Source organism: Ambystoma mexicanum, chromosome 1q (genome assembly GCF_040938575.1).
Source record: "Ambystoma mexicanum isolate Mex_15411 chromosome 1q, UKY_AmexF1_1, whole genome shotgun sequence".
Lineage (NCBI taxonomy): Eukaryota > Metazoa > Chordata > Amphibia > Caudata > Ambystomatidae > Ambystoma > Ambystoma mexicanum.
In genome coordinates, this window is record NC_090922.1 from 525,538,620 (window position 1) to 525,610,708 (window position 72,089).

Sequence of the window (72,089 nt, forward strand, 5' to 3'; positions counted from 1 at the left end):
ATCTGGGCACTTGTGGCGCAGAAAGTGAGCGCAGTCGGGAACACCCCATGCACCATAAAAGACTGCAGGAAGCATTGGGACGACTTGCGGATCCGAGTACGGAACATACTCTCTGCAAACAGGAGCCAGGCAATGGCAACAGGCGGAGGAGCCAGCTCCCCCATCAAGCTGTCCCGATCGGAGGACATCTGTGCCAGCCTGATTGGCATTGAGGGGATAGAAGGTGTTGGAAACATGGAGTGTGGCGCCACAACATCGGCGGATGGAGGTGAGTGTCCTAAGAAAACATTGTAATGCAGAGTCTGATGAAAGTCAACCAATATGTCTGTCCAAAGAGGCAGGCCATGGACCAACACACACACACACACTCCCAGCAAAGTTGTTGGATGCTTCACAGACACATGGAGATGCCTGCAGCAAGGTAATGGCGTACCTGACACATCCCACACAAAATGTAAATGCCATAAGTCACACTGCATGTAGGCCCCCACAAATATCCATGTCAGATGCCATAGGTCTTGCCCAACATGAGTGACCCTGACGTATGCCTGGATCACCCACCCATGTATCAAACAACGTAATCATCCAAACTCTAATGCCTATTACCCTCAATTGTGTGGATAATCAATTGTACAAATGTATGTATGATGCCTATCAAAACATCACTCATGCCATCCCTCTCTTCGACCCCCACAGGCTCAGACCTTGACAGCGATGCCCAGGACTCAACCCCACAGAAAACCACACCAGCGAAGAGGGCCCGGGATGAGGCCAAACAGCCTTCAACCTTAAAGGGCCAACCCAAGGCCCGCCGTGCACCACCAGTGAAAACACCTCATGTTGCCAGGGCACCAGTGCTGCCAAGGGCTGTTAAGGCAGAGGTGCCAACACCTGTTGTACAGCCACAGGAAACAGCTGAGGCTCCACACCCGTCAGAGTCCAGTCTGGCTGGGGAGGTGGCAGCCACAGCACCCCAGACTGAGGAGGAGGCACAGGAAGAGGTGTGGGTGCCCGTAGAGGACGATTCCTCAGAACTGCTCCGCACGCCCAGTCCACTGCCATCCCCCCAAATCACATCACTTGAGTCGGACCACGGCACCACCCCAGAGCAGTCTGCGGGGGAGTTAATTCAAGGGGCCATTAGTCCCATAGTGGAGAACAGTGAGACCGAGCATGACACCCATGCACTGTCCGCCTCCACAGGTGCACCCACAGGGCCGCAGCGTTCTGAGCAGCTGACTGCCCTTGTGCGGCAGTTCGTGGAGGACAACGCCCAGGCAAGGCAGGAGTGGCAGGAGAACATAGCCTCTCTAGGCAAGACAAAAACAGACAACACCGCCTGCATGGGGAAGATATTTGCAGAGAATACTAGCCGCCTTTGCGAGGAGGTATCTGCCCTGTGGCAGGTACTCAGCTGCATAGCTGATGCCATGGAGTCGGAACGTCCAGCAACCCAATTTGAGCAGGTGGCCACAGACCACGCCAGACATGCCGCCACACGGTCTAGGGAGTGCTTAAAAATAGTCTTCGGCAGCCTGATGAAGGCATTAAAGACTTGTTGGGACATGTGTGGGGGAGTTGTGGGGGGAGGTGGAGGGGGTGAGGGTGTGTGGGGGAGTTGTGGGGGGAGGGGGAGAAGGGGGAGGGTGGTGGAGGGTTGTTGCACTATCGTTATCATTGTTAATTTCAATACATCCGTTGTGTCAAAAGCAAGACCTGAGTGGTCATTCATCATTGAGCATGTGTCATTTATTCATATACAGTGCATAGTGTGCATGTACCCCCACACCCAGTGCCGTCTGTCAAAATATCATGTCAGCCTCTGCAGCCATGTGTGTCAGTAATATTGTGCAATCACTGACTGACCCACAGCACGTCCCTCCTTTACACCAGCACCGCAATGATGTGCAGCCACTTCTTCTTCATCCCCTTCATCATCACCAGGTGGTTGCAGTTCAGGGGGCAGGGGCACATTGCGTCGGATACACACGCCACCAGATTATCGTTGGCCACATGCACATGTCCCTTGATGTATGCACACTATTTTTATGCCCTCAATGTGTCCTGTGTCATGGAAGAATGGTGTGGGTTGCATCTTCAAGATGATACACGGTGTGCTCTGCCGTCTTGTTGCTCATGCATTTTGTACGCATACAGCTGTGTCCGTGTCCATTTAGTGATGTGTAGCGTTCTGTAGGATTTTCTGATGGGGAGCGTTGGCAGTAGGCTCTGCAATGTTAGGCAGTCTGCGCTGATGTTTCCCATTGTGACATGCAGCATTCCTGTGGTTGATCTGGGATATCGGCACAACAATGTGTGATGGTCTTGCTGACGTCGCCTACCATCTGTACCTTGTTGGAGTCGTATTGCTTGTGATTGCGGTAAACCACCTCCATGGCAAACCACCAACTCCACGTGGGTGCAGTCAAGGGCACCTATACAATTTGGCATGCCTGCCAGTGCATGGAGGCCACCTTTTGTTTCAAGAATCTCCTGGGGAGTCCGTGGTAGGGATATGTATTCCATTGTGTGCTTGAGGAGGGCATCCAGCACTTGCTTCAGGGTGCGAGTGAGTAAGGGTGGTGATATGCCATGCATGTGCCCCAATATGTGCTGGTAGGTGGCTGTGGAAAGGAAGTGGAGCACTGACACTACCTACAGGAGGGGGATGGTGGTGCGTATTTCAATGAGGCTGACAATTGTGTATCATGTCCACAATGGTGTTGATGGTGTCCCGGTCCAGACGGTACAGGGTGTGGTTCTGCTCCGGGGTAAGTAAGCTTCTGTGCTACAGTTACGTCGTGCTCGATGGATAAAAGGAGGCCCAGGTGCCTTATAAAATGTCATGTAAAATGCATTGTGTGTGAGTTTAAAAGCCATTGCTTGCAGAATTTTGCATGCAGCTGGTCATTTCTCCTAAAGATGAAAGATAACCTCCAAGACATTTCCTCTGCTGTCTTGGAGAGGGAGGTCTGGTTGTCAACCATCAATCATGGCCATTGCTTCAAAATATAGAAAAAAATACACTGCTTAGATTTAAACCACAGTGGAAACTAATAAGGCCATGCCTGTTCTTTCAGCATAAGTGTCCATTTGTTTTGCAGCCAGGGCCATTACAAAGACAAGAAAGGGAGGGGCGAACATAAATATGAGCCAACCTCTAGTTGATCAAATGCAACTCGAGAGAACAAAAGAAAAGGCTGTAGTTTAGTTAATAGGAACATACATATTATTGCATAAAAAGGGCAGCTTATATGCCACAACGGTCATTCTAGACTGTTATTAAAGGTGACAGTAAACCCTTTAAACCATGCCAAAACAATTTCGGTGTGATAAACATAACTAAAGCTATTAATTAACATTTTATTTGGGCCTTCCCTTGATTCCGAGAGATTTGAATGTTGGTTTGAGGTTGAAGGACAATGTTAACATGCAAACTATAAAGTGGCATATTTTTCACTGCTATGGCTCCTGAGTAAATGAAGAAGAAACATATCTCTGCATAGGAAGGGCATGCCGACTTTAGACTAGCATCATCTGGTTTGCCTTAAAATGTACTTCTTAAAAATATATTCATACATGTAAAGATTTGAAAAATTAGGGTACTTACCATGTTGATAGATTTTTAGAGTTGAATCAGGCTGAACCCACATGTCAGTTTGGGATGACAGCTTTCTCCTCCCAGAGCTTTCCCAACTCACATACCTCATCTCCTTGTCCTATTAGCACACAAGTGAGAGGTGAGTAGAAAAGAAACCAACCCACTCCTTTTGCGGTAATCATGAAACGTTAGAGATGTCATTTGCCCTATAAGTAGACCAGTTTGCATTGGAACTAGGCTTTTTCACTTATTCTGGGATGTAACCTGCTGATGAACTCTTGCGAGAAACACCCAAGCAGAAAGGCCCCAAATCTTGCATTGGAGACAGGAACCAGGATACATAGAAGCTGGGCGGAACCCTCTTGGAGGAGGCAGAGGGAACTATCCTTGACTGACATGCTTGATGTCCCAGAGGTGCCCTGCTGTTCCCTGATACTCATTACAAGGCCTTTCCCGTAAGTAAAACTATCCCCAAAGACATGGATTGTGACCATCTGACACATCTGTGGCTTCATTGTGCAGGAGGCCTGGGAGGGGATCGGTTTCCTCCTCAGTCTGGGAAGTTATCCCGGCTATAATGGGGTTTTAGCTGTTTGATGTGGAAGACATTGCACATCTGTTTTGGTACTTTCACATCAATGAGACAATTTACCTCACTGACGTTTTCAAGCTTACAGTAATGCCCAGTCCACTTGTCCCGAAAGGCACTGGGTTTGACAGGTTCCATAGTCTACACCCACTGACCCGGAGAAATAACTGCCACTGTGGCCTTCTGGTCGTGCCGGCCCTTCATCAGGTCCTGGCTGGCCTTGAGATTCTTTGTCAACTGTTCCATGTACTTTGTCATTCTAGACCGAAGGCCAAGTACATATTCCACCACAACTTGTGTGAGGGATGAGGGGTTGCCTTCTCATCCTTCTCTCACTAGACTGTGGGGATCTCTTACAGGGTGTCCAAAGAGAAGCTCAAAGGGTCTACACCCTACCCCGTTATGTGGCACCTCCCTGTAGGTGAAGAGAAAGCATGGCAGGAGAACATCCTATTTTCTCCTCAGGTGCTCTTCCTAGCCACGTATCATGCCTTTTAGGGTCTTGTTCAACCTCTCAACAAGCCTGTTGGTTTGTAGATGGAAGAATGTAGAGAACCGGTAGTTGACTACACACTCATTCCACATAGCCTTCAAATACACGAATGTGAAGTTTGTTCCCATGTCAGAGCCTTCACAACCACAGGGGGTTTGATGCTCTTCAGAGGGACATCCTCGAGGTACCTAGTAGCGTGGTCTTCCACCACAAAGATGTATCTATTCCCTAAGCTGGTTTAGCGATTTAAAGGACCCACAATGTCCATGCCTATTCTCTCAAAAGGCCACTCACCCATGGCTAGTGGAATTAAGGGGGCCTTTGTGGCACCGAATGACTTACCAGAAGCCTGACAAGTTGGGCAAGACCGGACAAATTCCTTGACTTTGATGCCGAACTGGGGCCAGTAAAAGTGCACAGAAAACCAGACTGATGTCGCAGTCACTCCCAAGTGACCTGCTAAAGGGATTTCATGATCAAAATCCAAAAGGAACTTTCTGTGGTATTGCGGAATTTGTAGGAGTCCATCCTCCCAGTACACTTTGAGCAGTCCAAGGTCCTCACCCTTAGTCTGCTACTGCAGGCCCGCCAGCGTGGGACACTCTCTCTGGGCTCTGAAGAAGTTAGTCTGACCTCGGCTCCCAGCTGATGCAAACTCATGCAGCTTGGGCAGGCCCTTCAGATCTGGACTCACCTGGTCCTCCACCTCAGGTTCCTGCGCTGCTCCAGGGAACTGTGAAGTCACTGAGTCCTCTGCTAGCAAAGTAGGCTCCTCAGTGGCTACTGGTCCCTCTGCCACAGGAGTAGGTGACTCAGCAGTTTGTAGAGCTGGACCCTAAGGTGCTAAGAGCCTTCAATCTGGCGGTCTCCTTGGCCCTCAATCTGGTTGCCGCAGTGACTGTCTCGGGGTCAGGAATATCATTACCCAACAGTCATAGGACAGAGTTTGAGCCTTTCACCGATACACAGCGCTGGGTCATTTCACCTCGCCAGCTGAACTTTACAATCACCAACGGGCACTTACTCTTTCCTTCTGACCCACTGATGCTACAATCAGGCCCATAAATATACTGGTGACAGCAGTGGTGATAGCCACGGTGTCTCTGACCGCAGGAGCTTTGTGTCCATTGATATACACATATTCTAAGAACAGTTCAGTATTATTGGGAAATGGGATCTCTTCTGGAGACCCCGTACCGTTCCCACTCAGTGTAACCAATCCACATTCAGCCACTCCTTGGCCTAGTGAGAAGTCCTCCTTTAGGAGGCCCCCACTAATGATGACTTCCTCCATGAGTTCAACATGCACTATGGCTTGCTTGGGTAAGCCCTTGCAAGCAGGATCCCCTTTCATATGGCATAGCTCCTTACAAACGAAACAACCTTTGGGTTGTGAGAACACAGGTGTCCCACTGTTAGGGGTGCCTGCGCTCTTCTTTTCTGTGTGTATGACTGAACTAAAGTTCTGGGATTTCCCTTCATTCCTTTGGAGACTTGACTTTGAAGAGGAGTGAGCTGGACCTTTGTCCTTCCCATCCTTGTTACTTTTCTTGTCTGAGGACTTCTCATCTGGTTTGGGTGTGCTCGCCTGAGCCTTTTTCTGGTTGAGTGATTACAAACCTGTTGGCAGCCTTTGCAAGCTCCCTAGTGTCTGTAATATTCCTGTCCACAAGATGCTGGTGCAGGTCAACCTCACAATTCTTCAATAGATGCTCACACGCAATAAATTATATCAACTTTGTTACTAGACACCCACCCGCTCAGATATTTAAATGACCAATGTGTGAACGCTTCAAATATTTGCCCACTTTTCTTACTGAGCTCTCTGAAGCTCTTGAGATACTGCTCATGGGTTTTACAGAACCTCCTGAGGAGGGCCGCCTTCATACTCTCATAAATGGGCCTTTCCTCAAGAGTTTTATTTATTGGACATTTATAAGGCGCTTATACAACAAGACAGAGTTTCAATGCGACAGTTAACTGAAAAATTGCATCAGTCCCTGGTATCGGTAAGGGACTCATCAGGGCTGCATCCCACAGTGCCTCGTCCACCTCCTGTAGCTGAAAAGCAAGCTCGAGTGCTTCAAACTAGTCAAAAATATCCTTCCCCACTTCATAAGCCAGCACTAATTCTTTGGAGATCTGGTGCCAGGGCTTACCCCGGGCAACCTGGTTTGAGCCAGTACTGCTGCTTTTGCTAGAGGTGAATCTGTTGGCCTCCTTCTTTTCGTGTGCCAGCTGGCACAGTTCTATGCTGACCTTGTCCTGCTGTTTCTGTTCCACCAGCACTAGTCTCTGCTTCTCCAAAAGGAGCTTTTTAGCTGCTACATTGCTAACAGCCAGAACAATTACTTGGGCACTTAGAGGCTGTGCCGAGGCCAAAGACCTGTGGGATGCCTTACTAGCCCCTGACCTCACTGACACTATGTAGTGCTGAGAAACCACACTTGCCCACCATGGATGGTTGGTGGGAAACACTGCTCATGCTGTCTTCCTCGTCATCTTCCCCCACCCCTTCTAGAAGGCCTTCTTTTTTCAGACAGGGCCTAGCCCGTCCCCTAGGGTCTCTTCCCCAGCCGCCCTCGCTTCTATCCAAGCTTGGAGGCTGGTCAGCACCTCAGGTTTATTAATCCTGGTGCTGTGGCGAGGTCCCCTCTCTTGTATTAGGGTGTGCAGGACATCCTTGCTCATGCCTTTCAAAGTCTCTATGTGAAGATCCATGATAATCAAACATTACCTTGCAGTGTTCTAAACATTGCCTACATCAGTAACCTTATCGTTGGGTGACTGAGATGTGCGCAAGGCTCCAACTAGCTCTGACCATCTGCCACCAATATGATGAATAAACTTCTGTGGCACCAGTGGTCCAGAGGTGAATATCCGTTTCTAAACCTTCAATCAGCACCACACCTCTAGTTCACCAGAAGGGATCCAATCAGATTGGAATAACAAGCACATTATAAACCTCCTTGTCTAATTTTGGTAACGTGGACGGAACCGCAGCCTTATCTCTGAAAGTTTGTGGATCGTTGGTTAGTTGCAACACAGCAAAAATACAATTAATGTCCAATAATAAAAGGGACTAAAGGAATGCAAAGGACAGACAGTTTCAAAGAAGGAACATTTATGCACTCTGGATACTTACAGGAGGGTAGTCGGTATGGTTAATAACCACAACAGTTTAAGGTTTTTTGGCTTCGGCACAAAGGGAGAAATGGGTCTTAATATGCACATAGGGGTCTTCTGGGAAGGACCAGGGGGACAGAACCACAATGTACCTTGTGCTTTAGGTGTTCTTGGTGATTTACAGAGCCGAGTCAGTTTCAGGGCACTTTGCAGGCTTCTGTGACAGAGTTTGGGACAGGAGTCAGCTGCGGGTATCATGCAGTAAGACGGTTCGGGCAAGAAAAGCTGACCAAATGGCTACAGGCTGGCCTACACCGCAACTCGGGGTCAGGAATCGTTGTCTCAGTGCTGATCAGTGATTCTGAAGCACTGGTCGAGAAATCTCGGATGTCTTTAAGTGACAGTGGCTTGACAACGGTCACCTTTGCCGTTGGTTGCGGATCAAGGAACTCGACTTGCTAGAAAATGTCCTTTAAGGCAGACATTGGTGGAGAATCATTGGGGCACTTCTCCCAGCTTTATCAATGGGCTTGTGTCGTCCTTTAAGGCATTCGGCCACAGCTGAGGAGTATGTTGCAGGAAGCTGACTTGTCCTTGGGTGTAGGTTCAGAGACCTTCTGGCACTTCCTATTCAGGAAGCTTGCTGAAGAGCCTAGCAGGGCATGTTGTGTGCTGGCTGGGTACGGGTTCCGAAGAAGGTGGAGCGTCCTCTGAGTTCTGTATCCCCTCTGTTCCCTGGGAGATGTCTAGGGGAGGGATCTTGCTTCCCTCTTTGGATATCCTGGACTTCCTTCACTGGCGGGTGATGTAAGCCAGACTGACTTCAGCCAGGGTCCAAGGTTGAGTTCTTCTTGCTGACTTCTTGGGAAATCTTCAAGTGATCTGCCAAAATAGGGGTTCAGCCCTCTTTTAAAGCCAAGGAGGCCACAGTGATTGATGTAGGATAAGCCTACCTTAATGAGCCAATCCCGGCGTCCCTACCAAAATCTCCTGTATGCACGAGGTCATAAACAGAGTGCTTTGCAAAAGGAAAGGTAAAGGGGTGAAAACGGGAACAAGGTCTGCCCCAGAACTAAAATGGCAGTATCCTTTTCTCAACAGAAGGTGCTATGGCCGCACTCCCTTGTAATACCAAGTCCAACCCATCTTCCTGTCTGTTGTTGATCAAAGCGTTTCTCTGGTTAATGTTCCTCTCTGCGGTTCCTGATTAAAATGGCAGGTCTCCCATGAAGCTGTGGCAAGACTCTACTCTCTGGCTTCTGCAACCCACATTCTCATACCTTATGAATGGGGTCCCCATAGCAGGGTGGCTTATTGTAAACAGCAGACAGGGACATGGTAGTTCACTACTCATTGATACTGAGAGTGTGAGCTGGCTTCAAGTTGACACAGTTGCATATGAAAGGTTCTTGGTTTTCCTGTCTCCTTTGTTATACTCTGAAGCCAGGCCCCCTGGTGGCCTGTTTGAAGTACCATCTGTTGGTATGTTAATCGTACCTCCAGCTCCAAGGCCTAACGAAAGAGCAGGGCCGTTCCATGGAGCATTTTTCAGTAAATCAGGCTGTCCATGACAGAGGCTAGATTGACCCTCCCCCTTTCTGGAGATGTCATTGTGTACTCCTGGCTGTCACATTTCAACTAAATATGACATTATGGATTTCTCCTGTAGGTTGTGTCCACGCCAGAGTACACAGATCTATGCTTTTGTATACATTTTCCTGAGGTCGGTCTACCATCATGCCATTTAATTAAATATTTCAAAAAGCCCCTGCGAGCAAACGCCAACCATGCAGATGGACTAATTTCTCACAGCCCTACACACCATCAATGTGAGGGAGGCAAGGGAGAGAGGTCTCACAGTCTCACACACACCATCAACGGGTCGGAGGCAAAGGAGAGGGGCCTCACACATGATCACTGGAAAAGAGGCAAAGGAGATGGGTCTCAGAGTTCCACACTCCATCAATGAGAGGGACGCATGGGAGAGGTGCCGCAGTCACCATCAATGAGACAGAGGTAGGGAAGGGGGGGTTGCACAGTCCCCAACACCATCAATGAAAGGGAGGCACAGGGGAGGGGTCTCACACACCATCGATGAGAATTAGGCAGGGGAGGGCGGGCTCACACACCACCTATGAGAGGGAGGCAGAGGAGAGGGGTCTCACACACATTCGATGAGAGGGAGGCAGCTGAGTGTTGCTTCACTCACCATCAATGAGAGAGAGGGGATGGGGAGAGGGGTCTCACAGTACCACACACCATTAATTAGAGGGAGGCAGGGAGAGGGGGACTCAAAGCCTTAATTATAATTGATGGAGGGAGGCAGAGGACATGGGGTTTCAAAGTCTCGCTTAGCATTGATGAGAGAGGGGTGTCACACACCATCAATGAGACAGAGGCAGGGGAGAGGGTGTCTCTAAACCTCACATACCATCTATGCGAGGAATGCACAGGCGAGGGGTCTCACGGCCTCACACACCATCATTGAGAAGGAAAAGAGAGGGATAGTGGGTCTAACAGACAAACAATGAGATAAGAGTAGAGGTGGGTGTCAGATCTTCACATCCCACCAATGAGAGGGAGGCAGAGGAGAGCGAGTCGAAACAGCCTCACAAACAAACAGCGTGAGGGAGGAGGGGGGGGGGCTCTCAACCTGACCACCTTCATTGAGAGGGAGGGAGCAGTGGTCTCACAGCCTCTTCACAAAATAACGTGCCTTTTCATGGACAGCGTTCTCTGTGAGACAAACCAAAGGTCCCAGGCGATATCCCCTGTCCTCACTTTGATAATGTGGCTCAAAGTCAAGGTATACTCATAAAAGACACGAGAGCTTCAACCAGTTCACACGCTCAAAAGGAAAACACAACAAAAGATGCTGCGGTTTTACAAATGGCCAATTTTATTATCTGACGACTATCAAGAGAGCAGAGATAACGTGCAGCAAAAAGGGGACCCGTGTAAAAATGTCCCCACGGTCCCAGTGAAGTAAATGGCATTAGAGTGAACATACGCTTCTAGAGGGAGGTAATGATAATCACAAAATGAGGGAGAACGAACCACGCCCCAGGGGGGCAGCAGGGATCTCGCTAGAAGGACGAGCCCACTGACCGGGTTCACTCAGGGCAGCCCCTTCCTCAATGAAACAAAAAACTGTGGGGAGTAACAAGTTGGGGTGTGCCTAGCCTTCGTAAATAAATCAATGGTCAACCGCAGCAGAAGCAACACACGAAGTTCCCCTAGGCCTCCTAATAAGAATATCATCAGATAGAAAAGTGTATGTTGCAAAACAGCGCAGGAGACTCCTGGGTCAGGTATTCAATGTTATAAAAAATAGTCCAGATTCCTGAATTATTTAAGAGTCCAATGGTCATCCAAATAAGTGATTAGTATTTTATTTCTATTACATCCGACACGTGTTTCGACCATTCGGTCGTCCTCAAGGATGTAGTGATCATGACATTAACATTATTGAAAATAAAACATTGATTCCATATATTGGTTGACATACATGATGAACAAAATCATATACTGAAAAGCCTGATTGAAAAAGAAAAAGAAAACAAAATATATGTAAAATGACAAATTGTGTAGCAGGTACATAGATAAAAGGAGCACATATCCAAAATCGAATCAAAAACAGGCAGGGTGGGCAGAAGCAGAGGGATGAGATCAAAGAGTTGTTATGTTCAGGACATTGTCAAATACAAGATCCCAATATTTCATCACCATGAGCCAATCCCGGCGTCCCTACCAAAATCTCCTGTATGCACGAGGTCATAAACAGAGTGCTTTGCAAAAGGAAAGGTAAAGGGGTGAAAACGGGAACAAGGTCTGCCCCAGAACTAAAATGGCAGTATCCTTTTCTCAACAGAAGGTGCTATGGCCGCACTCCCTTGTAATACCAAGTCCAACCCATCTTCCTGTCTGTTGTTGATCAAAGCGTTTCTCTGGTTAATGTTCCTCTCTGCGGTTCCTGATTAAAATGGCAGGTCTCCCATGAAGCTGTGGCAAGACTCTACTCTCTGGCTTCTGCAACCCACATTCTCATACCTTATGAATGGGGTCCCCATAGCAGGGTGGCTTATTGTAAACAGCAGACAGGGACATGGTAGTTCACTACTCATTGATACTGAGAGTGTGAGCTGGCTTCAAGTTGACACAGTTGCATATGAAAGGTTCTTGGTTTTCCTGTCTCCTTTGTTATACTCTGAAGCCAGGCCCCCTGGTGGCCTGTTTGAAGTACCATCTGTTGGTATGTTAATCGTACCTCCAGCTCCAAGGCCTAACGAAAGAGCAGGGCCGTTCCATGGAGCATTTTTCAGTAAATCAGGCTGTCCATGACAGAGGCTAGTTTGACCCTCCCCCTTTCTGGAGATGTCATTGTGTACTCCTGGCTGTCACATTTCAACTAAATATGACATTATGGATTTCTCCTGTAGGTTGTGTCCACGCCAGAGTACACAGATCTATGCTTTTGTATACATTTTCCTGAGGTCGGTCTACCATCATGCCATTTAATTAAATATTTCAAAAAGCCCCTGCGAGCAAACGCCAACCATGCAGATGGACTAATTTCTCACAGCCCTACACACCATCAATGTGAGGGAGGCAAGGGAGAGAGGTCTCACAGTCTCACACACACCATCAACGGGTCGGAGGCAAAGGAGAGGGGCCTCACACATGATCACTGGAAAAGAGGCAAAGGAGATGGGTCTCAGAGTTCCACACTCCATCAATGAGAGGGACGCATGGGAGAGGTGCCGCAGTCACCATCAATGAGACAGAGGTAGGGAAGGGGGGGTTGCACAGTCCCCAACACCATCAATGAAAGGGAGGCACAGGGGAGGGGTCTCACACACCATCGATGAGAATTAGGCAGGGGAGGGCGGGCTCACACACCACCTATGAGAGGGAGGCAGAGGAGAGGGGTCTCACACACATTCGATGAGAGGGAGGCAGCTGAGTGTTGCTTCACTCACCATCAATGAGAGAGAGGGGATGGGGAGAGGGGTCTCACAGTACCACACACCATTAATTAGAGGGAGGCAGGGAGAGGGGGACTCAAAGCCTTAATTATAATTGATGGGAGGGAGGCACTGGGGAGGGGACTTGAACACTATCAATGAGAAGAAGGCAAGGGTAAGGGGTCCCATACATCATCAGTGAGAAGAAGGCAGGGGAGAGGGGTCCCATACACCATCAGTGAGAAGAAGGCAGGGGAGAGGGGTCCCATACACCATCAGTGAGAGGGAGGCAGGGAAGAGGGGTCCCATACACCATCAATGAGAGGGAGGCAGGGGAGAGGGGTCTCACACGCCATCAATGTGAGGGAGGAAGGGTGAGGGCTCTCGCAATCACACACACCGTAAATTGGAGGGAGGCAGGGAAGAGAGGTCACACACACGATCAATGGAAGAGAGGCATAGGGGAGAGGTGTCACAGTCAAACATGTCAGTGGGAGGGAACCAGGGGAGAGGTGCCTCACGGCACCACACATCATCAGTGGCAGGGAGGCAGGGGAGAGGGGTCTAACAGCTCCTCAACCATTAGTGAGAGTGGGGCCGAGGACAGTGGTCTCACAGCCTCACACACCATTGATGAGAGGGCTACAGGGGAGAGGGGTCTCACAGCCCCATGCACCATCAATGAGAGAGAGGCAGGGGAGGAGGGTCTCACACACCATTAATGAGAGTTAGGCAGGTAGAAGGCATCTCAAAGCATCATCGATGAGAGGGAGGCACCGAGGGGTCTCGCACTCCATCAATGAGAAGAAGGCAGAGGAGAGGTGCCTCACTCACTCATCAATGAGACGGCAGCAGGAGAGAGGGGTCTCACAGCCCCCACACCACAAATGAGAGGGAGGCACAGGGGAGGGGTCTCACACACCATCAATGAAAGAGAGGCAGGGGAGAACGTGTCTCACAGCCCCACACACCATTAATGAGAGGGAGGCGGGAGAAGGGGACTCGTAGCCTTAAGTATTGTTGATGAGAGGGAGCCAGGGGAGGGGGTTCTCACACACCAACAGTGAGAGGGAGGCAGGGAAGAGGGGTCTCACACACCATCAGTGAGAGGGAGGCAGAGGAGAGGGCTCTCACAGCCCGACACACCATCAATGGGAGACAAAAGAGAAGAGGCGTCTCACACAGCATCAATGTGAGGGGGCCAGAGGAGTATGGCTCACAGCGTACCACACCATTGATGAGAAGAAGGCAGGAGGGAGGGCTCTCACACATCATCAATTGGAGGGAGGCAGAGGACATGGGGTTTCAAAGTCTCGCTTAGCATTGATGAGAGAGGGGTGTCACACACCATCAATGAGACAGAGGCAGGGGAGAGGGTGTCTCTAAACCTCACATACCATCTATGCGAGGAATGCACAGGCGAGGGGTCTCACGGCCTCACACACCATCATTGAGAAGGAAAAGAGAGGGATAGTGGGTCTAACAGACAAACAATGAGATAAGAGCAGAGGTGGGTGTCAGATCTTCACATCCCACCAATGAGAGGGAGGCAGAGGAGAGCGAGTCGAAACAGCCTCACAAACAAACAGCGTGAGGGAGGAGGGGGGGGGGCTCTCAACCTGACCACCTTCATTGAGAGGGAGGGAGCAGTGGTCTCACAGCCTCTTCACAAAATAACGTGCCTTTTCATGGACAGCGTTCTCTGTGAGACAAACCAAAGGTCCCAGGCGATATCCCCTGTCCTCACTTTGATAATGTGGCTCAAAGTCAAGGTATACTCATAAAAGACACGAGAGCTTCAACCAGTTCACACGCTCAAAAGGAAAACACAACAAAAGATGCTGCGGTTTTACAAATGGCCAATTTTATTATCTGACGACTATCAAGAGAGCAGAGATAACGTGCAGCAAAAAGGGGACCCGTGTAAAAATGTCCCCACGGTCCCAGTGAAGTAAATGGCATTAGAGTGAACATACGCTTCTAGAGGGAGGTAATGATAATCACAAAATGAGGGAGAACGAACCACGCCCCAGGGGGGCAGCAGGGATCTCGCTAGAAGGACGAGCCCACTGACCGGGTTCACTCAGGGCAGCCCCTTCCTCAATGAAACAAAAAACTGTGGGGAGTAACAAGTTGGGGTGTGCCTAGCCTTCGTAAATAAATCAATGGTCAACCGCAGCAGAAGCAACACACGAAGTTCCCCTAGGCCTCCTAATAAGAATATCATCAGATAGAAAAGTGTATGTTGCAAAACAGCGCAGGAGACTCCTGGGTCAGGTATTCAATGTTATAAAAAATAGTCCAGATTCCTGAATTATTTAAGAGTCCAATGGTCATCCAAATAAGTGATTAGTATTTTATTTCTATTACATCCGACACGTGTTTCGACCATTCGGTCGTCCTCAAGGATGTAGTGATCATGAAATTAACATTATTGAAAATAAAACATTGATTCCATATATTGGTTGACATACATGATGAACAAAATCATATACTGAAAAGCCTGATTGAAAAAGAAAAAGAAAACAAAATATATGTAAAATGACAAATTGTGTAGCAGGTACATAGATAAAAGGAGCACATATCCAAAATCGAATCAAAAACAGGCAGGGTGGGCAGAAGCAGAGGGATGAGATCAAAGAGTTGTTATGTTCAGGACATTGTCAAATACAAGATCCCAATATTTCATCACCATGTGTGTTAATGTAACATCTGGGGCGGTTATTAATCACCCAACATAGATCCATGCTGATTGTCAAAATGTGAATGAAATAGTGTCAGTCCACATGGGTAAGCAAGTCCCCTATCGAGGGTTACAAATATCATGAAAGCGATGCCAGTTTCGATCCCAACAGATCTTATGAGTCCTTAAAATTGACCAAACCGTGTGACCTAGAATAATTACAGGAGTGAGTCCCTAGCCAAATTACGGAAGTGGTGTCAGGAGGTGGAGTCATGTGGTGAATAATAACCAAAATGCCAGGGTGATATTGGTCATGCACGTGACCCAATGGTAATTACAAGTATTAAATAGATTGGGGAACTCACCGAATTGGTCAGCAGAAATGTTCTTATAGATTCAAAAGGGAGAAACAGAAAAAGAAGAATAGTAGAGAACCATATGGTTAATTAACAAAGAAGATCCTTGGACGTATAGTGGTTGTAGAATATAAGATGAGAAAGACCCTGAAGGGAACATCTCCTTAGCCTAGCGTTGCAAGTTTGCAACCCATTAGCTAATGGCACTGCGAATAAACCTCATTGCGTGGGGGTCCATTCTCAAAGTGGTAACGTAGGTTGATAATCAGTGAATCATCCCAAAAAATCAGATACCATTGTACTGTATGAGTAGGACCCGGTGATATGGATACAAAATATGAAATATGACTGGTGTGAAGAAAAGCATTCTACATTGGAGGCAGAATGAAGTCTTACCTTGGAAGTTAAGACTTAGTGCTAAATATTTTCAGTAAGAGTCTTGGCTGATGGAGGTTAGAGTGCTTGAGTGTTAAAGTTCCTGATAGCTAAGGCAAAGATAAATATAAGTGTCACCTACGAGAATTGGTCTGGATAATGAGTTGATTAAATAAAGAAGATGTGCACAGGGCTGCTTACCTACAAAAGGACTATAGGAGGGCTTAATCCCGCGTTCCTGATTGCCGGTATTGTGTCTCAGCACCATTTTGGAACCTATTAAATGAGGTAAACAAAGCTTGCGATGTCATACATGGCATATGATGTCACGCACTTGCGCAATAGTTGAGATTGGGTTCTATATTAAAAGAAAAGAAGCGTGGGACTTGAAGTCCGATGTCACGATTTCATGATGGCCCCATTGGCAGAGGGATATTCATGTATTAGGAGAAATGTAGAAAAAAGAGGGGCTGAGGCGTGCACTCTAGTTCCCAGCTTTGTATACCTGGTGCAGTTCAGTTGCTCTTCTCGTCCAAGCGCTTCCATGTCTCTAACAATCTTCAGGGAGGCAGTCTTTTTAGGTGTTACTGATTAGTCTCAATTTTGGTCTCAGGGAATTGTTGATAGCTGTAATCAATTCTAGTAACCAGGAACCAACTCCCCTCCAATAGCACACATTTTTTTTCCATGGTGGGGGGAGGGGGCAAAACCATCAATGTGGCTCTCCTAGGTAGGGCATGGGGACCCCGGTGCTGCTGCCTCTGGAGCCTCGTCTTTTTTCTAAATATTGATTCGGGAGTCCCGGGCTCCAGAGACGCAGCACCAGTGTGACCCATGCACCACTTAGGAGAGCCATAATGCTGGTTTTTCCCCACCCCCCACCGTGGGACTTACACTGTGCAATTGGAGGGGAGTTGGTTCCTGGCTACCAGCATTGACTACAGCTACCAGAATTCCCTGGGGCAAAATTGGCACTAATCAGCAACACCTGAACGGACTGCCTCCCTGAAGATTGCGAGAGGCATGAAAGCGCTTGGAGGAGAAGAGCAACTGAACTGCTGAAAGTACACAAAGCTGGGAACTAGAGTGCGCGCCTCACCCCGTCTTTTTTCTAAATATTGATTTGGGAGTCCCAGTCTCCAGAGGCACAGCACCAGGGTGACCCATCCCCCACTTAGGATAGCCATAATGCTGGTTTTCCCTCCTCCCCCCACCGTGGGACTTATACTGTGCAATTGGAGGGGAGTTGGATCCTGGCTACCAGCATTGACTACAGCTACCAGAATTCCCTGAGGCCAAAATTGGCACTAATCAGCAACACCTGAACGGACTGCCTCCCTGAAGAATGCAAGAGGCATGAAAGTGCTTGGAGAAGAGCAACTGAACTGCAGAAGGTAGACAAAGCTGGGAACTAGAGAACACACCTCACCCCCTCTTTTTTAGGAGAAATGTATGTTGAAGATTGGTCAACAGGAATTGCTGCTCAGTATAATCTGTAGAAGCTGACTTGAGCTATAAAAGTCTGGCTTTCCCAATAATATTAGCGGAAATTGCCTCGGCGAATCATAATAATAGTGCGTGTTATGGTGATGTGAAGGCCAACATCACACAGCTGCATTGGCCCCAATGGCGTATTATTTGATCGATGAAATATAGATGGTTGCCGAGTAATGGCAAGACAGAGTGAGACTTTGGACTTCCCAAAGTCTATAGCAATGAATGTGCAACACATGCAATAACAAGTTGATATGTACTAAAAGCAATTGGCAAACTCAAAAAGTCAGTAAGTATGACGCTAAATGACCCTTGCGGGGACACGCATGTGTTGTGCATCAATAGTCTTAGAAAAGGTAGGAACTCCTTCCGTATATCAGAAAGAGAAGATTAATACGCTGAATAGTGTGCAGCAAAAAGATTGATTCAAAATCAAAGAACAATGGCTAACATGTTGGTTGAAAATAATCTCAATCCACACTAAAAGCCTAATCTAATTAAGAACTTGGATTGGGATTTGTGAGGAAGCTGGCATTCCTTTCATGTGTCACATCAAATAAAGCATTGTACAAGTTCAAAATGGTCAAAAAGTAATGTACCATAATCTATAAGAAGACATTCATCTTGTGTTCAGAATTAAGTCCATGCTGGACACACTGTAAACTACATATGTATTTGGCCTCTATTTGTCTGAGCTTGAGTTGCAGATCACCTCCTCTCTTATCTAAATGAGCCTTTGCAGGCCAATGAATGTGATATCATTAACATTATCCATCTGATGGCATTCCTGCCAATGGAGGGCCAGTGGCAATTTATGGTTCTGATTCTTGAGGCTTGAAATGTTTTCTCTGATTCTAATACGAAGCTGCCTGATGGGACTTCCTACATATACCTTCTGGCAGACGCACACAATAGCATAGAGAACAAATGAAGTCCAACAATTAATGAAATCGTTGATCATGGTTCTGATGCCCAGTTGGTTAGTGAATTTTCGACAATCTGAATGCGCGAACCTACACATAGTACAGGTTCTGCATTTGAAAAATCCTTTAGCTGGTTGCAACCAATCTGTCCCTCTGGGCTTGGAATCTGTAACAAATGAAGGACACAGTTTGTTTTTGAGAGTTGGTGCTCTTGTGAAAACAAATGAAGGTTTTTCATTGAGAAAGGGCATAATGTCCCTATTAAGTCTCAATATTTTGCAATGTTTATGTATAATTTTGTATAGTACATGCGTATCAGTGGAATATTGTGAGATGATGTCCACATATTTTCTAGATGGTTTTGCTGGCATATCCATGTCTTTAAGTTTAAGCATATCTAGTCTAGATTTATTTTCTATTTTAGTACAGGCCTTGGAAATGGTATTTTCTTGCTAACCCCTTTCCTTGAATCTTTAAGCTAGGAGTTCACTCTCTTGGGAATATGCAATATCATTGCCACAGTTATGGCATACCCAAAAATATTCACTAGCTGGAATATTCTTGATGGTTGATTTACGATGGAAACTGCCCACATGTATGTGCTATTCACCTGTGTGGATTTGCGGAATGTTTTGGTTTCAATTATGCCCTGTGTAATGTAGGTTTTTAGGTCGCGGAAATTAATGGAAGAATTACTGCATTTACCTGTCAGTTTAATGCCAAATGTATTGGTGTTGAGACATATCCCGAAAGAGTGAAACTCATCAGCAGTACCTTTCCAAGTTAACAAGACATCGTCTATATAACGCTTCCATAATACCACATTGTCCTTGTACTCGTTGTTGTTAAACACATGTTTTTCTTCAAAATTGGATATAAAAAGATTGACCAGTGAGGGTGCATATTTTACCCCCATTGACACCCCTTTCGTTTGGGTATAGAATATTTCATCAAAAAGAAACACATTGTTGTCAAGTGTAAATCTAAGGTAATCCTTCAGCATTTCAACATGAACAAGAAAAGAGGCAGAATAATCTTTGAAATCATATTCAATGGTGCGTATAGCCAGGTCATGGCTAATTGACGTGTAGAGAGCTGTCACGTCTATGGTTGCCAACATATATTCATCTTTCCATTCAATGATTGATAAGGTCTGGAGGACATGGGTACTGTCTCTCAAATAAGTGGGTATGAGGATCACATGTTCTTTAAGTATGTTGTCAATATATGTAGATAACCCTTCTGTAACCCACTCTATTCCATTCATTATGGGCCTGACCTCTGGCAAAACATCAAAGGTTTTGTGTATTTTAGGTAAAAAATGCATTACTGGCATCACAGGATATTTAATTTTCAAAAATGCTCTTTCATCATCAGTAATGGTACCTTTACCATGCCAATCGTCCACAAGTTGGTGTACATTTTGAGTGATATCCAATGTAGGGTTGCCAGGTAGTTTGCTATAACAGCCTGGCGTTAGAAGATGGGTTCTACCCATGTGCGAGTAGTTTTTAGTATTGAGCAACATGACATTCCCATCTTTGTCTGCCTCTCTGATGACTAAGGAGGTATCACTACTCAAATTGTTGGGTGCTGCCCTTTCTTGTTTGTTCAAATTGCCTATATACTTGGGGTTATGTGTCTTAGTCATTTTCTCCATGTGATGATGTAAGTCCCTGGTCACAGCCTGTTGGAAAGTTTCAATAATATTCTCATTCGCCAATTGTGGTGTGAATTCCGACTTATTCTTTAATTCTTGCGCAGATAGATTAAGTTGTTTAATTCCCAGTTCTTGTAAGGTCTCATTGAGTTGTTTGTCAGTGTCTGAAGCTAAAGTCATGAGTAAATGTGTGTGTTCGATATCACTGATGGAAAGTGTACTTGGAATATCTAGAATATCTTTAGCTTTATATTGTTTGATCTGGGTGGAAAAATATTTCTTCAGTTTGAGTTTGCGAGTGAATTTAAAAAGATCAATCTGAAAAAAAAGTCGGCACCCACTCTGGGGGAAAATAACAAACTTTTATTAAAAACCTGTTCTTCCGGTTTGGTAAGAATTCTGTCTGAGAGGTTGATCACTAAGTTATTGGTTGTCAGTTCTCAAGTTGTTTCCTCGACATGGCCCTTGTCAGAATGCATGCCAATTTCCTGTTTATTTCTGTTCCTCCTCTTGCTTTCTCTCCCCCTCATGCCCATCTGGTAGCATTCCATATTCGAATATTTTGTACAGGTGGTATTTGAAATTGTACCTGTTTTACCCCTTGCCGACTACCTGTTCGGTAACGTTTGATCTGCTCTAAAAAACCCTTTCCTTGATTGGGGACGGATTGGATTGCTGTGGTTTGTTCTGTGATGTTAGTGCCATCTACGTCTGATTCTATATCGGAGCTACCCGTTGAAGTGTTAGGTGTTTTTTCCCTTGATTTCCTTGGATGCTCGTCAAATGTAGCCTGGAAAGTATAAACTCGGCTCTCTCTATAATCTTTATCATCTCTGAAATATTTGCGGAATGTATGCAATTCATTCATTGCTATGGACTTTGGAGAGTCCAAAGTCTAACCCTGCCTTGCCGTTACTGGGCAACCATCTATATTTCATTTATCAAATAATACGCCATTGGGGCCGGTGCCTTCACATCACACGTCACGCGCACTATCATTATGAATCGCCGCGGCAATTTCTGCTTTTTATTATTGGGAAAGTCCGAATTTTATAGCTCAAGTCAGCTTCTACTTATTATACTGGACAACAATTCCTGTTGACCAATCTTCAACAAACATTTCTCCTAATACATGAATATCCCTCTCCCAATGGGGACATCATGAAGTCGTGACGTCGGATTTCACGTCCCACGTCACACGCTTCTTTTATTTTAATATAGAACCCAATCACAACTATTGCGCATGTGCGTGACGTCGCAAGATTTGTTTACCTTATTTAATAGGTTCCAAAATGGCGCGGAGACACAATACCGGCAATCAGGAACGTGGGATTAAGCCCTCCTATAGTCCTTTTGTAGGTAAGCAGCCCTGTGCACATCTTCTTTATTTAATCAACTCATTATCCAGACCAATTCTCGTAGGTGACACTTATATTTATCTTTGCCTTAGGTATCAGGACCTTTAACACTCAAGTATTCTAACCTCCATCAGCCAAGACTCTTACTGAAAATATTTAGCACTAAGTCTTAACTTCCAAGGTAAGACTTCATTCTGCCTCGAATGTAGATGTTTTTCTTTACACCAGTCATATTTCATATGTTGTATCCATACCACCAGGTCCTACTCATACAGTACAATGGTATCTGATTTTTTAGGATGATTCACTGATTGTCGACCCACGTTACCACTTTGAGAATGGACCCCCACGCAATGAGGTTTATTCGCAGTGCCATTAGCTAATGGGTTGCAAACTTGCAACGCTAGGCTAAGGAGATGTTCCCTTCAGGGTCTTTCTCATCTTATATTCTACAACCACTATACGTCCAAGGATCTTCTTTGTTAATTAACCATATGGTTCTCTACTATTCTTCTTTTTCTGTTTCTCCCTTTTGAATCTATAAGAACATTTCTGCTGACCAATTCGGTGAGTTCCCCAATCTATTTAATACTTGTAATTACCATTGGGTCACGTGCATGACCAATATCACCCTGGCATTTTGGTTATTATTCACCACATGACTCCACCTCCTGACACCACTTCCGTAATTTGGCTAGGGACTCACTCCTGTAATTATTCTAGGTCACACGGTTTGGTCAATTTTAAGGACTCATAAGATCTGTTGGGATCGAAACTGGCATCGCTTTCATGATATTTGTAACCCTCGATAGGGGACTTGCTTACCCATGTGGACTGACACTATTTCATTCACATTTTGACAATCAGCATGGATCTATGTTGGGTGATTAATAACCGCCCCAGATGTTACATTAACACACATGGTGATGAAATATTGGGATCTTGTATTTGACAATGTCCTGAACATAACAACTCTTTGATCTCATCCCTCTGCTTCTGCCCACCCTGCCTGTTTTTGATTCGATTTTGGATATGTGCTCCTTTTATCTATGTACCTGCTACACAATTTGTCATTTTACATATATTTTGTTTTCTTTTTCTTTTTCAATCAGGCTTTTCAGTATATGATTTTGTTCATCATGTATGTCAACCAATATATGGAATCAATGTTTTATTTTCAATGATGTTAATTTCATGATCACTACAGCCTTGAAGACGACCGAATGGTCGAAACACATGTCGGCTGTAATAGAAATAAAACACTAATCACTTATTTGGATGACCATTGGACTCTTAAATAATTCAGGAATCTGGACTATTTTATAACATTGAATACCTGACCTAGGAGTCTCATGCGCTGTTTTGCAACATACACTTTTCAATCTTATGACCTTCTTCAATGAAGGCGTTCACAAAGGCTCCATTCCTCTGGTGCTCCATGATTGCTCTCTGTCACTGGTTTGCTTCTGTGTTTTAGGCGACGCTGTCTTGGCCAACTCTCTGACACTTGTACATGGTTTACTGCCCTGTCAATGTCTACAGCCCTTTCTAGGCACAGCCTCTGGCCCACTCACCCAAGGTATCTAGGCGCTGCAGACTGGTCAGGGACCTGTCTCATGAAGAAAGGGATAAATGGGTTGGCCAGCGTTGCCCCTTATTTAAGGGGTCTCAGGCAGACAGTCCTTCCAAGCACTGGTAGTTCCTGCCATGTGTTCACCACAAAAAGTTGACCAATATAGTAAATGGCTCTAGCATGTGTTTCCACGGATGCAAGCTTTGGGGTGACTTTTCGCTCTCCAATCATTTCAAAACCAAGTACCAGCCGCATCTGCAGGAGAGGTTAGTAAATAAGATTAACACACGTATTCATGTGAGATTTCGGAGTCTCTGTAGCGCTGATGAAATTAAAGCGAGTGAATAGTAAGAGTGTACTGTACACTTTGCAGGATTGTGAGCAATCAAAGTAACATTATAAGCGAGCAATCACACAAGATTGGAGTAATTTGAAGTAACTCGTTGATCTCAGCCTTTGCACTCAAAATCATCAATTCGAGGTTAGTAAAAACATGGAAATATGAATAGGTCACAAAAGAGAGTGGCTTACGTTCTAGCCTTATTCATAGCTCTATTGTTTGTTTTTAACACACAAGAACCCTTTGAACACATGATGGATTGTTGGATTGAAGCTCATTATGAACTTGTCTACATCTTGATGAAGGCCCATTTAACTCTTTGAAGAACAGTGTCGGATGCCCCTATCTTGATGCAGAGGGCTGAAACACAGAGTGTAGGCCATGTTTTTCTTGACGTAAGTTGCCCGGTCACCATCCTTCATGTCAAATGTGCAACAATTGTTAAATTTGTGAGACTTTATAGCAGGCCCACCCGCGCTTTAGAAGGTGGTCTTGAATTGTAAAGTAGGATAAGGACGACTTTACAAACTTGATATAGTGATGTACAAATAATAGAAGCTGGGGCATCTCGATTGTCTCTTTGTTTTCCTAATTAATTAGAAATCCACAACACTGTATGCGATCTATTGGGCACCTGATACTAACCCCCTTTTACTACCCGCAGATTGAGTGATGTTTTGTACTAGGTCTCAATAATGGATTTTGCTACCATCTTTTTTAAAAACTGTATTGAAATAAAACTGTACCTTTTTAACTGGTTCACTAAGGCATAGAATGATGCTTTGAAAATTCATTTCTGCGTCTTTTTTTTCATGTTGCATTCAAGATGGTGCGAAAGGAAGAGGTAGTCGGGTTTCACCCTTTTGTTCTATGCAAAATGTTCCACGTTTCTGTGAGATTGACCCCGTCAACAAAAAAGTGGAGAGCATCTGTATGTATTACACGGTTACTGATATCTTACATCCGTTAAGCATCACATGGCAGGGATAGTCATAATATGCTGTCCTAAGTGTAATATGCAAAACAATGCCTCCCATAGCAAGCACTGCTATAAGTTCCGGAATGCTGCCTCGAACACCCATTTGGGACCTTTAAATGGCAGGTTAAGCCCCTGTGGCATGAATTGACGTCATATACAAGTTACAGCCTCACACGCTGAAGTGCTGTGATCATATGCCAAGTGACGCCTTAATCACCCAGGTGTTGTCATCTTGTGATCAGGTAAAGCCTGATGTGTTATTTAAACTATTCCTTTTTTATTTTATTTTTTATTTTTTATAGAGCACACTTAACTGAATCACTTCTAAGCTGTTTCAGTTTGAGACGTGAAGGGAAATGAGGTCCCATGTGGTAAAAGTATTTCCCCGAGATCACACGTTGCTTGGTTTGGAGAAGATGGGGTTAGTGCGCAGGCAACTCTTATCACTGTCCCCAGTTCACCCTGCATTATCTCCAATCGGCCCACCTTTAGTGTGACACCAACATACGCATATGTCTTCGCTATGTTCTTTCATAAGCATAACCGCTTCTATGTGTTTAATAAAGCAGATATGAACAGCCCCGATCTGTAATTCAGATCATTCTGAAAATGAAACAGACGTCTTTACTGAAACACGTTGGGTAAAAGAAGTGTGATTTGTTGATATGGGATGCAGGATAAACACCAAGGCCCCTGGGAAGCACTTAATTCACTGAACTATCACCATCCCTTACTATATATTGCATGACAATTCCCTACATTTACAAACGTGCATAAAGGTGAGTGCATTTTTACAGTTTACAATGAAGTACCACACATAAAACATAAAACATACGACTTAAGCTTATTGAATAAAAACTCACATAAACTCGCACACTCAAAATGTTTGCATTGGAAAACACACCCCTAGTGCCTACACAATAGTCCTGAAGATGTCATGGCAAGCGCTAGTGTGGAAACGTGTTATTAATGAATATGGAGAAAGTGTGCACGCCTTCGGGAATTACTTGTGTCGGGGTGGGGGGTTCCTTTGGACTAGGACATAACACACTTAGAGTGCAAAACGGAAGTCATTTATTTCACGCCGTAAGTTTCTTTTTTTTTCTTGAGCAATACATCGCTCATTGATATCTAGGTACGAGGGGCAGGAGACTAGGGGTAGCAGCTGGCACCCTTGGATACCCCTAACTGCTGCCCAGGTGTACTGGCCTCTAAAGTCAGGAATTTCCATCAACAGCAACAATAAAACGAAGACCAGCCTTACCTGCCCTAGACTTCCTACATCAGATTGCAAACATGTTCCCCAAAATGCAAAAATCTTGTGGAACCGACAGGTCTGATAAACACTCGCCTGACATCATGGAGGGGGGAGACAAAGAAGATGAGGAGAGGGTTTCTTAAAGCCACATACACCATAAAGTAAAGGGAGGGGGAGCAGTGGTGGTCTCACAGCCTCACACAGTATCATGGAAAGCGGGGCAGAACAGAAGAAGATGGGGATCCCACAGTCTCACACATAAAAGAGAAGGAGGCGGAGGAGAGGGTGTCTCACAGCCTCTCACACGATCAGTGAGAACAAGGTACGGGCGAGTGAGGCCCACAACCCCTCACACACCATTGGTGAGAGGGAGGCAGAGGAGAGGGTGTCTCCCCTAAGGACTCCAGAGGGAAGGGCAAGGACAAAGAAAAGGGGGCCTCTCAGAAAGCTGAGGAGTCCCAAAGGCATTCACAGTCGGGTAAACCAAAACCTTCCTCTCCTAAGACCCAAAAACCTAGTGGAGATAAGTCCGTTGTGGGTGGAAGTAAGAGTAGTGGTCCGCCTGCTGCAAAGCAGGGTCTCAGTGGTTCCAGTACCGTACCCCACACTCCTGGCACTTGTTGGGATTGTGGGGCTCTGGATCACTGAAGGGGTGACCCCAAGTGTAAGGGTAAGGCACTTGGAGTCCAGGCTGTCAGCCTGACCTATCCCTACTCCATACCTGAGGTGGAGGCCACTGTCCTCGCCTCCTCTACTGGGATCACCTTTGGTGCTCCCGTAGGGATTTCCTTAGTGTCCCTTGGGGCCTGGGACCAGTACACAGAAGTGCTGGTGACTATCCCACAGAACACTCGTAGGTTTTTGAGAAGTGTCCTCTTGAAAGGCCAGCCTTATACTGGTTTGAGACATGCTGGGGCAAGCATGACTGTGGTGGACAGGACCCTGCTCAAGCCAGAGGACTATGTATGTGCTCCTCTGAGAACCACCAGGATAGCTGGTGGGCCTCCCAAATTATCGCCTGTAGCCTTAGTCAACCTTACCATTGGAGACAAGACAGCAAAGCTTCCGGTCCTGGTTCAGGACAACGTGCCTGCGAACATTTTGTTGGGAAATGATTTGGTCGAGTTGGGGATGATCACACATGGTCTACCCATGGCTGCTGTGGCAGTCACCCGATCGCAGGTCACGCAGGGTCCGGCTGCGAGCCCGGTATCCTCGCCAACGGGGAAACCCAAGGCACGAAGGAAACGAAAGAGTAAGAAGGCCACCTCTGTGGAGGGAGCCCCTGCTCTTCCTGCTGTTCTGACCGCACCCATTGGGATCCATGCTCTGGACAGGCTGGGTCCAGTGGTGAATCCCGTCTCAACTCCTGTGGGAGAAGAGCCAGAAGACTTTCCTGTGGGAGAGGCTCTCAACCCAGAGGATCATCCTGACCTTCAATGCTTGTTAGCTGAAGGGGGACCCTCCCGGGCAGACTTCTGTAAGGGACAGAGAGAGTGCCACTCTCTCTCGAGGGTCTGAGGAAATAGGCCCTGTCCCAGGCACAAGGAGAAGTGCCTAGGACATTCTGAATCTATTGGGAGGGTGGGCTCCTTGTTAGTGAGCCCACTAAGCCTGAACCTGGTGCCCTCAAGAGGTTGGTGGTACCCCAGTTTTACAGGCCCTTCCTACTGCAGTTGGCGCATGATGTGCCCTTAGCTGATCATCTTGGTACCAAGAAGACTAAGCAGAGACTCTCTGCCCATTTCTGCTGGCCACGGTTGGGAATAGAAGTGGAGTCCCACTGCAGGACCTGCCCAACTTGTCAGTTGTCTGGCAAGACTGGATATAGTGTCATTGCCCCACTGCAGCCATTGCCAGTTGTTGGCACACCGTTTGAGAGGGTGGGCATCGACATTGTCGGTCCCTTAACCCTCCCACTTCAGGTGGACATTGGTTCATCCTGGTCTTGGTAGATCATGCCACCAGGTACCCTGAGGCTATACCCCTTATGACTATTACTGCCAAGGTGGTTGCCAGGGCTCTCCTAGGCATTTTCACCCGTGTTGGATTCCATAAGGAGGTTGTCTCTGATAGAGGATCCAACTTCATGTCGAGTTACATGAAAACCATGTGGAAAGAGTGCGGGGTAACCTATAAGTTCTCCACCTCTTACCATCACAGACCAACGGTCTGGTCGAGAGATTTAACAAAACTCTCAAGGGCATGCTAGGCGCTTTGAAAGAGCCCCTAAGGAAGAAGTGGGATATTCTCCTGCCATGCCTGCTGTTTGCTTACAGAGAGGTACCTCAAGAGGGTGTTGGTTTAAGCCCCTTTGAGTTACTCTTTGAACATCCCGTGAGGGGGCCCCTTGCCTTAATCAGGGAAGGTTTGGAGGCCACCCCTCCAGGTCCTGCCAAGCAAGTGGGGGACTATGTGTTAGGCCTCAGACGGAGGATGACACGGATGATGGGTCAGGCAACAGCGAATCCCAAGGCCAGCCAGGAATTGAATAAGTACTAGCATGACCTTAAAGCATCGCAAGTGGATTGTACTCCGGGACAGGAGGTCCTCGTGGTGGAGCCTACCAAGCCTCGGGCTTTGGGAGATAAGTGGACTGGAGCGTTCAGGATAATCTCCAAGATGGGCGAGGTCAATTATCTGGTTGACATGGGAGCCTCTGGGGTAGCCCCTCAGGTATTACATTATTACATGTCAACAGGCTCAAGCCTTTCCACAGGCGAGCCGAAGTCTCATGTCTCTTGCTAGCTTCACAGCAAGAAGAGGATGAGAGTGAGCCCCTTCCTGATTTGCTGCATAGCAACCCGCAGGATGGCTCAGTGGAGGGAGTACACCACACACCGTGGTTAATAATAAGCAGTGCTCAGATACCCGAGGGTTCGTAGCGCTATATAAATGCCAAATTATTATTATTATTATCTCTCTTCTGATCTGACGACAGAGCAGCAGAAGGCCTGAAGGACTTTGCTCCGGCAGTATGCCAGTCTGTTCTCACTGGCACCAGGCCTTACACCATGGTGTAGGCACGAGATTGACACTTGTGACAGTGTGCCTGTCAAAAGCAGGTGCTACCGTATCTCAGATACTGTTAAGAACCACATCCAGGCTGAGGTCGCCAAGATGTTGGATCTGGGTGTTATTGAACCCTCAACCAGTCCCTGGTCCAGTCCAGTGGTCCTTGTTCCCAAGGCAAGTTCCCAGGCAGGTACCAAGGATTGGAGGTTCTGTGTGGACTACCGAGAAGTCAATGCCGTCACCAAAACTGACGCGCCCCCATTGCACAGGGCTGATGAGCTTGTGGACACCATACGTGCTGCCAAATTTGTGAGCACCTTTGACCTTACCTCAAGCATTGACAAATAGCTCTGACGGACCATGCCAAGGAAAGGACGGCGTTCTCAACACCGGAGGGACTCTACCAGTTTAGGGTCATGCCTTTTGGGTTGAAGAATGCCCCTGCCACTTTCCAGAGATTGGTCAACCATGCGCTCAGTGGGCTGGAAGCCTTTTGTGTGGCTTAATTAGACGACATTGCCGTCTACAGTTCCACTTGGGAAGAGCATTTGACACATCTGGATAAGGTGTTGCAGGCCTTGAAAAGGGCTAACCTCACTATTAAGGCCACCAAGTGTCAGATAGTTCAGGGGAAATTCACGTATCTTGGTCATGAGGTAGGAGGGGGTCAAATCCAACCTCTCCCTAGTAAGGTACAGGATGTACGTGACTGGGAGATTCCCACTACTCAAACCCAGGTGAGAGTCTTTTTGGGCCTCACTGGGTATTATCGCAATTTCATGGCAGACTATGGAACCTTAACTGCAACCCTGACAGCTCTGACTTCACCCAAACAGCCTAGGAAGGTTAATTGGACTGAAGACTGTCAGAGGGCCTTTGATGGCTTGAAAGGAAGTATGTGTAGGGCACCTGTGTTGTGTGCGCCCGATTACAGCAAGCCCTTTATCGTTCAAACTGACGCCTGCGACACCAGAATTGGAGCTGTCTTGTCCCAGTTAGATGACAAAGGAAGAGAACATCCGATCATATTTATCAGTAGACAACTTAAGGGTAGGGAACTTAGGTGGGCTACTGTTGAAAAGGAATGTTTTAGTATAGTTTGGAGCCTTAGACGTTTTAGACCCCACCTTACCGGGTCTACCTTCAAGGTCCAAACCGATCATAAGCCCTTGAAGTGGCTTATGCAGATGAAGGGTGAGAACCCGAAACTGGTCAGGTGGTCCATTAGCCTGCAAGGGCTAGACTTCACCATAGAGCATAGACCAGGGAAGAGTAACGATAATGCAGATGGCCTTTCCAGAAGGTATGTTGACCGTCTGGATGAGGGTGTCTATCTCGTGGGAGATTAGGCACCCTAACCTCAGTCTGGGGGGGGGGGCGACTGTGATGCTGGAAATGCATCGGAGGGACAGGGCCTCTGCATCCTTATCCTTTACTGCTTTTTATCGTGTGTTCTGTCGTGTTTTCCGCACAAAAGTTCATGTGGGACTCCTGGTGGTGCAGCTCTCTCCTTTGGTTTTGGTGAACAGACCCATGGGATACCCTTATGGCACCCATGGGTAGGAGTGCAACCCTGTGCCCCTAGTGTATGTTTTTAGGCACCTGTGTGTGACCCACAGAGCAGGGTATGGGCTGGTGGCAGCTCTGTGCTGAAATGACTGGTGCCCTGAGCGTTCTCCATTTTGGGATGCCCAGGCCCTGTCATTGGAATCGGTAGATTCCTGATGGAGACAAAATGGCCCCCATGGCCTCTTGTCTTCCATCGCCTGTTACCTTGATCTTCCCGAAGTCCCGGGAAGCCCTGACTCTGTCCCTTCGCCCTGACTGGCTGTTGGGTGGAAGTTCCATATATGGTAGTGTGGGGAAGTGCCGACCAGACTGGCTGAAGCCTTCTCAATGACCGTATGTTGTGAGTACGCCTGTGGGTGGGACCTGGGTGAATGGAGTGTGTGACGAATACGCATTCTATGTTGTGGGTGTCTAGTATCTGGTGGTTGACACAATGACTGAGACAGCCCTGCCCGAAACCGGTATTAATGCAGTATGAAGTGTTGAATGGCTCGGTACTTGCCCCAATACACATAACTTGTTGTGAGTTTCAGGAGAGATGTGAATGGCCTGAATGCACTGTGTGCCTGATTGGTTGCCTGCCTGCATGAATGCCCTTCATAGTGATTGGATGCTTCAGTGTGACCCAGCGGAATGAATGGGAGATCAAGAGTAAATCTGGGGACCTCTCACTGCTAGGAATCGTGTTCAGAAGTGTTCAGAGCTGAAGTCCAAACTACGAAGAGTAACTGCAGTGAAACTGATGCTTGACCTTGAAGTCCTGCTGGAAGAGAAGAATTGCTGTTGCTCTCCTTCGCAATCTGAAAGCTGCTGTGTCTCCAAGGACTGACCCAGAGAGGACCTTGTAAGGCGCCCTCTTCTCGAGCTACAAGGGACCATCGTGCACCAGCTGACCTTTGCCAAAGTTCCCTGGTAGACAGACCTTCGACAGGATGCCGACCCGATACAGGGACTGCTGAGGAACTCCAAAGAGAAGCACCTGGACTGTTGTCCGCCACTGTCGACTACCGCCGTTGCTGACCGGAGCTGCCGTGCTCCCATTTGCCTAAGAACTTCATTGATCCAAGGACGCTCTCGTATGCATCGTCGCCGCTGTATCCTGCTGAAGAAGGCCTGACTGTCGACACGCCAAGGAGCATCTGCCGGTGGGTTTCCCACCACCCAAAGACCACAGAGACGCCGACGACTCGACGCCCTTGCTGGGCCACAGTTCTTCAAACTCTTTGCGGTCCAGAACTATCGACACAGAGGTGCCCCGCACGCCTCTTCCTTGCAGGACGTTTACGCTTCCCCATCAACAAGCACCGCTAGGAACGACGCGACCACTTGAACGTCGTAGCTCGACCTGCTCTCCGTCGGACGTTCGACGACCCGTGACTCCTGCCTTAAAGGGAGGGCACCCAAGAAGGACCGTTGATTCCCCGACGAGGAATGCTACAACACCAAGGTACTTTCGGGTTGCAGAACTATTGGAAAGTCTAGTGTGAACAATATATGGACTGGGCTTGTGATACATCTTTGCTTTACAGGTTGCCCAGGTGGGGGGATCTCCACACAGAACTGTGTCTAGGTAAACGGGGCCAGTATTCTGCCAATTGCTCAACCATATTGCTTTCCTTCCTCTCTCTACTGCTGGTTTCCTCTTTATTTTGATATGTGTGTCATCCTGCCATATGCACTTTAATGAGATTGGATAACATTAGTGGTACCACTTTAGAACTGTATATATTTACCATTGTTGATTTTCGGAGTACAAAGTGAGTTATCGTGCTATTGTATATACCTTTGAATATTAATTATATAAAGACTGCGTTGTAACCGATACAGTGTGTGGACATTCCTTTGTGGGTGCTTGGGGATTACACTGTACTTAAGAACCAGCCCGCATCACCTCCTGAGAAGCTAGGCCTTGATTGCTCGACCATAGCTACCAAATAGAGAATCTTGGCTGGGGTCCTCTGTGCCTCTCCTCTACCATATAGAGAGCAGAAGTACAGACACCCCCCTCCAGTCTTTACAGAGGCAGAGGAGAGGGTGTCTCACAGCCTCACACAACGTCTGTGAGAGCGAGTCCCAGGCGAGTGAGGCCCACAACCCCTCACACACCACTGGTGAGAGGGAGGCAGAGGAGAGGTGTCTCAGAGCCACGCACACCCTCTGTGAGAGTGAGACCCAGGCGAGCGAGGCCCACAACCCCTAACACATTATTGGTGAGAGGGAACGTGAAGAGATGGTGTCTCACAGCCTCACACGCCGTCTGTGAGAGCTAGGCACATGCAAGTTATGCCCACAACCCCTCACACACCATTGGTGAGAGGGAGGCAGGGGAGAGGGTGTCTCACAGCCTCACAAACGCTCAGTGAGAACGAGGCACAGGCAAGTGAGGCCCACAACCCTTCACACACCATTGGTGAGAGGGAGGCAGAGGACAGGGTGTCTCACAGCCTCACTCATCGTCTGTGACAGCGAGGCCCGGGCGAGTGAGGCCCACAACCCCTCACACACCATTGGTGAGAGGGAGGCAGTTGAGAGCGTGTCTCACAGCTTCACACACCGTCTGTGAGAGTGAGGCCCGGCGAGTGACGCCTGCAACCTCTCACACACCATTGGTGAGAGGGAGGTAGGGGAGAGATAGTCTCACAGTGATAGCAGCCCGAGCACATGTAATATAAGGCACCAGGAGCGCCTGTATTCATAGGGAAGGGGTCGCATCCGATCCCTTTTTGATGACCACGCCATCCATTTAATGCTTACACACCCCCTGGAGCCACCAGAGCAAGGGAAGCAACCTGGATGGTGACGACTTTTAGATTCATGCTTTGTACCTTGGCTCCACTGTTGAGAGCCTTACAAACATCACTCGGCGGGGCACCACTTGGTTGGCACCTCAGCCATGTGATCTGAAATTTGACTGGGAATTACCACTGCCTGCGAATGAATTACCCCCTAAACAATGTTCCATACTTCCAGGAACTGAACCACGTCGGGACATTGCACTGTTGGCTCTTTTGTTGTTAATAGTTGGTGATGGATTTTCCACGGCTCGCGTGGTTTGGTTCAGCTGTTTATCCTCACTACATCCAGGGGCGTAGGAGACACATAAAATCTGGGGGGCACAGGGGACACCTTGGTGACTTTGCTTTTTTAATTTATTTATTGTGTTTTAGTCAAAGAACTCGACTTTTCACAACATTAAAAATAAAATAGCAGTACGTATTAAATTACAAATATCATCACTGTATAAAACAAGAGAAAAGAAGAAAAGAAAACAGAAGAAAATTAAAGGATGCAGCAGCAAAGAACATGTCTTTATATGTTGCATTTCTGGATTTGTCATCTATGAGATCATGGTAAGAGAGAGGAAATAACAATTACTTCCAGTGGGCCACAGGTAGGACGTCAGCTTGTTAAGAGGCAGATCACCTGTAAGTGGATTCCTGCCAAATAAAGCAGTTGCAGCCTTTTCTACCAACTGCAAGTTGCTACTTTTTTTGTGTGGGGCAAGGAGACGTGTGTGTCTCTTGGAATGGAAGGATGGGGGTTTCAAAGAAAGAGGAAATCTTGCTTGTACCTCTGAGTAAGCCCTGTTATTGGAGTAGAGAGACCAGGTGTGTGATGTTGCTGCTTTGACTGTCCTCCGGGAGGTGGGGGGTACAGCAAACAAGGAGGATGAGCGATCGCAAGCCCAACCCCTTATAAGCACTCCCCAGGTCCACGGCCGGATGCGTCGGACCCGGGGGATGCCTAGTAGGTGGGGTGTATCTGGACCCAAGGGGGTAGCCAGAGGGGCAGCCCGCTATATGGGCTGCCCCTCTAGCGCTCCTGTGAGGGCCGGGCCAGCCTTTCACGACGAGTCTGGTCCCTCTTATTCCATCTCATGCTGGCTTTAGAGCCTAGCCTTTCTTTGCCTTTGTTATTCTGAATGCAGAGCTGGACTCTGTTCCTTTCTCGTTTAACATTTGCTGCAAAGCCTGATCTATTTGATTCTCTCATATGTTACTAGGACGGCACAGCATGGGTCCTCTGCCCTGTTACACTATTCAAAGAGCCCCTCTGGCCATTCTTTGCGTCTCCTTTATCTCACTGTTTGCTTGCTTAATACATACCTCCTTGCTTGAACACTCAAAATATTCTCCCTAACACAGCAATGGCAGCTGCAGTCTGTCTTAACTGCTATTTGTTCCGTGTCTTGAATTGGCCTCTTATTTCCGCTTTACTGTCTGCCGGGGAAATGCATTTGCCAGTCACTGCCATAATGGTTCTACCTGGCCATAAGAGGGCAACAGCTAGCCAATATTGGAAGAACATGGGCATATTATGCCCGAGGCGGGCAACTGCCTTCCTAATGCCTACACAAGAGACACAACTGTTGCCTTTGTTTCTAACAGTAATTCAGTGGATGAAGAAACGCGAGAACACATATTGCCTTTGCCACATCAACTAGGGTACAGGCTTGCCACCTGAGACTTACCCATGTCTGAGTCGCCATTTGTCGAGAGCAGGGCACGGTGTGGGTTTTTCACACTTCTTCCTCGGGGTGGGCACAATTCACTCCGCAGAGAAAGTGGCACATTCTGGGCAACATTCTCCCACTTTGACAATGTCACCCAAAGAGCTAAATTGGCCATTTAAAATACCTCTGTCGACTTATTATTGCGCAATCCACACTGATGGGTTTAAGCACCTGTTTAATGTGAGATGGCATTTAAGGGCATTTGCCAGCGCACTCAAGAAGCACAGGACACCCTCTTACCAGCGACATGCCAAGCTCACTCATTCTGATCACGAATTGCCATTTATCTGGGGTCATGTTAAATGTATTTATTTATTTATTTATCACATGTGTAGCATCACGCAAAACCCACTAGCATTAAGGCACAAAGTAAACTGTGTGGAGTGGACCACTTCCATTGGCGCAAGTTTTTACTTTTCAGCCACAAAATGGAAGATTTTAGCGTAAAAAGGCAGGTGAAATCACATTGCTTTTCGACTCTGGAAGAGTGTAAATACCTCGCGCAATAGCGATTGCTGGCGGAATTGACAATGGCTTCCTCTGGACTCTGCACGCTTTTACCAGGTTTAATTTCCAAGGAGATCCCAGAGGAATCCCTTTCCTTATTTCCAGCATGAGAATCCATGCTGCCAGTAAGGCCGCATTTGTGTGGTGGAGCGGGAAATACAGGGGGTCCTGGTGTGTCCACTCGGCTCCCGAACTCCACCCAGAAAATGCACGAAAATCCAGCCAATTGGAAAAAGCGACAGTAATAGTGTTTTCCACCACTTTTTCTGAACCAATTTACCTGGAAAATGCTGTGCTGCATCGGAAGCTGAATGCATTCACTCCGCATATTATCCCACCGGATGATTAAGCCAGGTGTTGAACACAGGTGTTACATATTCCTGTGCACAATCTGCATTTAGACTCACTGAGCTACCTTACAAATTATATCTCTTCTGGGGCGTTACCGTCTTAACCCCTTAACTGCCATGGGTATTTCTGCCAAGGCCTTTTTTGGTGATTTCGGTATGTCGCCATTCAATCCCTTGTAACGTTTTTGTTACATAAGATATCTTGGCCAAATTTGGCCCCTTTTTTCCCCAAATGTAGGCGGTCATAACGTTTCAGACTTTGCTGGGGATTGTGGGTAATAAATTCTGTCAGACCTCTGTGGATTCCCACGGGTGTCCTCTTTTCGGAAAGGCATGAGGTTCCCTGTTTTCCTTGGTGGCTTCGACACCATAGCCCCAAATCTGTATGTTGTCCACATGAGCAAAATCTGCTCTGCTGAAAGGCTTGGGGTTACCAGTGGGTTAGCCTTTTCCCTTTGCGCCCAGGTAGGTGCACCCACACATGTGAGGTACCGTTTTCGTTGGGACACCTGTGGGAACGCAGGATGGTAGGACATGTGTTGTTGGCGGCGTGTTTCAGTGGGTGTCCAGAGTGAAATGTCTGATTGTGTTTTTTTCCACCAAATTTCAGAGACATTTCCCTCTGCCCACCCGCCGAAACACGCCACCAACAAAAGATGTCCTACCTTCACGCGTTCCCACAGGTGTCCCGACAAAAACGGTACCTCATATGTGTGGGTGGACCTACCTGGACACAAAGGGAAAAGGCTAACCCACTGATAACCCCAATCTAGCAATCTGCCCCCAGGGAGGGCTACATGAGATGCCCCCCATCTATTTGGGGTGGGGGGGAGAGGACCACCCCCTTTCCACTAATAACATCTATTATGGTTCAGTGGCCCCCCACACCCACCCAAAACAAATTATAATTTGTTTTATTTTTGTTTTGCCCCTTTTCTAGGGGCAGATGGGCACGTGTGTGGCCATCTGCCCCTGGGGGGGGGGGGGGGAAATGTACTGCCCCAGCTTGGGAGCTGGATCTACCAATATTTGCAGTGGCCTGTCCCCCCCACCCCAAATGGATGGGGGCATCTCATGTACCCCTTCTTAGGGGCAGGAACCTGCCCCCAGGGAGGGGTACATAAGGTGCCCCCATCCGCTCATGGTGGGGGGAGAAGGCCACCCCCCCTTTCAAACACAAAATCTCCTGGTGGTGTAGTGGGTCTCCCTGGTCCCCCCACCCAAAACAAGTTATAATATATTTTTTGTTTTGCCCCTTCCCTAGGGGCAGATGTGCACATGTTTGTGGCCATCTGCCCCCAGGGGGGGGCAAAACATACTGCCCCAGGCCTGGGGGGGTGGCTCTGCCAATATTTGCAATGGCCTCTCCCCCCCACCCCAAATTGATGGGGGGCATCTCATGTACCACTTCCTAGGGGCAGAAATCTGCCCCCAGGGAGGGCTACATAAGGTGCCCCATCCACTTAGGGTGGGGGGAGAGGGCCACCCCCTTGCAAAATCCCTGGTGGCTAGTGGCCCCACCCGCACCCACCCAAAACGACATTTAAAAAAAATATTTTTTTTGTTGTTTGCCCCCTTCCCTGGGGGCAGATGATCACCCATCTGCGTCCCCAGGGCATTGCCCCCATGCTTTGGGGTCGGGGGAGAGAGGGCTGCTTACATAGTAAGCAACCCTCCCCCCCACTTCAAAAACAGATCCCTGCACTACACACAAACATATTCTGGGGGGGATAAAAGACATTACATCCCCCCCACTTACAATTGTGGGGGGGATTTGTTCCCCCTGTCCCCCCATGTCCTACGCCCATGACTACATCACTGGGTAGGGTGGTGGTTTGTTTTTCGGTTTTCAATATTCAGAAGTTTAGTTTGATTTAAAGAGGCGGTTGTACCGCTTCATGAGTAATTCAATGGTTTAAACTCCGGCTTTTTATAAGCAAAATTATGATGTCACAAAAAAAGAAACATTCGATAAACTTTGTTTGTGAATCAATAACTGAATACTACAATTGATTTGTGATTTACCATTATTAAGTCAATTGCACGTGTATCCATTCGGAAGCCCTTCTCTTTGTTTCATGCTCACAGCCTCAGTGAGAGCGAGGCATGGGCGAGAGAAGCCCACAAACCCTCACACCATGGAGGGAGGCAGTCTTGAAGCCTCACACACGATCACGGCGAACAAGGCACGGGTGAGAGCGAGGCATGGGCGAGAGAAGCCCACAAACCCTCACACCATGGATCAGAGGGAGGCAGTCTTGAAGCCTCACACACGATCACTGCGAGCAAGGCACAGGCGAGAGAAGCCTACAAACCCTCACACCATGGATGAGAGGGAGGCAGAGGGGAGGGTGTCTCACAGCCTCACACACGATCAGTGAGTGCGAGGCACAGGCGAGTGAGGCCTATAAACCCTCACACGATGGATGAGAGGGAGGCAGAGGGGAGGGTGTCTCACAGCCTCACACACGATCACTGAGAGCGAGGCACGGGCGAGTGAGGCCCACAAACCCTCACACCATGGATGAGAGCTAGGCATAGGGGAGAATGTCTCACAACCTCACACACGATCACTAAGAGCGAGGAACGGGCGGGTGAGGCCCACAAACCCTTGCATTATGGATGAGAGGGTGGCAGAGGGGAGGGTGTCTCACAGCCTTGCACACCATCTGTGGGAGCGAGGCACAGGCGAGTGAGACCCACACACCCTCACACCATGGATGAGAAGGAGGCAGAGGGAGGGTGTCTCACAGCCTCTCACACGATCAGTGAGTGCGAGGCATGGGCGAGTGAGGCCCACAAACCCTCACATCATGGATGAGAGGGTGGCAGAGGGGAGGGTGTCTCACAGCCTCACACACCATCAGTGAGAGTGAGGCACAGGCGAGTGAGGCCCACAAACTCTCACACCATGGATGAGAGCTAGGCATAGGGGAGAATGTCTCACAGCCTCACACACGATCACTGAGAGCGAGGCACGGGCGAGTGAGGCCCACAAACGCACCATGGATGAGAGGGAGGCAGAGGGGAGGGTGTCTCACAGCCTCACACACCATCTGTGACAGCGAGGCACGGACGAGTGAGCCCACAAACCTTCACACAATGGATGAGGTAGACAGAGGGGAGGGTGTCTCACAGCCTCACACACCATCTGTCAGAGCGAGGCACGGGCAAGTGAGGCCCACAAACCCTCACACCATGGATGAGAGGGAGGCAGAGGGGAGGGTGTCTCACAGCCTCACACACTATCAGTGAGTGCGAGGCATGGGCGAGTGAGGCCCACAAACCCCTCGCACCATGGATGAGAGGGCAGCAGAGGGGAGGGTGTCTCAAAGCCTCACATAGCATCAGTGAGAGCGAGGAATGGGCGAGTGAGGTCCACAAACCCTCACACCATGAATGAGAGGGAGGCAGAGGAGAGGGATGTGGGATTGCATAACCTTGCACTCCATTAATGAGAAGAAGGAGAGTAGGTCGCACGGCCGCAAACAGCATCAAGGAAAGCGAGTCTGCAGAACGGGAAGTGGGTTCTCACGGCCTCGCACACCATCAATCCAAGGGTGTCATAGGGGAGGCTGCCTTCACGTTTTGCTCACCACCTATTGGAGGGAGCAGAGAGTAGGAGATGGAGACTCACAGCCTCTCACACCTTTAGTGAGAGGCAGAGGAATCACAGAGAGGGGTGTCTTGTGTCTCACAGCATAAGCCACCATCAATGGGGAGAGCCTGGGGCTGATGGCGAAAAGGCGGAGCTGTCCAGAAAAGGATCTCAGTCGCCTACAATAAATGATAAGAGTGAGTGAAAGAAGCAGGAGGTGAGAAATAAAGGGATGTCTGGGTCTCGCCCACAATTACCCTCGATGGGAGGAGCGCCAACGAGACAGAGTTAGGAAAGGCTGAAAGGTAGTCTCACATCTTCAGACACCATTAGTTATATGAAGGCGAGGAGGAGAGGATAACTGGGAGTGTATGGAGGGGATGGAAGTAGCACACTTGGGGGATAAGACACATCCGGAGGGCAACACAGAAACACTTTACATGACTTTGGTCTTTATGGTCTTAACTCGCCCCTTCACTGTCTCTCCCTGCATCCAGAGATCACACCAAGTGTGCCACACTGGCAAATGGTAGGCCAGGGTGGAAAGCAGTGACCAGGGGAAAGACCCAAACCCCTAGAAGAATTACTAGTGTAAAATATATACAAGGCGACACAAGGATAGACAGACTACTATAAAGCTGATGTACGCTTTTTTAGTGGCTAGATAAGGGGTGTGCAACCTGTGGCTCTCCAGATGTGTTGGACTGCAAACCCCATGATCCATCACCATTGACCATGCTGCCTAGTGCTGATGGTAGTTGTAGTCCAAAATATCTAGAGAGCCATAGGTTGGTGCTAGATGATGTGAGATATGCAGTCTCCAGTACACCAGCAGTGTTTTTTATTTTTTAGCAAAAGCGTAAAAACAAACACCAAGAATAAAATCTATACCTAACTAACCCAATGCTTAAAATCTACCCCTATCTAAGCATCTGCAGTAAAAAATATTCCAAAAGATACAACTAGTCTTTCAAAAAATAGTTCCAGTTTGTACAGTGCATAAAGTGGACTTTATAAAGAATCGATGTAGAAGGGGGCAGCCTGGCATGGGCTTCCTGGGCACCCCACCTGGCTGCAATTGTGTATGTAGTGCTCCTGTGATTGGGTTTCAAGTGCCTGGGCCACGTGTACTGGGTGGCCCAGGGCAGCCCCAGCAGAGAAGGGCCCCAGATTCCTCACCCGGGCTGCATATGTCAGTTGGAGCCTGGGGTTGTTCTTGTAGCGTGGGGCTCCTAGAAGTCCTCCTAAGCCAGGCTGAGCATGCCAGGGGCTGCCCGGCACATCTAGCAGAATCAGGGGGCCCAGTGGCGCCCCCTCAAGTCCTTGGCAGTTTGGGAATGAAGAGTGGGACCACCTAAGAAAGGGGCGGGCCCAGGAGCAGTCGCGTAGCGCGCTTATTTCTGACGGGAAATGCCGCATGGAAAACAGAGCAGCCCGGGCGGCAGCGCTGGTACGTTGCACAGCGTCCCTCCTTAGGATGGGGAGCCACGATGACAGCTTTATTGGTTCGTTGTTTATTTTACACCTTAATGGTGATATACTTTTTAGTTGTCTATCGCCCGCCACGTTTTGATTCTTCCTTTTGGGCTTTATTTATGGATTTGGTTGCTGACGTCCATGTCACGTTCACGAATTTGGTAATTGTTGGAGATTTTAATTTTAGATTGAACTTCTCCACTGATTTGGCTTCTGCCCATTTTTTTGAAAGCATGGGGGATTTTGGGTTTCATCAGCTAGTTTGCGAGCCCACTCATCGGTTGGGTGATACTCATGATCTTATTTTCTATTCTGAGTCGTTAGTGGCGGGTTTTCTTGCTTTTCTGGTCATGTGGTCGGACCACTTTGTAGTTCCTTTTATCATTAGATCTCAGGCAGTTCGACCGACGGCTGTTCCTGTGGAGGTTCGTAAGTGCAACTGGCGTTCGGTGATTGATGATTTAGAGGCCGATTCATGGAATAAATGTGCGCTGAAATTTTCGGCGCAAGCGTGCGAAAGCATGCGAATCGCAGTGCAAGTGCGAAAATCGCAGCGAAACCCGTGCACAGCGATTCATGGAAGTCCGTGCGCATGTAAATCCCTGGATGTGCGCTAAAATTCTCCGTGGCGCACGCTGGCGCACACGTCTCCAAACAGCGAAAGCGCACATAGCACAGCGCACACAACAAAAGTAGGCGGAACAGGGGGCGTAACACGCAGAATGGGGAACAACGCGTGAAAATGTGGGCGTCACGGCGGAAGTACAGGAGGCAAATGCGCAGAACGCCCACACGCGCGTCTACAACACGTATTCATGGAATCGAACTGGGCTATTGCGTGCGCCAAAAAAGACGCACTAATCCGGAAACACGTACGCCAGCAGGAAGCAGGCGTACGTGGACCCGCACAGCATAAATGTGCGCGCAAACAACAAACAAGCTCAGACGCCAAGATGAATATACCGTTCCTAGCAGCAGTGGTCGTGGCATACCGCAGGAGGAGGAGGAGGATAGTCAGGCCCAGAATTTCTACACCCAAAACCAGCCTTTTTGGGATGCCTGATGACCAGGTGTATGGGAGGTAAAGGTTTCCACCTCACATAATACTCGACCTGGTGAGTGAGTGGGAGGGTGACCTCACTTCACCCACCCTGTGCTCCCAAGCACTCAGCCCCCTGGAGAAGGTCCTCAATGTACGGCACTTCTTGGCCACTGGATCATTTCAGCGGACAAGTGCTATAGTGGGGGGTGTCACAGGCCACGCAGTCACGCTGCCTACACCAGGTGTTGGCCATCATGACTGCACGCCCATCAGTCCGCAGGCACATATACCTGCCCAGAACACCTGCAGAAAGGCAGGCTGCCGTCCAGGATTTCTATGGGGTGGCACAATTCCCCAAAGTGCTAGGTGCCATTGATTGCACCCATGTGGCTCTACGTCCCCCTAGGACATCTGAGCACATCTATAGAAACGGCAAGCACTGGCATTCCATCAACGTGCAGGTAATATGTGATGCCAAGGGAATCATCACCTCAGTATATGCCAACTATCCAGTGTCCACCCACGACAGTTTCATTTACAGAATGTCAACCCTAAACCGGGACCTAGAAGCTGGGCGGCATGGCGATACATGGCTGCTTGTTGAGTATAAATGCCACTGCACATGCATGCATGTCAGATACTGAGTAATGTCACAACCCCACTAATGATACCCATCACCACCTCCGCAGGGGACAGTGCCTACCCTCTGAGCACCCACATGATGACGCCAATTTGGAACCCCACCACGCCACCCGATGTAAGATACAACACAGCCCATATTGCAACCCGTATATGAGGTCAGACTTCAGCCGGGCATTAGAGACCTACTATCAACATCTCCTCCATTTACATTCCTTTTCCTGTGTTTCCTATACCCAATCACATGGGATATATATATATTTTTTTACAAGCAAAATCCATTGTTAAAATGTGCATATGGATGTTTAACAATGTATGTCATCTGTAAAAATGTTACACTGAATTGCCAATAGAACTATTTGTTTGTTTATCACAATGGTTACCTCGCACTGTTATGTATGTATCAAAACTTAAAATACTTTGCAAAAAAAGAAGCATTAGCTAAAACTAATAAATGCTGACATTTTCTTTCTAATTTGAGATATGTGTTTTTCAGTAGCAAACATGTGTTTTCTTCAAATCATGGTTGACCCAATCACATGGGCACCCATAAGGCTTTAAAAACCAGTGTGCACTTGATGTACTGTGCACACCTCCTTTTTTGACTCATAGAGGGTAGGACAAACCCCCTTGTTATATCATATTGCAACCCGGGGCATAGTGGAGTGCACATTCGGAGTGCTCAAGTCACGCTTTCGCTCCCTTGACCGCTCTGGTGGGCAGCTGTTATATGCTCCCCCAGTAGTGTGCAGGATCATAGTGGCAGCATGTGTCCTGCACAACGTTGCAACACGCCGGGGTCTGCCGGTGGACATGGTGGTTCCCCCACATCCCCAACCACATGCACGCCCGCTGCGCGTGGGAGGAGAAAGGGCACGTGGTGAGGCAGCCCGTATGCAGCTGGTGGCTAATTACTTCACATAAATTCACACCCCTGTGGAGTGCACACATCCCTGGCACATACCAGCTGACAATCAATGATGATGACATAAGGGACACTCAACTGTGACAACCATACCATCCTGAGATTGGTCACCTGGAAGTGTTACATTGTATGCATCCCTACCTACCCAAAACCACCAATGCTGTGTCATCAAAAGACATACACCTATGCTGCTAAATTCATTACCCCCTTGCTAAATACAACATGAGAACAGCGCCATGTCACCCAACCCCTCCCCAGCTCCACCACCAAACACCCCAAGGCATGTCATGCAATGTGAAAGCAAACAAAGCAATGCACAATACCTGACACAAGTGTCACAAAGTACACTGTCCCTAATGGAAACTGCCCACACACAATATGCTCCCGTTAATGTATAACTAACAACACACATTACCAAATACTTACCACCAACACAATGCTGCAACACACCATGGAAAAATGCAAAAACATGACAGTACTAAGTTCAAGTAGTGGTGGTCTTACAACCTGAATATGCCAGCACATCGACCCCTTACAACTGTAGAGTGTTGCTGCCATGCAAATGTCTCAGTGTACTGCATACTACATGAACTGCATCTGCAAAGTAGACAGCCTTGTGAAGACATGAGGAAGGAACCTGCAGATTAGGAGGAAGACATGGATGCACAAGCACATATCAATACACCATGCAGTGTACAATACAACAACAATATCCACTAGGGATGTCTACACAGTAATGACTACAGACTGCCCACACAGCTCATGGGAGCCCAACGTCACTGTGTAATTCACTGTCACTTGGTCACACCCTTTGCAAGCCCATGTAAACGGGAATCAGGAGGGGTGTGTGTCTCACAAACCCAAGCATCTAACCCAAACTCAGGACAAGCCTACATGTGCCCAGCCGGACCACAGTGGATGCCCATGGGAGCCACACACGGCAATACACTGTAAAAAAAAAAAATGGCCATGTGGGGGCCAGGGAGGGTGGGGGAGACCACCAAGGAGGTTCGAGGACAGGGTGCACACCAACACCCACCTGCATGGATGTTGCGAGAAAAAAAAAATACCTCCTTAGGCTCATGGCCTGCATGGCTATGCCATTGTGGGAGAACTGCTGTCGCTCTGCTCATCCTCTGCTGCATCAGGAGGCAGTGGCACTATGGAAGGCAGCACACGCAAAGCCCTGGTATGGTCCTCCATGGCAGCAAGCATGCGGGTCTGGAAGGTCTGATTCGGGAGGATTAAAGTGCGGAGATCCCCATGCAGCACATCACGGGTTGCCTGCATTTCTGCATGCATGGCCTCACGTGATGCCCCGATCTTCTCACGTGTTGCATGCAGCTCAGCTGAGAGTGAACGTGTGAGCTGCTCCAGCTGCGGTTCTGCCCTTAAATTACTGGAAGCCTCAAGTTCAAGCAGAGTCTGCCTGAGGTTATGTAGTTCTACCCTCAGGGCTTCCCTGTGGCCCTGGGACTCTATTGAAATGGATTCGCGCAGAGTCTCCAGTGCCGCCCGTCTGTCCCTGTTGGACGCCAACATGTCTTCCCTGTGTGATTGGCAAATGGAGTCTGTTGCCTGCTGTTGTTGCTCCATCTGCCTTTCAGGGGGGATAATGGAAGTGGCCACCCTCTCCATTGCCTGAGCCATCATTTCTACTGATGCTGCCTGTTGGGTTGCCATACCGTACATGGAGTTTTCCCATACAGTATTGCCTGGTGGCGCACGGCCACCGCGTCGACGGGCACCACACCTGTTTGGGGCAAGGCGATCTGCACTTTGCTGTGCTGGCACTGCCTGACGCTGCAGGACTGCATTCCCCCTCTGATCTGCTGGCCCAGGAACAGGATCAGATTCTGTGGAGTGTGACCCTGCATCCGTAACCGCCAAAGGCGGACTTACCAACACTGACATCCCCATAGAGGGTTCTACCCCTGGTGCAGGTGGGTTGGACAGAACAGAATCCCTGCCAGAAACACTTACCTGCGACAGCACATAAGTCTCATCATCCGACTCAGCACCTGAATAGAGGTCTGGGGAGGTGCATCCAGAGGCACCCCTGGACAGTATGGTCTGCAGTAACATTGGGTTTTCACACACCACCACACCACGTCCCCCACTGGCGCCCGGTCATGCCTGATATTCCTTCTGGGTCTGCACCATCTCCTCAACCTCAACAGCACCAAGTGCGTCATCACCTGCAAAAACATGAAAGACAACAAATGGAAACATGCATGAGCACCATAGCACACACATAGGCCATGCAAGCCACAGATCCAGTACATGATTTACACATGTCTCACATGACTATAACCCTGCCATGCATGCACTGTCAAAGAGTTGGAAGTGGAGTCAAAAGGGCAGACACTGGGGAGAGCAAGACGGAAAAGCAACACATTTGCAGCATGTTGGGTAGCACTGGCATCACACATCAGTCTGTGAGTGCCATGTCCAATACACATACATGATACATGTCAGCACACACATGTCATGTAGCATAGCCACGGTAAAGTACAAAACTGCAGCTATATGCCAGTGTATTGGCACTGTCACACATCCATGTCACATCGACATGATGCGAAGATTGATGCTGAATAGTGTTGCAAAATATGCATGTGCCACACACTGAAACACATCCAGTGTCCAATAACACAGTCATTGCGGGCTGATCAATGGTTGGTCACTTTCACATTACAGGAAACATCTGTCATCTTCCACATGCAAACAGGCCCTAATAAAAAATGTCTGCAGCCCAATACTCCATCGGCCTGAATGGTGTAATCATTAACATAACCAGGTACAAATAGTGGCCCAGTGTGGTCTGCAAACAATGACCGAAGCATATCACATATGTTGCAATAGGACAGAATAATGCGTAGCAAAAATGGGAGAGTGGAAACAATCAGCCTGAATGAACACTTACAAAATCTGAACAATGTAGTTGCAAGATGACAGTTCAAGGTAAAGTGCACTAATGTGGGCCTAATTGGCAACTGTGGTCAGAAGGGATACAGTCATACCCAAATCCAAGGCACGTGAATGTATGGGAGGAAGCAAATGGGTGACCCATAACACTCAGGAGTACACACCCTCACCTGGCACTCAATCAGAACCCGTCACCCAAACAACATACACATGGATTACACACACATGCATGGGCACTCATCGGACAATGCATCGTAATCAGGTAGTTCTCCCACGCCTTGGATCTGTTCCTCTGTGACGAAGGTCCCAGCAACAGATTCATGTTCAGTGAGTTCGTTGTCCTCTTGTGGAGACCCACCGCCAGTCACCAGAGTAGCGGCATGATTTGAGGCCAGCTTGTTCTTTGCTCTGCATTTCAGGTCATTCCACCCCTTGTAGCAATTATCAGCTGTGCGCCTCACAAATCCAAGGGCACTTATGCGGTCCGCGATGGTCTGCCAGTGTGCCCTACGTTGACCAGGTGTGGTCTTGCACCCTGCAGTCACCAACATTTCGCAGCTATGTGCCGACACATAGCTCACAAGTGCATCAAGTTCGGGGTCATTAAAGCTAGGCTTCCTTGACATGCCAGACTGTGTAGCCGTGTCTGGGGTCTCAGCCTGTAGTGCCAGAGCACCCTTCTTCCTCTTCTTCAAAGGTGGAGCTGAGCCTGAGTGGCTTGTGCCGCTCTGGTCAGTAGGGGAAGAAGTGCAGGTGGACTGGGTACTGGGAGTGTGCGAAGGCACAATGACCATAGGTCTTGGTGCAGGCATTGGCTGGAGTGTGATGTTGGCAGGGGCAACGTCAGTTTGATGGACCAGGACCGACACTGTCCCGGCTGGGAGACTCAGAGCTGGAGTGAATAGAGCTGCAGCTGCCCCTGCAGCCTCCCCACCCTGCCTACTTGGGGCAGCAGATGACATCGCTGCCCCAGATCCACGTGGCCTGGTGACACCAACTTGCACCGATACACGTGGCTTAGACTTGCTGACCTGGAAGTCAGCCTGGGAGTCATCCTGTGCCGGCTCAGGTGCCACAATGGGCTGGTCCAACAAGGGCTGAGCTGCGATGGTGTCAGCCACGTTTCCCTCAACCATGGGGGGGGCATAGGTGTCCCTGATTGGTCCTCCACTCATGGAGGTCTAGGGGCACCCTGCAAATCCTGGCCACGTCCCCTACCGTGCCCACCATGCCCACCTTTTGGAGATCGGCTACCTTTGCCTCCCTTACCGCTAGGTCACCTCCCAACCATGGCACTGATGTTGTTGTGCGTATGGGAGTTGCAGTAAACAATTGTCCTGGGCAATTGGGGGTGAAAGGGGTAGGGTACTAGATGGAATTCGTACCCTAGTGCTCTAGCAAGGCTATCTGTGACCGCTGCGGGAAGATGACGGGTCACGCAGCGCACAGGCACACCAAAAACAAAAAGTAACATGCACGCAACCCCTCGTAGACCACGTGTGTGGAAAAATGAACCCGCACTATGCTGTGGCACCCAGAAACACAAAAACAAGCGTACGCGTGTTACACGCAGCCTACAATGACCTCTGAAGGGGTATGCGACACACAAGGCAAGCACAGTTGGTAAATGCGTGCGCGACTCACATCTGCCTGGGAAAAGAAAGTGAAAAAACGCACGTGTGCGTGTAGGCAACACCCCCGCCAAAAGAAGAACTGTACGCTGTCTGAGGAGACAGGACAAAAGAAGAAGTGAACACTGTTTGAGGAAACAGGCCCAAAAAAAATTTTGAACGCTGTCAGAGGTAACAGGGAGTACGAACTTGAAACACTGTGAAGTAATCGCGTGTGAACCGACAAGAAGTACAGAATTCACCCACTCACTCTCCACGAAAAGCACATACAAGGGAATGGGGTCCTACACGTACCTTTTAAAGCAGCCCACACGTATAGCGTCACTTACGCGTGTACGCGCTAAGGCCCTTTCCTCCAATTACACAAGCTGACACTCGGACATGCAGTTTTTGGACGTGTACGATGAACATGCACCCGTGTTGATGGAAACGCCTGCGCGCGTCACGTCACCTACATGCGTAGGCCCTTTCCTCGGATTACACGCATCCACACGCGGACGTGCAGTTTTTTCATGCGCGCTGATCCATTATGCCCACGTCACGAGGGAAACGCCCGCGCGAGTCACGTCACAGAAGCGCTTACACGCTAAGGGCCTTTGGTCCAATGAGAACGCGTATGTGTGCTGACGCGCTTACGCGCGAAGGACCTTTCCTTGAATTACACGCTGACGTGCAAGATTTTCACGTGCCAAATCACTCCATATCAAGCTGGCCACGCAACAACACACAGAAAACCATGCTCCTGCCCAGAAGGCTGAATTACCGCCCCCCAGAGCCTCGAGCATGCTCCCACCTGCCATCTGCTGCTGCCTGCCTGCCTGCTGCCCACGTGCCCTGCTATTTGGTGCCTGCATGTTAGCCAGGGTTCCAGTTGCTGTGTCCACCCCTGCTGGAACAGAAGACTCCCAACTGGGATACCATCGCTCCACAGCCCAGCCCCAGGACCCAGTTGCCCACCCACGCCTGCATCGGGGGTCGCCATGTCGGGGCAAACACCATCTGAGACCACTGGCGACCCCCAGCCAGAGAGGCAGAGGGCCACCAGCTTCAGTGTGAAGGAAGTTGGTATCCTGGTGGAGCATGTCCTGGGGCATTTTGATGCCCTCTTCGGAACATCACGCGCCAACAAGGAAGGACGGGAGAGGATCTGGGACGATGTAGTGGTTGCCATCAAAGCGGAGGGGGTGGCAACCCGTGACATCAAGCACGTCAAGAAGTGCTGGGAGGACTTAAGGTCCAGGACCCTCTACAAGGCCCGGCGCCTCGCGGAGGGGGGCCGGGTCAGCATGAGTGACATCCAGATGAGGGGCCTGGAACGCATAGGCCCAGCACTCCATGCCCAGATCCTGCAGAGGAAGACTCGTCTGGAGTTGAGCGGTAAGTGGCCAAGCATTGGTGTGTGAGACAGGGCATGTTGCAGTGTGCTGGTAGTCTGATACTTGCCTGTATGTGTGATATAGGCCATGTATGGATGTGTGTGTGCAGGGACATCATGGTCATGCATGTAAGACCAGTAATGTGTGAACCACATGGTTGGTGCATGAGTTACAATGCAACATGGGTAGCTGTATGGCAAATGCACACATGAAAGCATGCCAGTGTCTGTCCTTGCACATGGTGGGGGTGTGAGGGATGGGTGCTGCTGTCATGTACATGTATGGTGCACATGTGTGTGTCTGAGAAGTGTGTGTGTGACTTAGGTACGCCATGGATTCATGACACATGTCTGTGATGATGTGTACATGCACTCATGCAGTGCTGTCACCGTTGAATGCACTGTGTCTATCCACTGTGTCTGTGGTGTGCAAGGCATGATGCATAACCCTCCGGTGATGTGTGTGCATGGGATCAGTGTGAGCCAGGATGCATGTGAGTTTGAAGGCAAGATTTTGGTTAATAGAGGCCCTTGTACATGGATGCTGATGTTGATTGCAGGCGCCGTGCCTGTTCATGCATGTGTGTTGCGTGCATTCACCCATGTGTTGTGGAGGAACAGGATGGAAGTGACGTTAGACACTGCAACTCATGTGTTATTGCTTCCTGTCTAGGGGAATGTTGTACTGTACCCTGATGCTTGTGTTCTATCTCTCCCTCTACGCAGCGTCAAGTGAAGAAGAGGGCGGAGACAGCGCTGTGGAGCCAAGCGGCGGGGATGCCTCCACCGGGTGGCGACACAAGGCCCAGCCACCCTCCCAGGACTTGCCATCATCCGGGAGCAAGGGGGCTGGTGCCGCGTCTGCCACTACGGCTGTGGCAGAAGGGCCGGGTGAGCCCCCACAGGGGCTTGCAATGGCGGAAGACGGTACGGAGACATCCAGGTTGGTGGTCTCCACAGAGGAGAAGGAGCCTGCTACTGAGCCGCACATGGGGCCTGGTGGGGGTAGTACCACTGGTGCAAGTGGTGCAGTCCAGGGCCAGGGTCAGGAGGCAGCACAGGTCTCCGCGGAGGGGCCTGTGCATGTCCCTGTCCTTGACCCTTTGACTGCACCACCATGCACCAGCAGTGATGCCCCGTCCCAGGCCCGTCCGCAGGTAGGGGAGAGTGCCATGTCATCTGCCTCTCCACTACCTGTGGACGAGGGGTCCCATGACCGTATGGGCTACGTCCTGATTGGTGTTGCATTGCGCACGCGTGACATTCGTGATGACGTGCGTTCGTCCTGGGCGGAGAACGCACGCCATCATGAACAGCAGCGTTGTGACGTGGCACTGTTGGGAGGGGCCCTGGTCGGTGGGTTCCTACATGTGTCACGCACTCTGGTGGACCTCTCTTCCTCTGTGGAGACTATGCGCCAGTCGTTCTCCCTGCCGTCTTCCGGCCCAGATTCCACCAGGGCCCCCTGTGGACCTGGCCCGACCAACACAGCCAGCTTGGTGGAGCTCACATACCTGCCACAGTCAGGAGTCAGCGGTCCAGCAGGGGTGGACACCACAACTGGAGACCAGCTGATGGAGGATGTGCAGGCACCATCGGACAGAGCACATGGACAGCAGCAGCAGGAGCAGGCTGTAGGTGGGAGCAATGATGGCTCAGGGCCATCAACATCGGAGGGCCAGGCATCGGCCAGAGGGCAGGAGGACCCAGGAATGGGAGTGTCTTCCATGTGGCAGCGGTTGGGCCAGCGGATAGATGCGGAGAGGCGGCGGGCGGAAGAGGCGCGGCTCACCATGGTCAGGGCGGAGTTCTCCATGCGTCGGGCAATGAGGCGGGCAGAGTACCTCGAGGCAACTCGCAGGGAGTTGGAACAGGTCATGAGTGCCTCCCTGCGAGACCTCGGGGCCAGGGCAGAGGCCCGCCTCCGGGACATCGACATGGAGTTCGATGATGCCCTGGCCCGGGACAGCACAGAGTGAGCCGCAGGACTTGCCCGCCGCCATTGTATATAGTTAGATAGTGTTAGGTTTCCTTTCTGTTTTTGTTCATTTTGGGGCACTTGGACAATGCACCACGTTTTTGTATATAGTTCTTTATTAGGTAGTCTTTTTTGTAGGTTTAATTTCATTTGTTGGGCTCATGGACCCTGGATTGGTGATTTGTAAATAGTTGAACAGTGGATTTTTTTTTTTTTTTCCATTTCACCATGGAGCAATGTATTTCACTTATTTGTTTCCCTTGGATTTGCTTTGTTGGACTGAGACTTTGGACACATTTTCCTTTGGATTTCTTTGGATTCTCGATTTCATATTTTTGATTATTTTCTGGACATGCTGCGTTTTGTTTCTTCTTCACATTATTGTGTGTTTTCTTTTCATTACATTCATTTTGGGTTCAATACATTTTTGTTTCATACTTCGATGTGTGGTATTCTCTCATTGATTTCATGCATGTCATGATGTGGGTTTTCACATTCAATTGCACCCATTGTGTGTGTGTGATGGACATGTGTTAATTTACATGCTTGCCATTCGGGTTGTATTATGTAATGAGCATTTCTATGTGGGTGGATGCAATACTTGGTTGGGTCTTTGGGCTGGGGTGGCGTGGGGTGTGATGTGGCTGGCCATAAGGCCCATGATTGAGGATTGTCATGACGTGGGGGCAGTGGGACATGAGTGGGGGCCTGCTGGCAGGTGCCCCTGACTGCTGGGGGCTGGGGGTGCTGGGGACATGAGTGGGGGCCTGCTGGCAGGTGCCCCTGACTGCTGGGGGGTGGGGGTGCTGGGGACATGAGTGGGGGCCTGCTGGCAGGTGCCACTGATTGCTGGGGGGGGTGGGGGTGCTGGGGGACATGAGTGGGGGCCTGCTGGCAGGTGCCCCTGACTGCTGGGGGGTGGGGGTGCTGGGGGACATGTGTGGGACATGAGTGGGGGCCTTCTGGCAGGTGCCCCTGACTGCTGGGGGGTGGGGGTGCTGGGGGACATGAGTGGGGGCCTGCTGGCAGGTGCCCCTGACTGCTGGGGGGTTGGGGTGCTGGGGGACATGTGTGCGACATGAGTGGGGGCCTGCTGGCAGGTGCCCCTGACTGCTGGGGGTGGGGGTGCTGAGGGACATGAGGGGGGGCCTGCTGGCAGGTGCCCCTGACTGCTGGGGGGTGGGGGTGCTGGGGTACATGTGTGGGAGATGAGTGGGGGCCTGCTGGCAGGTGCCCCTGACTGCTGGGGGGTGGGGGTGCTGGGGGACATGAGTGGGGGCCTGATGGCAGGTGCCCCTGACTGCTGGGGGGTGGGGGTGCTGGGGACATGAGTGGGGGCCTGCTGGAAGGTGCCCCTGACTGCTGGGGGATGGGGGTGCTGGGGACATGAGTGGGGGCCTGCTGGCAGGTGCCCCTGACTGCTGGGGGGTGGGGGTGCTGGGGGACATGTGTGGGACATGAGTGGGGGCCTGCTGGCAGGTGCCCCTGACTGCTGGGGGGTGGGGGTGCTGGGGGACATGAGTGGGGGCCTGCTGGCAGGTGCCCCTGACTGCTGGGGGTTGGGGGTGCTGGGGGACATGTGTGCGACATGAGTGGGGGCCTGCTGGCAGGTGCCCCTGACTGCTAGGGGTGGGGGTGCTGGGGGACATGAGTGGGGGCCTGCTGGCAGGTGCCCCTGACTGCTGGGGGGTGGGTGTGCTGGGGGACATGTGTGTGACATGAGTGGGGGCCTGCTGGAAGGTGCCCCTGACTGCTGGGGGGTAGGGGTGCTGGGGACATGAGTGGGGGCCTGCTGGCATGTGCCCCTGACTGCTGGGGGTGGGGGTGCTGGGGGACATGAGTGGGGGCCTGCTGGCAGGTTCCCCTGACTGCTAGGGGTGGGGGTGCTGGGGGACATGTGTGGGACATGAGTGGGGGCCTGCTGGCAGGTGCCCCTGACTGCTGGGGGGTGGGGGTACTGGGGGACATGTGTGGCACATGAGTGGGGGCCTGCTGGCAGGTGCCCCAGACTGCTGGGGGATGGGGGTGCTGGGGGACATAAGTGCGGGCCTGCTGGCAGGTGCCCCTGACTGCTGGGGGGTGGGGGTGCTGGGGGACATGTGTGGGACATGAGTGGGGGCCTGCTGGCAGGTGCCCCAGACTGCTGGGGGGTGGGGGGTGCTGGGGACATGAGTGGGGGCCTGCTGGCAGGTGCCCCTGACTGCTGGGGGATGGGGGTGCTGGGGGACATAAGTGCGGGCCTGCTGGCAGGTGCCCCTGACTGCTGGGGGGTGGGGGTGCTGGGGGACATGTGTGGGACATGAGTGGGGGCCTGCTGGCAGGTGCCCATGACTGCTGGGGCTGGGGGTGTTGGGGGACATGAGTGGGGGTCTGCTGGCAGGTGCCCCTGACTGCTGGGGGTTAGGGGTGCTGGGGGACATGTGTCAGACATGAGTGGGGGCCTGCTGGCAGGTGCCCCTGACTGCTGGGGGGTGGGGGTGCTGGGGACATGAGTGGGGGCCTGCTGGCAGGTGCCCCTGGCTGCTGGGGGGTGGAGGTGCTGGGGGACATGTGTGGGACATGAGTGGGGGCCTCCTGGCAGGTGCCCCTGCCTGCTGGGGGGTGGGGGTGCTGGGGGACATGAGTGGGGGCCTGCTGGCAGGTGCCCCTGACTGCTGGGGGTGGGGGTGCTGAGGGACATGAGTGGGGGCCCGCTGGCAGGTGCCCCTGACTGCTTGGGGGTGGGGGTGTTGGGGGACATGAGTGGAACATGAGTGGGGGCCTGCTGACAGGTGCCCCTGATTGCTGGGGGGTGGGGGTGCTGGGGGACATGAGTGGGGTCCTGCTGGCAGGTGCCCCTGATGGTTGGGGGTGGGGGTGCTGGGGAACATGAGTTGGTGATCAGTAGTGCAAGGTGACATGTGGCTTGGCTGGGGGGCATGCCCATGGTGGATGGGCTGCCTGCGGGACATGACCAGGGGTGCAGGGTAGTCCCCTGTGGTGTGGGCTGCCTGCAGGGGCCGTGGAGGGTGTAGAGGGAAAATCTGGGCAGACCCACACTGTCAATTCAGGTGTAGGACTCCCAGAGCACCCCCGAAAATCACGTACCCCGCTCTGACAGCAAAATCACGTGTGAAACTTCCCGCGCACCCCAGGAATACATGTACCCCACTCGCACAGGGCCTATCGCGTGTGAAACTTCCCACGCACCCCAGGAATACACGTACCCCACTCGCACAGGGCCTATCGCATGTGAAACTTCCCGCGCACCCCACTAATACATGTACCCCACTCGCACATGGCCTATCGCATGTGAAACTTCCCGCGCACCCCCGAAATACACATACCCCACTCGTACAGGGCCTATCACGTGTGAAACTTCCCGCGCACCTCCGAAATACACGTTCCCCTCTCCAATCGCGTGTGAAACTTCCCGCGCACCCCAGGAATACACGTACCCCACTCGCACAGGGCATTTCGCGTGTGATACTTCCTGTGCACCCCAGGAATACACGTACCCCACTCGCACAGGGCATTTCGCATGTGAAACTTCCCGCGCACCCCCAAAATACACTACCCCGCTCCAATTGTGTGTGAAACTTCCCGCGCACCCCAGGAATACACGTACCCCACTCGCACAGGGCCTATCGCGTGTGAAACTTCCCGCGCACCCCCGAAATACACGTTCCCCTCTCCAATCACGTGTGAAACTTCCCGCGCACCACAGGAATACACGTACCCTACTCGCACAGGGCATTTCACGTGTGAAACTTCCCGCGCACCCCCGAAATACACATACCCCGCTCCAATCGCGTGTGAAACTTCACACGCACCCCAGGAATACACGTACCCCACTCGTACAGGGCATTTCGCGTGTGATACTTCCCACGCACCCCAGGAATACACGTACCACACTCGCACAGGGCCTATCACGTGTGAAACTTCCTGCGCACCCCCCGAATACACATACCACACTTGCACAGGGCATTTTGCATGTGAAACTTCCCGCGCACCCCAGGAATACATGTACCCCATTCGCACAGGGCCTATCGCGTGTGAAACTTCCCGCGCACCCCCGAAATACACGTTCCCCTCTCCAATTGCGTGTGAAACTTCCTGCGCACCCCTGGAATACACGTACCCCACTCGCACAGGGCATTTCGCATGTGAAACTTCCCGCGCACCTCCGAAATACACGTACCCCGCTCCAATCGCGTGTGAAACTTCCCGCGCACCCCAGGAATACACGTACCCCACTTGCACAGGGCATTTCACGTGTGAAACTTCCCGCGCACCCCCGAAATACACGTTCCCCTCTCCAATCGTGTTTGAAACTTCCCGCGCACCACAGGAATACACGTACCCCACTCACACAGGGCATTTCGCATGTGAAACTTCCTGCGAAACCCTTTTATACACGTACCCCGCTCCAATCGCGTGTGACACTCCCCGTGCCCGGGGAGTTTTACAGGCGTTTTCGTGGTTGGGGGACTGTGCGTCATGTTCGGGATTTGTGCGCTGTGCATGGCGCACGGGGAGGGGTTGGGGGCGTAACTGGCGCTGCTGCAGGGTCGCTGAGCCACTCTGCGCCACGGCTGGTTTTGGAAATTAAAATCCATGAATAAGCTGTGCGCGGAAATGGATTTTAGCACACGCAGCTGGCGCAGAAATTCGCATGCGCACACTGTGCGTAAGACGCATGCGCCACTTGTGTGCTGAATTCTATGAATTACCCTCTTTATCTTGTTGATCACCGAGAATTGCAGCTGAGTCCAAACAACTGATCTATCTACTTTAACGCTGCCATTGGCCACATGCGCAAATTTCCTTGCCCCCTTCACTTGGTCAGAACCCACAAACGCCTGACTCAGCCTTGGTTCACTGACTATCTCGAATCCCTGCATTTAAAGTGTAGGCAAGCCGAGCGTAAATGACATTTATTTTACCATCAGATTGGCAGGCTGGCCTTTCAACGGTTATTAGGCTCTATCGCCGCTCCATCCGTGAGGCTAAATGCACCTCTTTCAGGATAATGTTGTAAAAGCTTTGAATCAACCCAAGAAATGATTTTGCTTGGTGCGTTCACTTTCATCCAATACCAATATTTCACAAGCTCTATGCGATTCTCTCTCTACTTTTTAAATAAAAATAATTGTAGCTATTGGAACAAAAATGTCTGCTTCTGAGTTCACATCAGGTGCTCCTGTGTTTGGAATTCCCTACTTCGTGTTCCCCTCACTCCTGGTCCTTTTTTCCATCTTTTTCGGTTGAAGACATTTTGAATGCCACTGTTAAATTGAAATCTGCTCCCCCTTTAGATGCGGTCCGTTTGTGCCTTGTGTAGAACATCATGCCTGTGATTGCCCCTTTAGTTACCCAGGCAGTGAACTCATCTTGCACACCTGACATGATTCCTGTGGAATTAAAACAGGCTCTGGTTGTTCCACTCTTTAAAAATCCTTCAATCGATCTTTCTGTCCCTGCACATTTTCATGCTATCTCCCTTGCGTCTTTTCTTATGAAACTTCTGTAGACTTTAATTTCACCTTTGCTCTCTCGTTTTCTGGAAAGTTCATCTTTTTTGAACTCCTTTCAGTCTGGTTTTCATCCTGGACGTGGGACCGATAGTGTCCTTGTGTCAGCTAAAGATGATTTGGTGCAGCTGTCTGATCAGGGTGGAGTGGGGTAGGGGTGTTGAGTTTGTTAGATCTTTCATCTGTCTTTGATGCAGTGGACCACTCCATCCGGTTAGACCGCCTTGCCCTACCTGGCCTCTCAGGCCCAGTGCTGTCCTGTTTTTCTTCCTTTCCCTCAGACAGAGGACAAACTCTCTCTCTTTCTCTGTTCTGCTCTGGCCTTACTACTCTTTCTTGTGGTGTTCCCAGAGCTCTGACCTGTCCCCAATTCTTTTTAATGTGTATTTGCAACCGCTGGTGGTCCACAGTCACTGACACAGCTTTCGTTGCTACTCCGATGCTGATGACACACGGACCCTAGTCCAACTTAGGGGCCGATTCAAGGAACAAACGTGCGCCGAAAATCTTGGCGCAAGCAGGCGCAAGCGCGAAAAAACAGGCGCACGCGTGCGATTCATGGAAGTCCATGCGCGTGTTTTCCTCGGGATGTGCACCAAACCCGTGCATGGCGCACACGTCACTGCAACATCCCGAACGGCGTGTGCGACGCGCAGAGTGAAAGCGCACAACCTCGCCGCATACACCAGAAAGTGGGCGGAACACGGGGCATAACGCGCGGGATGGGGAACAACGCGCGAAAATAAGGGTGTAACTGGGGATGTACTGCAGGAAAGCAGACGGAACGCCCACACGCATTTGAACCACACGTATTCATGGAATCGAATAGGGCAAAGCCGCGCACAGCCAAAGACACGCACAAGCGAAACACATCCGCCACACAAAGGCAGGTGGTAGCGCCCCTGCGCATTACAAAAGTGGCTATATACAGCAATGATGAATGTCCCATACTGCGATTGGGCCTGTGCGAGCGGGGCATGTGTATTTCGGGGGTGCGCGGGAAGTTTCACACGCGATTGAGCAGGGTACGTGTATTTCGGGGGTGCGCGGGAAGTTTCACACGCGATTGAACAAGGGTACGTGTATTTAGGGGGTGCGCGGGAAGTTTCACACACGATTGAGCGGGGTATGTGTATTTCGGGGGTGCGCGGGAAGTTTCACACGCGATTGAGCGGGGTACGTGTATTTCGGGGGTGCGCGGGAAGTTTCACACGCGATTGAGCAAGGGTACATGTATTTCAGGGGTGCGCAGGAAGTTTCACACGCGATTGAGCGGGGCACGTGTATTTCGGGGTGCGCCCCGGGAAGCAGGCACGTCATCACGAATGACACCCGTGCGCAACGCGACACCAATCAGGACCTTCTCCATACGGCCAGTGGTCCCCTCGTCCGCAGGTGGAGGAGTCAGATGACATGGACATCCCCCCTAGCTGCAGACGGGTCTGGGATGGGGTATCCCTGCTGGTGCATGGTGGTGCAGTCACAGTGTCAGGGACAGTGACATGCACAGGCCCCTCCACGGCGACCTGTGCTGCCTCCTGCCCCTGCCCCTGGACTGCACCACTTGCACAAGCAGGGATGCCCCCACCAGGCCCCATGTGCGGCTCAGTAGCGGCCTCCTCCTCCTCTGTGGAAACCACCAACCTGGATGGCTCCACACCGTCTTCCACCGTTGCAAGCCCCTGTGGGGGCTCACCCACCCCTTCCGCTGCAGCCGTGGGGGCATCCCCGCCGCTTTGCTCCACAGCGCCGTCTCCGCCCTCTTCTTCACTTGGCGCTGTGTAGAGGGAGACATAGAACACAAGCATCAGGGTACTGTACAATGGTCCCCTAGACAGGAAGCAATAGTAGATGAGTGGCACTGTCAAAGATCACTTCCATCATGTCCCTCCACAACACATGGGTCAGTGCAGGCAAAACAAATGCAGTAACAGGCATGGCGCATGCTATGGACATTAGCATACATGTCCAAGAGACTCTTGAAATATACAAACATGTTGTTTTGGAACTCACATGCATCATGGGTCATGCCTATCACATGCACACACTTCACCGTAGTTTCATCCATCTGGTCTCGTACACCCCAGACACAGTGGATGCAAGGATAACTAGGCTGCATCAGTAAATCTGAACATTGTCACAGACATGTGTCATGCATCCATGGCATTCACAAGTCACAGTCACGCAGGTCAGACACACAGACATGGACACCATACATGTACATGGCATCGGCACCCATCTCTCACCCCCACCCATGTCCAGGAACAGAGACTGGCATGCTCTCATGTGCCCATTCCGCATAGGGCTCCCCATGTTGCATTTAAACACATGCACCATCCGTGTGGTTCACACATTACTGGTCTCACATGCATGACCGTGATGTCCCTGCACACACACATTCGTACATGGCCTATGTCACACATACAGGCAAGTATCAGACAACCAGCACACTGCAACATGCCCTGTCTCACACAGCAATGCTTGGCCACTTACCGCTCGACTCCAGACGGGTCTGCCTCTCAAGGATCTGGGCTTGGAGCGCTGGGCGTACGCATTCCAGGACCCTCATCTGGATGGTACTCATGCTGCCCCGGCCCCCCACCACGAGGCGCCGGGCCTTTATGAGAGTCCTGGACCTCAAGTCCTCCCAGCGCTTCTTGACTTGCTTGATGTTGTGGGTTGCCACCCCCTCCGCGTTGATGGCAACCACAAAGTCGTCCCTGATCCTGTCCCGTCCTTCCTTGTCGGCGCGTGATGATCCGAAGAGGGCATTATAATGCCCCAGGACAAGCTCCACCAGGACACCAACTTCCTTCTGACTGAAGCTGGTGGCCCTCTGCCCCTCTGGCTGGGGGTCGCCAGTGGTCTCAGATGGTGTTTGCCCCGACATGGCGACCCCCGAGGCAGGCGTGGGTGGCCAACTGGGTCCTGGGGCTGGGCTGTGGAGCAATGGTATCCCAGTTGGGAGTCTTCTGTTCCAGCAGGGGTGGGCACCGCAACTGGACCCCTGCAGATGGCTGATGTGCAGGCACCAAATGGTTGGGCACGAGGGCAGCAGGCAGTCAGGCAGCAGCAGATGGCAGGTGGGAGCGTGCTCGGGGATCTGGGGGGCAGTGATTCGGCCTTTTGGGCAGGAGCATGGTCTTCCGTGTGTTTTCGTGTGGCCAGCTTGATACAGAGTGATTTGGCACGTGAAAAAATTGCACGTCAGCATGTAATTCGAGGAAAGGCCCTTAGCGCGTAAGCTCGTCTGCACGCATACGCGAGTTCATTGGACCAAAGGCCCTTAGCGCGTAAGCGCGTCAGCACGCATACGCAATTTCATTGGAGCAAAGGCCCTTAGCGCGTAAGCGTGTCTGTGACGTATCGCGCACGGGCATTGCCCTGGCAGGTAGCACGCACGTCATCACGAAGAGCACCATGCCAACGTGGCCCAGTTGGGAGCAGCCATGGTTGGGGGTTTCGTACATGTGTCGGCCACTCTGGCGACCCTCTCCTCCTCTGTGGAGGCTATGCGCCAGTCGTTCTCCATGCCGTCTTCTGGCCCAGATGCCACCAGGGCCCCCTGTGGACCTGCCCCGACCAACGCAGCCAACTCGGTGGGGATCCCATCCCTGCCACAGTCGGGAGTCGGAGGTCCAGCAGGGGTGGACACACCAGCAACTGGACCCCAGCAGATGGAGGATGTGACGGCATCATCAGGCAGGGCACGTGCACGACGTCGTCGGTGGATTCCATCAGCCTGGATGCCGTCGTGCTGGCAGGGGCAGTTGCGTCGGAGGCAGCGGCAGGCTCGACGTGGGAGGCATCATGGCTCGGGGCCATCAACATCAGGGGGGCAGGCATCGGCCGGAGGGCAGGAGAACCCTGGAATGGGAGTTTCTTCCGTGTGGGAGCGGTTGGGCCAGCAGATAGGTGCGGAGCGGCGGCGGGCGGAGGAGGAATGGCTCACAATGGTCAGGGCGGAGAACTCCATGCGGAGGGCGCTGAGGCGGGCTGAGTGACTCGAGGGTATTCGCAGGGAGTTGGAGCTGGACACCGCATTATCCCTGCGAGACCTCGGGCCAGGGAACATGCCCGCCTCCAAGCCATTCAACAGGAGTTCGATGATGCCCTGGCATCAACCAGTGAGCCGTTGGACTAGCCCGCCGCCTTTGTATATAGTTATTTAGGTTTAGGTTTCATTTCTTTATTATTATGATTTGGAGTCCACAGACTTTGCTCCACTTTTTGTATATAGTTGTATTTTAGATAGGGTTCTTGGTAGGTTTCATTTGCTTTTGGGATAATGGACCCTTCAGACTTTCGTTTTCAATTTTCAGGACATGTATATACTTTCTTTTAGTCATATTCACATGGAGTAATGTTTTTTTATGCTTTCCATCTTTGGATTTCGTTCTGTGGACTTTGGGGATGCACCACTTATATTTTTTCATGTTTTGGATTTCTTTTCTTGATTGGATTTGACTTTCTTTTTCTTATTTCTTCATTTGCATGTGTGCTTTTCATTTTGACATTTGTTATACTTTTTAATACATTTATTCAACATTATTGGTGTGGTGTACAGTGATGATTTTGGTGCATGTCTCCATGAGCATTGGCACAGTCATGTGTTGCAACTGTGTGGCTCAGTAGGACATTTGCTGATGGGCATGCTGGTTCTTATCAGACTATCATGGAATGGGTGATTTACTAGGGAGTGGGTGCAGTGGTTCGTTGGGTGTTTGCACTGGGGGGTGGAGGGGTGGGATTTGGGTTGGCATTAGGGCCATGGGTCTGTATAGTCATGGCGTGGTGTTTGGGGGACATGTGTGGGGGCCTGCTGGCAGGTGCCCCACACTGCTGGGGGGTGGGGGTGCAAGGGGACATGAGTGGGACATGAGTGGGGGCCTGCTGGGAGGTGCCCCACACTGTTGGGGGGTGGGGGTGCACAGGGACATGAGTGGGACATGAGTGGGGGCCTGCTGTCAGGTGCCTCACACTGCTGGGGGGTGGGGGTGCAAGGGGACATGAGTGGGACATGAGTGGGGGCCTGCTGGCAGGTGCCCCACACTGCTGGGGGGTGGGGGTGCAAGGGGACATGAGTTGGTGATCATTAGTGCAAGGAGACATGTGCCTTTGCTGGGGGCATGCCCATGTTGGGTGGGCTGCCTGTGGGACATGACCAGGGGTGCAGGGTAGTCCCCTGTGGTGTGGGCTGGTTGCAGGGGCCAATGAGGGTGTACAGGGAACACCTGGGAGGACCCACACTGCCAAATCACATGTAGGACTCCCCGGCACCCCCGAAATACATGTACCCTGCTGAAATCGCGTGTGAAACTTCCCGCGCACCCCTGAAATACACGTACCCTACTGAAATCGCGTGTGAAACTTCCCGCGCACCCCTGAAATACACGTACCCTGCTGAAATCGCGTGTGAAACTTCCTGCGCACCCCTGAAATACACATACCCTGCTGAAATTGCGTGTGAAACTTCCCGCGCATCCCTGAAATACACGTACCCTGCTGAAATTGTGTGTGAAACTTCCCGCGCACCCCTGAAATACACGTACCCTGCTGAAATCGCGTGTGAAACTTCCCGTGCACCCCTGAAATACACGTACCCTGCTGAAATCGCGTGTGAAACTTCCAGCGCACCCCTGTAATACACATACCCCGCTCGCACAGGGCCAATCGCGTGTGAAACTTCCCGCAAACCCCAGTAATACACGTACCCTGCTGAAATCACGTGTGAAACTTCCCGTGCACCCCTGAAATACACATACCCTGCTGGAATCACGTGTGAAACTTCCTGCGCACCCCTGAAATACACGTACCCTGCTGAAATCGCGTGTGAAACCTCCCGCGAACCCCAGTAATACACGTACCCCGCTTGCCGTGCTGGTACAGGGTTAGCGCAGCCCTTTGCGCTGGATTGGGGATTTTGATGGCTTTTCCCTGCACGAGGGGCGTTCTTGGGTCGTAACTGGCGCTGCTGCAGGGTCGCTGCGCCACTGTGCGCCACGGCTGGTTTTGGTAGCTGAAATCCATGAATACGCTGTGCGCGGAAATGGATTTTAGCGCATGCGGCTGGCGCAGAGATTCGCTTGCGCAAACTGTGCGCCAGCCGCGTGCGCCACTTGTGCGCTAAATTCTATGAATTACCCCCTTAATCTCATGCAATCAGATACTTCTTCTTAGTTTAGGAGTTGCCTGGGGGCTATGGAGCAGTGGATGAGTACCAACGCACTTAGGTTAAATGGGGATAAATCAGAGGTTCTTCTGGCTGGTCCTCCCTCTGCCACAGCCCTGTGGACCCCTTCCTTCTGGCCCTCAACCTTAGGACCTTTACCCACCCCGATGTCGGTAGTTAAACATCTGGGTGTGAAATTGTCCTTTTCGCTTTCAATGGAGGCTCAAATAGGCGCTACCCACCAAAGAGGGCACCTTCAGTTGAAGGTTCTGCAGAAAATTTTACCTTTTCTTTCTGCGCAATTTCATGCTCCGGTTGTGGCATCATTAGTAATGAGCCACATCGATTATTACAATTCCCTTTACCTGGCACAGCTTCTGTATTTCATCTGCTACTTACAGCGCTTACAAAATCTGGCTGCCAGAGTGGCCACTGGTACCTCCTATGGCATTCATATCTCGGCCATTTTACGTAGTCTCCACTGACTCTCTGTTTTTAAACACATGGTCCTCATTACGAGTCCGGCGGTAACTGAGCCTGAAAAACAGGTAGGTTACTGCCGGACTCGTATGACCATTCTGCCTCTGTGATTCCCGGAATTACCGGGGCATTACGACCCCGGTGACCCGGGAATTCCGGAGGTGGAATTCTATAAGTCCCCATTCCCATGGAATCCCAAAGGACTCCATGGGGTTGGGGACCATGGAAACACTGGTTCCGTCTTTGACAGAGCCGGTGTTTTCATGTCTGCCTGCAGGCGGGTGGTGTTAAACCTGCCCGGTCAGACCTGGCGGGGGTGACACCTCCCGCCTGCAGGACTCTTAATCAGCCGGTCTGGAAAGAATGGTGGCAGCGGTTTTACCACCACCGTTCTTTCCGGACCGGCAGGGTCGTAATGAGGCCGATTGAGTTTAAATCCCTTTGTATCGTACACTAAGCCTTTTATGTACAAGGTGCAGAGTATTTGCAGGATACATTTCTGCTCTATACACCACCTTTGCAGGATGGTTGCCTCCTTGTGATTCCACGCTACAAGTTGGCTGGAATGAGGGAGATTGCTTTTTTCCGGTGACTGCCACCAAATTGTGGAATTCCTTGCCGCGATCAGTTAGAGCTATGGAAAATCATCTTGTTTTCAGGCGATCTCTAAAAACATTCTCATTTTACTTGACGGGTTGTTTAGTCAGTTGTTGTTATTCGCCAGCGTCAAAATGCCTTTGGCTAATGAGCACTTTATAAATGTGTTAACATAACAGATCACGGTCTGTGGTGGTGACTGGCTGTGCAGCATCATTCCTTTGAGAGGTGCCACGAGGACAGATGCCGTGCCGTAGTGGCAGTGCGTTGCGTGACGCCCTCATCCAAATGTGGTGCTATATAGCAACAGATGTCCCAGGCTGCCGTGGGGAAAGCGGCACCCCTCCTGGTAACGAGGCTGAGCAGAGGATTCTGGCAGGATCAACCAGGTAAAATGCTCCATTTCTCTCGGGCACTGTGCAGAGCGGAGATCAGCCCTTCTAAGCAGGTAAACAGTTCTAATGGTGCTCTACTTGGCCCGCTATCCATAGCACACACTTGTTCATTTTGAAGGTTCCCTTGCACGGCAGCCACGCCTATGGACCCTCAGATTTGGTTCCATATAGTCATGGATAAGCACGGCCTGCTGCAGATCTGCCATGGCTAAATCCGAGCAGTGTTTGTCTGGACTTCCTTGGAGTCTGCATACCTAAGAAAACTGAGAAAGTGTTAGGGAAATGGGCACAACGTCTGATTGATGATCTCTGGCACAGTCTGGGTAGCGTTCTCTGTTTATTAAAGAATGCACCTCTCTCATTGGGGGCTGAGGCCTCTTCTGAAGCCCAGTTCCCTGGGATATTTTCATTGAATAATACACTAGACATTGGAATGAGCTAATGATCACAAAAGACTCTGGAGATGAAGTTACCAACAAAGCTGCAGAGAACTCTATGCAACTGAGCTGTGAAGGAGCTCAGGGTCATTATTAAAGAAGACTCTGTGGATGGGGCCAGTGGTTTGGTACACATCAGCACGACCTTGGCAGGGATAGCGGAGATGCCCTCCCTCAAATATCAGATCCAAAGTCTGGCTGCCAGCTTATTGAAGGAAAGACCACCCTCAAATGGAGGCCAGTGCATTGTGAGACACTTGTTGCTAATTGGCACAGAAACCATCAGCAGCGCCTGCCATATCAGAGCCAGCATCAGAAACAAAGGCAGCACGCTTTCCTACCCACACGTGCTAAGAAGGGGAACTTAACCCTCAGCACTTGATTTGACCTCTGAGACTTGGTCTTTGCTGCTGTCCCAGAAGACAGACACCTTCAAAACCAGACCCATGTCTGTTTCTTTCCATTCCCCCACATCGCCAATTCATTCTGAAATCCCATGACCATCCGTGGTAAACCAGAAGAGCCCTCGGCATCCTTCAACAATGAGTCAATGATGCTGGTGCTGTGGTGATCCACGGAACAGAAAAAGCAGTCCACAGGCGCCTCCTCATCTAATACATGCTCAAGAGACCAACACTCCTGGTCCGAATACAGCCAACCTCCTTCTGCAGGCCTTGGACACTGATAATAACAGCAGCAAGGGTTTTGATCATACAGACAATGATCAACCTTGAATGCCTGACCATAAGCTTCCTCTACAATGTGTGTCTTCCTTTTTTGCACCCTGCTGTTTTTACCAAACAGAGAGGGTTGTGGCTCAACCTGATTATAAAAGACATACATGACTGAACAACCTGTCTACAGGAACGCCTGCTTTAAAGTGCTTTTCTTCATTGAAAGGAGCCCAGGCAATGTCTACAGTGGTGAGCTGGACTTTTCTTTGATCAGCCTGTGTGAGGTCCCATCTCCTTAGTTAAGGAGATGTAGGAAGGTAAATTCTCTAAAATGTTGACTCCTGACAAAGGTCAGACCCAATATACAAGTCAGTAAAGCAATGATCCAAGGAGCAGGAAGATTGTGGCCAACTAGGCAGCACGGCCACTCGGACATTATAGCATTATCATAAAAGCACCAGATTTAGGGGAAGTTGGCAGCCTGAATTAAAGACAAGAGCCTCCATTACTGTTCCTCTGAGACTTCCCCTCTCCTGTGGATTCAATTGTCTAATTTAAGTTGCAGGGTCTGCTGACGACAGCGTTGCTGGTTCTAGACCAACGAAGAATTTGATTACTCATTGGAGGCGACTAATATTGGAGGATCAGACCTTGCAGAGGTCTAGCAGAATGACACCAAAAAGGTACCCCAAAAACTCCCACAAGTGGAAAACATGAATGGGATCTTCAGTAGTAGAAACGCATGGGCAGCGAAAAACCCAGAAAGGAATAACTTTGAGGAAATGAGACTCAGAAAACCCAAAAACAAAAGAAACCTGCTGGCCTTCTCCCGGCCCCTTTCCATCCTCTGCTCACCTTCCTCTCATGACCAGGGATCCAGCTCCAGAAATGCCAGAGACAGGAGATCCAGGTTTGTACCATTGGAGGAACAGGACTTTAGCATGAAGAAGGGTGCAAGGTGCTTTGGGGCAGATGGCGTTGCCGTTTAGTAATGTGCCCTTTGCAATGCATTAGCAGGAGCTGCAACAGCGGTAGCGAGGGCACAGGGAGAACAGAGATGCAAGTCGAGAGGTCCTGCGTTGCACTGCCCTATAGACTGCAGTCGGCAGTCCAGTCCCAAAGGAGAGCCATTCAAAGGATCTGAAGTTAACAAGAGACCTCGCTCAAGAGCCAAAGAAGGGAGGAGGTGATGCATAGCAGGGTAAGGTTTTGTAGGGGCAGATGCTGGGAAACGAAGGTCAAAGATCAATAAGATGGACTAGGTCTACTGGGGGGGAGGTGAACAAGAGAAATAGGGGCATCAGATTGATTGCCACACACGCCTCACCCATCAGCATTATCAATGGGGGAGGATGCGATACTAACAGCACCCAAAGCCATTCTGAAGGGGAAAAAGAGGAGGTTCACAGAGTAGCTTGGAAACCCCAGAGGCCGTGAGGTAGACACCCATAGTAAAAAGGGGATGGGGGTGGCTGCAAATGCCTGGACAAAATGGTGGACCCACTGAAACTAAAAGCCCCACTGAAAGCTCACCAGCGTTTCTAGCCAATAAAGCTGGTTGTGGGATTACAATAGAGTGGGACAGGCCAAATGAGACATGAAGAGGATACCCTGTTCCCTCACAAGGCAAACATCTTAAATATCCCACCCCAGAATGGCACAGACCCCACAAACAGGCAAAGGTACAGATTCCAATTAACAACACTGTTGTGAAAGGAAGGAACACGGAGAGGGGAACTGGCAGGCAGAGCCCCCACCCAGCTGGTTAATTCAGAAGAGGAAGTGAAGGAAGGATACGAAGGAAGGCCAGAGAAAGACGAAGATGGAAAGTAACAGCATTTGGACTGGGGCATCTGTACCAACGGCCTGCATCCCATTGAGCAGGGAGAGGCCACCACAGTCCTTAAGAAAATTACAAACACAGACGGGAAACAGCCTTATAGGAAGGAACCATCCCAAGAAATGTTGACAATGCGAGCAATGTGAGGAGGGGGGGTGCCAGAAATAGAGGACCACCACAATAAAATATCTCACTCTCTAGTGAAACAGGGCTGGGTTGTACGTATAGTAGAAAACATGGAAACATTCAATGTGGAGAGGGAACAGATGAAGATAAGGGGTGGGGGGAGGGAGAGGGTGAAAGAAGTCACTAAAACATTGTCAGAAGAATTGGAGATCAATTATGCCAACCTTTAAGAAATAAGCAATCGCTCTGTAGGTAGGTATTTAGATAGCAGAACTAGATGGAAGAATTGTGAAGTGTTTGGAATGAAAATACGAGGAGAGGGCAGATTTGAGGGGATTTTCACTGAGTAACATAAGCAGAGTTATCCAGATGGCAAAGAATCGGACTTTGACACCCACCATATCCCAGTGAGAAAAGTGGAAGCAGCAGGAAGAGGCAGGCCATTGTGAATATACTTAGGGAACTTCCTCCTTAGAGAAAAAATTACAGATCAACTACAGCGTCAAAGCCAATCCAATTGAAATCCAGGCGGAAGGGGGTGAAATAGTATGTCAGAGCTAACTCCTACAGAGTGACAGTAGAAAGGAAACAATTCAGTGCATTTTCCAAAGCCCAGCAAGACATTTGGGAAGCTGTACTTTTGTAGGATGTAAATAGATCGACAAGGCAATGCTCCAGTTTATCTGAAAGCAGGGCGAGCCACCATCCATAATGCACATACTACATGTAGAGCAATGAAGTGGAGTCGGGCACCTGTTGCACACGCTGGCGAAAACTGACTTCTGTCTTAAATTCTTTAACAGAGTAGCATTACTAAATGAAAACTATAGTGCACATCACAACGGTTCTGTTTTTAGATTGGCAGTTTTTTTTTCTCACAGTTTTTTGCCAAATATTTTCAGCCAAGAAAACTCGAAATTTAAAAAAAAATATATAGTTGGGCTTTCCCCAAAAGAAACCCACCCACCCATATTATTTAGTCCCTATCTACCACACCCTCATACCCCTTATATCCCCTTACCCACCCCCAGCCCTATATTTTTCAATTAGATTTTTCAGCCAAAATGTTCTGCAAAAAGTTCTGCCTAAAAAGCCTGGTGATGTAACAACGTTGTACCCATCACAACCTGTAGGGTTCATATGGGAGGTCTTTAACTTCAGCAGGGTGAAAAAACAGCATGCCCACTACTAGGTGTCCCGTTCACCTTGGCATTAGAAGCTCAGCCACAGCCATCTGACAAAATAATGATGGTTCGTGGGTAAATAGACCCTAACAAAAGGATAACCTTGCAGATTCCAGGCCAAAAAGGCTGCATCCGCCAGGTTGGCTTTTTATTACTGGTCCGCTCCTGGTTCCACATCAGGGGATCACCCCCTCCCCACACCTTCTACTGCTGCATTGCCCTCAACCACTGCCTGGCCCCCACGCCCCAAATCCATTTACCTTCTGCACTCACGCACCCTCTTATGGCTCCCATATAGGCTGTTCCCCCTACAGACCTGCGTTTGGGAGGCGGCCTCATCTTTGCAGCCTTTTGTACTTAGGCCTATAGAGGGCACAGTCTAGGGACCACACACGATAAAGGCACAATGTGTAGTTGCCAGCAGGAGAACCTATTATAATGCAACACTTGGACAATGCATATCCAAGGCCACCCAACCTAGAAAGACAATAATGGAGAAGAAATGAATAGCTAACTGGATAATGGTAGAATGCTAACTTTGGAAAGAACCCAATCCCCCATTGGGAAGAAGAATATCAACTGGAACCAGTCTAATAAAAAATGCACAGAAATAAAAAAAATATGGTTACTGACTGCCAAGTTGTTACAAAAGGATTAACAAAGCAACTATTAAACTGATGCAGTCCCCTGTTTCAACATGACTGTTATTCTTTAGGAGCTCCTTGGGCATCTGTAGGCTTGGGCGCCGTATTCTATGGGTGACCCCTCTTGAAACGATTTGTCTTCCACTATTTTATTTCTGTTTTTGACAGATCATGGGCCGACTAGTCATGTATGTCTTTATTTCCTTCTTTCTATCTTTTTTCTTTCCTTATGTCTTATCCTATCCCATCTAGGATCACCTCATCACACTTCTCTAATGCTATCTTCTGTCCGTCCACGTAATGTCTCTAACTTGTCTTGCCCTCCTATTTCCTCTGATGCTTCTCCACAATTCCATGTTGGTCTTCTAAATGCTTGCTCTGTTTGTAATAAATCACATTCTATTCTTGATCGTTTTCATCTTTCTAATCTTCATTGTCTCTGTCTTGCAGAGACTTGGATCACTCAGGATAATTCTATAACTCTGGCGTTTCTTCATACTCCTTCTACCTCTTTCTCCCATGCCCTCTGCAAAGTTAGGCACGGGTAGTGGGGCAGCACTGGAATTCTCTTTAATTCCTCTTGGACTCTTCTATCTTCTTGCTCCAATCTTCCTAGTTTTCCCTCTTTTGAATATCATTTTCTCCTTCCTCCAATCCCTTCCCTGTTTCTCTTCTTGTTGTCTATCGCCCCCCGCACCCCCATGCCGGCCCATCTATTGACTTCTTTAAACATTTTGATCTTCTTTTGTCTTATCTTTTTCCATCTTCATCTCCTTTTTTTCTTCTTGGGGATTTTAACTTCCCTGCTAATAATTCTTCACTTCCTTTATTACTCTCCCTTGCAGATTCTTATCACTTGCACTTTCTTCCTTCTCCTTCTTCTCATCAGTCTGGCCCTTGTCTTGACTTAATTTTTGCCTCTTCTTCTTCTCTCTATTCCGTTTCTTCTTCTCCTTTCTAAGGCTTTGATCACATACTTCTTTCTTTTTCTCTTTCATCTTCTGTCCTCCCCATTCCCTATCCTACTACTTTTATGCACCGGAATCTCACCTCCTTTGACTCTCCTTTTCTCACTTTACTGAGTTCTTCTCTTCCTCCAATTTTGTCCTTTTCCTCCCTTCCTCCTGACTCAGCGGCTAATACTGTACAGTCTTCTTTACAATCTGTTGTTGACTCCACTTTCCCTCTACATCCTTTTTCTCTCACTCACAAAATTTGAGAGGATGAATGAGAGCTTTTCCAAATCCGTTCGGAAACTTCACAACCTTGGATTACTCCAAGCCTTATTTCTCTCGGTTGTAACTTGCGTAAAGCCGAATGGATTTGGAAAAGTTCTCATTCATCCTCTCATCTTACTTCACTTTCAATGTTACATTTTTCATTTGATTCTGCTCTACTCACTGCAAAGAAATTCTAGTTTTCTGAACTCACACTTTCTCTATCTCATCACCTTTGATGTCTCTATCAGTTTCTACACAATATTTTTTCTCATAAAGCCCCTGAACCTTCTGCTTTCTCTTCTCTTTCTTCACCTGATTTCCCTAAACACTTTACATCCAAATTAGCTAATTTTCGTCTAGCTTTTGCTCCTTCTCCCTCTTCTTTTTCTTTCTCTTCTTCTTATTCTTCTTCTCCTGTCTTATCATTATACTCCTTCTTGTCGTTTTCCCCTCTTACGGATCTTGACACTTCCACACTTTGAACTTGTGCTCATCCTACAGCTTCCCATTCTGACCTTCTCCCTTCTTCTCCTCTCTTATTCCTAATGTATATCCCCTTCTCCTTCCTTATCTTACTTCCCTCATTAACTCGTCCTGTCTGCACTCTTGTTTCCCTGCAACCTTTAAGCATTGCATATTCTTATGATTCTTAAAAAACCTTCTCCTGATCCGTCTTCCCCTGCTAACTTTCATCCAATTTCTCTTTTACCTTTTCTCTCTAAAATCCTTGAACGGGCTGCCTATTCCCAGGTAACCCATTATCTAAGTCTTCACTCTCTTCTTACCCCCTTGCAGTCTGGCTTTCATCTGTCCACTCTACTGAAAATGCACTTCTTCATGTTTCTAATTCTCTACTCACAGCTCGTCACTCTAAGCTTTCTTCTATTCGGGTTCTTCTTGACTCATCTGCAGCTTTTGATACTGTGGATCATTCCCTCCCTATCTCCTCTCTTCTCCCCCTGTGCATCTAAACCCCCAGTTCTCAATGAGACAGTCAATTACTCACTTAAGGAGTGTCAAATGGAGGAAATATGTGGTTGCATGTGGGCCCCTTAGGGAAAGAGGAAACACTGAGAGAAAGGCAAATAAGGAAACCTGCCCTCCAATCACATAACGCAGCATTTATAGATACATTTGTGGACTGACCCCTCGACACTGTTAGGTATTTTTGCTTGTGAGGAGGATCGTCAAAGGAGGCAGAAGAGCAAGACCATGGGTCGCTCACCCATAGTTGGGGAGCGGGGACCAACCTGCCACCCATTATGGAGGATCCACCAAAAGCAGGGAAACATGGTTTGCCCTCACACTTTCAGTTGACCAGTGCACACACCCAATGGGCCATGCAAGGCGTGGGTGTTTTGTGGAGCCAGAAAATACTTGTTTTCTTACTATGACATGGCATTTTTAACTATTGTTAAGTGCAAAGTTAACATGATGGCGGTTTTTACTTGAGGAGGTCATTTGTGCAGAGCAGACATCAAGGCGGACGACC